Below are 51,843 nucleotides of genomic sequence, written 5' to 3'. Positions count from 1 at the left end.
TGTCAGTGAACTTAATGTGACCTTATTGCATCACAGGCCAGTAAACTCCATCAGAACGTCCCGCTGATCCGTTCTCCATCTCTTCAGATCATCATTATATTAATAAAACACACGCCTCGTATCTAATAATGTCAAGAGAATTACAAAGTGATTTCCAATGAAGACGAGTCAGCGATTCCAGGATTACATGCTCAGTTGGATTCAATAAGACGGAGTCTACTGTAATAGGAAACCAGAGAAAAATCCATATTTACCACATCATCTGATAAAAACTCTGCACGGCTCTGTTAGATCTATTAAAAACACTTTGTTCTCCTGCTAATTTCAAAATAATATGCTGATTACAAAAGAGCAATAACAGACAACGGTGGTAAATCAACTCAGCCGATCAAATAGTTATTAAAAACACCATGAATACGGATCATTAACGATGTGAGTCTGTAGGGACCAAAATATGAGAAACAGAAGCTTTTGTTTCCATGATCTCTCCATTCAGACGGCTGGAAACGTGACAGGAGAACTTTGATTTATAATATTACACACATTTAAAAGAATATTCTAGTTTTCTATATGGAGAGCTGTTGAAGCTGGCTTTTAACTTAATCACACATTTACAGACTGATAATTAAACAAGAATTTAGTCCACAATTAGCTGGAAGTCTTACCTTTTTTTACTCTTTTGTTTTTAGTTTATTTATAATATCCCAATAGATGCATAAATTAGCTGTGAAACAATAAAAAAAACTACCAAAATAAAAACTGACAACATTTCATGCCATTTTTGCAAGAAAAAAAAATACAGACTATTAAATAAAACCATTACATGTGTCCAAGTTTTATTTCTAATATACCAATAAATAAAGACATAATGCATATTAATTAATACATAAATTAGCAGTGAAACAATAAAAAAATAAAAAATGAACCAACAAATTAAAACTGACAACATTTCATGCTATTTTTGCAAGAAAAAAAAACCCCAGACTATTAAAAAACACAACAAAAAACAAAAAAACATAACATTGGTCGACAATTAGCTGAATGTTTTACTTTTTCTATTCTTTTGTTTTTAGTTTATTTATAATATCCCAATAGATGCATAAATTAGCTGTGAGACAATAAAATAAATAACGACCAAAATAAAAACTGACAACATTTCATGCCATTTTTGCAAGAAAAAAAATTACAGACTATTAAAAAAACATTACATTAGTCCACAAATTGCTGGATGTTTCATTTATAATATACCAATAAATAAATAAATAAATACATAAATACATAATACATATTAATTAATACATAAATTAGCAGTGAATCAAACAACAACAAAATGAAAACTGACATTTCATGCCATTTTTGCAAGAAAATAAAAGTACAGACTATTAAAAAAAAAAACCCACAAAAAAACATCACATTGGTCGACAATTAGCTGAATGTTTTACTTTTTCTATTCTTTTGTTTTTAGTTTATTTATAATATACCAATAGATGCATAAATTAGCTGTGAGACAATAAAAAAAAACTACCAAAATAAAAACTGACAACATTTCAAGCCATTTTTGCAGGAAAAAAAAATACAGACTATTAAAAAAAACATTACATTTGTCCAAGTTTTATTTCTAATATACCAATAAATAAATACATAATACATATTAATTAATACATAAATTAAAATGAATTGATGAAATGAACCAACAAATAACAACTGTCAACATTTCATGCCATTTTTGCAAGAAAAAAACAAAACAACAACCCGACTATTAAAAAAACCACACAAAAAAAACATTACATTAGTCCACAATTAGTTGGAAGTTTTACCTTTTTTTTTTGTTTGTTTTTAGTTTATTTATAATATACCAATAGATGCATAAATTATCTGTGAGACAATAAAAAAAAGAAAAGAATTAACTACCAAAATAAAAACAACTGTCAACATTTCATGTCATTTTTGCAAGACAAAAAAAAAGAAAAGAAAAAAATCATCATTGGGAAAAATGGACAATTAAGATCAACCACTCATTGACTTGGATTCTGAGGTTAAATAAAATAAGATAAAACAAAACAAAACAAAACAAAATAAAATAAAATAAAATAAAATAAAATAAAATAAAAAATAAAATAAAATAAAATAAAATAAAATAAAATAAAATAAAATAAAATAAAATAAAATAGAATGAATGAAAAGAAGTTGAAGTTGTATTAGACATAAAATAAAAATAATTAGACAAGAATAAAAGTCACAAAGTGATAAGTGTCTTCATAAAGCCATTAATAACATACCTACAGATGCCAAAATTTGCTGTGAGACAATAAAACAAAATAAAACAAAATAAACTACCAAAATAAAAATCCATAGATGAATAAATTAGCTGCATGGTATTTTTTCTGGTGTTTTTTTTCTCCATTATTTATTTTTTTATACAATAAATCTATTTATGCATTAATAAGCTGCAATAATATTTCTCCTCTGGTGTCTTTTTCTGCTTATTTATTTATTTTTAAATAACAAACCCCATTTACGTCACAATCTGGTATATTTTTTATTATTTGTTTATTTATTTATATATTGAAAAAATATTATTCATCTATTTATGCCACAATTAAGAGGATAATATGTTTTCTTCTGGTGTGTTTCCCTTTTTGTGTGTGTGTGTTACAGATTATTATTAATTTTTTTACGTTAGCCTGACAGATATAATCTTTATCAGGTTTTATTTCAGGTAAAATGAGATGCTGATGGCTGCAGCGATCGTCTGCTGAACTCTCCAGAAGCAGGAAGTTATTTCTGGAAACACTCTGTTTTTTTGCTGTTTGTGCAGTTTGTGAGTTGTTTACATGAAGTCAGCATGTTTCATATTCAGTCTGTCGTCAGTTTATTCAGTGATTGCCAGCCGGGCGGACGGGGCACCCAAAGGTGTCACCACAAATATCTGAGGGGTCAAAACATGACGCACTAGAGCAGCTATGCTCAACCTTGGGGTCGGGACCCCAATTGGGGTCGCTAGATGATTTCTGGGGGTCGCCAAATCATTTTGGAAGTCAGCTCTGTCTCCACTGTGTTAAAGTGTTCATGTGTTAATGTGTTTTAGTCTTTTTGGTCACTTAATGTCTTTTTTTTGGTCATTTTGTGTCTTTTTTGTGTCTTTTTTTATCATTTTGTGGTCAATTGGTGTCTTTTTTAGTCATTTTGTGTCTTTTTTTGATCATTTTGTGGTCACTGTGTGTCATTTTTGGTCATTTTCTGTCTTTTTTTTTGTCATTTTTGGTCTTTTTGGTAATTTTGTTTCTTTTTTGGGTCATTTTCTGTCTTTTTTTGGGTCATTTTGTGTCTTTTCTGGTCATTTTGTGTCATTTTTGGTCATTTTGTGGTCCATTTGAGTATTTTTTGGTCATCTTGTTTCCTTTTTTTGGTCATTTTGTTTCTTTTTTGGGTCTTTTTTTTTTTTTTATCATTTTGTGGTCAATTGGTGTCTTTTTTAGTCATTTTGTGTCTTTTTTTGATCATTTTGTGGTCACTGTGTGTCATTTTTGGTCATTTTCTGTCTTTTTTTTGTCATTTTTGGTCTTTTTGGTAATTTTGTTTCTTTTTTGGGTCATTTTCTGTCTTTTTTTGGGTCATTTTGTGTCTTTTTTGGGTCATTTTCTGTCTTTTTTTGATCATTTTGTGGTCACTGTGTGTCATTTTTGGTCATTTTTTGTCATTTTTGGTCTTTTTGGTAATTTTGTTTCTTTTTTGGGTCATTTTGTGTCTTTTTTGGGTCATTTTGTGTCTTTTCTGGTCATTTTGTGTCTTTTTTTTGGTCATTTTGTGTCTTTTTTTAGTCATTTTGTGTCTTTTTTTTGGTCATTTTGTGTCTTTTTTGGTCATTTTGTTTCTTTTTTGGGTGATCTGAACTGTGCGTGTGAGATTGTGTTCAGTGAGCGGGGGTCACGGACAACATGCATGTTAAATTGGGGGTCACGACTCAAAAAGGTTGAGAACTACTGCTGTAGAGGAAACACAAATCACACTTAGTTTAGAAGACATTCCTCAATGTTTTCCCCCTATTATCTTTATTTTATTTATTTGTTTTAACTATTTTCTTGTGGATCAGGTATGAATAAATATTCAGATAAATAATGGGTGGAAACATCTGCAATTTTTTTATTTATGTTTTTTTTTTTTCCAAATGTTTCAAGACAATCAGGGTTGGAAATACACTGTAAAAAATGTAAATGAGTTAATTCAGTTTCAGTAACAATGAAACACTGTAAATGTATATATCAGACAAAACAGGATTTATTTATTTTTTTACAGTTTTTGAAAAATGCATTACTCCACTGTAAAATACACTGTAATATGTATTTAATGTAATATATATATACACAAGCCACCACTGTAATTTTTGCATTTAACTTTTGTAAAAAATACTTTTTCTCACTGTTAAATGTAATGTTGCTGTAATATTTAATGGTAAAATATTTTAAATGGTAAATCTTATTTATGCAGCATTTATAGTATTTTTTTTAATTATTTTTAAAAGTATTTTCTTGTCAATTATATGGCAGAACAGCGTTTCCTTTGATGGAAAAACTTTTTCTTTTACGGTAAAATATGGAATAAAATAGCAATCTTAAATGTGAAATCAACAGTGCTAATATCATTTTACTGTAATATTAGAAAAAGTTGCACCGTATTTATTACGGTAAAGTTCTAGCAACCACAGCTGCTGGTTTTTACCATAAAAAAAGTTTTTTTTTTTACAGTGTATTTTCTACAGCATGTTTACAGCTAATATATATATTCTATATTTTTGTTATTTAGGGGTTGTTTAGTTTAGAAATAACCCCAAATTATATGGCAGATCAGTGTTTCTTTTGATGGAAAAATGTATTTATAAAGTAAAAAATGGAATAAAATGGCAATCTTAAACGTGAAATCAACAGTGCCAATATCATTTTACTGAATTATTTTACCGTATTTATTACGGTAAAGTTCTGCCAGTTTTTTACCGTAAAAACAAAAGTTTTTTTTTTTTTTTACAGTGTATTTTCTCCAGCATGTTTACAGCTAATATATATATTCTTTATTCTTGTTATTTAGGGGTTGTTTAATTTTTAAAGAGCCCTGAATTATATGGCAGAACAGTGTTTCTTTTGATGGAAAAACATATTTATAAAGTAAAAAAATGGAATAAAATGTCAATCTTAAACATGAAATCAACAGTGCCAATATCATTTTACTGAATTATTTGACAGTATTTATTACAGTAAAGTTTTTTACCGTAAATTAAACAGTTTTTTTTACCGTGTTTGGCCGTCTCTGTGTGTAACAACAGTTCCTGCAGCAGAAGGAAAGGAACCAACGTTTCCATATATCTTCTCAGTGCGGTCACAAATGATTAGGCATTAACATTGTTTTCATGTAGAAACAGTGCAAACTGAACATTGTGTTTAATTGCTCTCTCCGTGCTGACAATAGGAACGCTTAGCGGCCCCCGCCTCCATTGTTCACACTAATTCATGTGGTGGTCCGGGTGGAGGAGCAGGAGGAGCAGGAGGAGTGAAGCTGATGGAAGGAGAAAGGAGCCCTGCAGTCTCCATCACCACTAACGGGGGCTCTGGGGGGTCCGGGGGCGGGGGGGCGGGGCCTGTTGCTAGGATACAGGCCGGATCCAGTCTGGAGGTCCCGCTGCTTTATTGGACAACACGTTTGACCCTCTGGGGACCCCAAACTGGCCCCTGACCCGAGGAGTCACACCTCATCAGGACACGCTGGCTGAGGAAGGACCGGCCTGAAATACCTGCTGGTTCTCCATCAATATCACACTAAGTGACATGTGAGAGCCTTTAAAATCACATCTACAGCAGTAGTTCTCAACCTTTTTGAGTCGCGACCCCCAATTTAACATGCATGTTGTCCGCGACCCCCGCTCACTGAACACAATCTCACACGCACAGTTCAGATCACCCAAAAAAGAAACAAAATGACCAAAAAAAGACACAAAATGACCAAAAAAAGACACAAATTGACCACAAAATAATCAAAAAAGACACAAATTGACCACAAAATGACCAAAAAAGCCACAAAATGACTAAAAGAGACACAAAATGACCAAAAAAGACACAAATTGACCACAAAATAATCAAAAAAGACACAAATTGACCACAAAATGATCAAAAAAGCCACAAAATGACCAAAAGAGACACAAAATGACCAAAAAAAGACACAAATTGACCACAAAATGATCAAAAAAGACACAAAATGACCAAAAGAGAGACAGAATGACCAGGAAAGACACAAAATGACTAAAAACAGACAAAAACTTACCAAAAAAGGAAACAAAATTACCAAAAAAGACACAAATTGACCACAAAATAATCAAAAAAGACACAAATTGACCACAAAATAATCAAAAAAGACACAAATTGACCACAAAATGATTAAAAAAAGACACAAATTGACCACAAAATGATTTAAAAAAAAAAAGACACAAAATGACAAAAAAACACACAAAATGACAAAAAAAGAAAAGAAATTAAGTGAACACTTTAACACAGTGGAGACAGAGCTGACTTCCAAAATGATTTGGTGACCCCCAGAAATCATCTCGCGACCCCAATTGGGGTCCCAACCCCAAGGTTGAGAATAGCTGATCTAGAGGAATTATTCTCTCATATGTTGGCATCAACGTGACACAAGGAATCTTAGAAATGTGTTTTAAGTGGTTCTCTACTCCGCTACGGCTTTTAGAACAGCAGAAATGGTAAAAATGTATTAAATGTGCTCAGTTTATATACATATTCCACTACACACTGTATGTGCACACATGCACACTAGAGCTGCAGCTAACGATTATTTTCATTATCCATTAATCTGTCGAAAGAAACAAAACAAAAAGGCAAATGGTTATTTGTTTTTATTTATTGTTGATTTATTTATTCTAATATTGTGTCTTTTTTTGGTAATTCTGTGCCTTTTTTTAAATAATTTTGTGTTTTTTTTATTTTTGTGTATTTTTTTGGTCATTTTGTGTCTTTTTTCAGTAATTTTTCCTTTTTTTTAAATAATTGTGTGACTTTTTTGGTAATTCTGTGTATTTTTGTCATTTTGTGTCTTTTTTGAGTCATTTTGTGTCTTTTTAAAAAAATAGTGTATTTTTTGGTCATTTTGTGTCTTTTTTGGTCATTTTGTGTCTTTTTAAAAACAATTTAGTGTCTTTTTTGGTCATTTTGTGTCTTTTTTTGGTCATTTTGTGTCTTTTTTTAGTCATTTTGTGTCTTTTTTTAATCATTTTGTGTCTTTTTTTAAATAAATTTGTGCCTTTTTTTAATCATTTTGTGTCTTTTTTTAAATAAATTTGTGCCTTTTTTGGTCATTTTGTGTCTTTTTAAAAATAATTCTGTGTATTTTTTGAGTCATTTTATGTCTTCTTTAAAATAATTTTGTGCCTTTTTTTTAGTCATTTTGTGTATTTTTAAAAATAATTTTGTGTCTTTTTTTAGTCATTTTGTGTCTTTGAGTCATTTTGTGTCTTTTTTTAAATAAATTTGTGCCTTTTTTGGTCATTTTGTGTCTTTTTTAAAATAATTCTGTGTATTTTTTGGTCATTTTGTCTTTTTTAAGGAATTTAGTTTTATTTTCTGTCATTTTGTGTCTTTTTTTAGTTATTCTGTGTCGTTTTTTGCCATTTTGATACTGCCTCCAGCGGCCCCCAGGTAATTAGAGTTTAAGACCTCGGCTTTAAGGATTACTGGGTCTGGATTCTTATGGGTTAATCGTACAATTTGACTCAATATTTTAAATTAAAATGACTTTTCTGCACAAATCTTTGTTGTACTGAAAAGGAAAACATAGTTATAATAAGAGCCAAGCAGCATTGTGTTTTACAGTGCAGATAAAGCAGTAAAACAGGCCTGGAGGCCGAAACACACACACACACACTCATGCTTCTTCTCCCTTCAGAGGCGTCCTGCTGTCTCCGTGGTTAACATGCTGCCATGTCCCCATAAAGTCTCTGTTTGAGTGCAGCAGGGGACTTTTGTTACATGTCACCACCAAACTATCTAACGGAGGCCCACATGTAAAAAAGACAACATATAAAAAATCAAACTGTGCAAGTAAAAACGTCAAAAAAAAGAAAGAAAGAAAAGAATCCAACAGAAATGATTCAGTGTGACTGTATTAAGTTATTCTCCAGCTCAGTCAATGCTGTCATAGAAAAACTCATAACAACTGAGAATTATGGGATTTTGAATCATTTTGGGCAAGAAAAACCCAGTAAGTTTAAAAGTATAAAAGTATATTCCTCGAATAAGCAGTTATTGATACTTTAAAACAGTAGTTCTCAACCTTTTTGAGTCGCGACCCCCAATTTAACATGTATGTTGTCCGTGACCCCAAAAAAAGAAACAAAATGACCAAAAAAAGTCAACAAAATGACCAAAAAAGACACAAATTGACCACAAAATGATCAAAAAAGACACAAAATGATCAAAAAAGACACAAAATGACCAAAAAAGACACAAAATGATCAAAGAAAGACAAAATGACCAAAAAAAGACACAAATTAACCAAAAAAGACACAAAATGACCAAAAAAGACACAAAATGACAAAAAAAGGAAACAAAATTACCAAAAAAGACACAAATTGACCACAAAATGATCGAAAAAAGACACAAAATTACCTAAAAAGACACAAAATGACCAAAAAAAGGAAACAAAATGACCAAAAAAAGACACAAATTGAGCACAAAATGATCGAAAAAAGACACAAAATGAACAAAAACAGACATTAAATGATCAAAAAGACTAAAACACATTAACACATGAACACTTTAACACAGTGGAGACAGAGCTGACTTCCAAAATGATTTGGCGACCCCCAGAAATCATCTTGCGACCCCAATTGGGGTCCCGACCCCAAGGTTGAGAATAGCTGCTTTAAAAGACCAAATTTACACTGTAAAAAACCAGCAGCTGTGGTTGCTGTGATAAATACGGTGCAACTTTTTCTAATATTACGATATAATAAAATAAGTTATTCTCCAGCTCAGTCAATGCTGTCATAGAAAAACTCATCACAACTGAGAATTATTATCCATTAATCTGTCGAAAGAAACAAAACAAAAAGGCAAATGGTTATTTGTTTTTATTTATTGTTGATTTATTTATTACATTTTGTGTCTTTTTTTAGTGTTTTTGTGTATTTTTTTTGGGTCATTTTGTGTCTTTTTTCAGTCATTTTGTCTTTTTTTTAAATAATTTTGTGACTTTTTTAGTAATTCTGTGTATTTTTTGTAATTTTGAGTCATTTTGTGTCTTTTTTAAAACAATTTTGTGTATTTTTTGGTCATTTTGTGTCTTTTTTTAAATAATTTTATGTATTTTCTGGTCATTTTGTGTCTTTTTTGGTCATTTTGTGTCTTTTTTTGTCTTTATGGGATTTTGAATCATTTTGGGCAACAAAAACCCAGTAAGTTTAAAAGTATAAAAGTATATTCCTCGAATAAGCAGTTATTGATACTTTAAAAGACCAAATATACACTGTAAAAAAGCAGCTGTGGTTGCCAGAACTTTACCGTAATAAATACGGTGCAACTTTTTCTAATATTACGATATAATAAAAGATATTAGCACTGTCAGTATTGTCATTTTATTCCCTATTTTACCGTAAAAAACAAACAAATAAAATCCGTCAAAAGAAACGCTGTTCTGCCATATAATTGACAAGAAAATACTTTATAAATGCTGCATAAATTAAAGATTTTACCATTAAATATTACAGTATATTTCTGTTAGAGATATGGTGTTTAGTACATTTAACAATGAGTGTAATAAGTGTTTTTACAAAAAACAGATGCAAAAATTACAGTGATGCTTGTATATATATTAAAGTATATTTTTGTAACAAACACAGTGCCAGAGTGTTTTACAATGAAGTTATGTATTTTTTTTTTAAAACAATAAAAAATCCTGTTTTGTCTGATATAAACTTTTACAGTGTTTCATTGTTACTGAAACTGAATTAACTCATTTATCATTTTACGTCTTTTACTGTCATGGTTTAGCAGTTTTTCACCATAAAATCTACAGACATTTTTTACAGTGTGTCCCCAAAAAAACAGCTCTGTAAAAAAAAGAAAGAAAGAAAAGAATCCAACAGAAATGATTCAGTGTGACTGTATTAAGTTATTCTCCAGCTCAGTCAATGCTGTCATAGAAAAACTCATAACAACTGAGAATTATGGGATTTTACATCATTTTGGGCAACAAAAACCCCTCGAATAAGCAGTTATTAATACTTTATAGGACCAAACATACACTGTAAAAAATGTCTGTCTATTTTAGGGTGAAAAACTGTTAAACCATGACAGTAAAAGCTGTAAAATGATAAATGAGTTAATTCAGTTTCAGTGACAATGAAACACTGTAAATGTTTATATCAGACAAAACAGGATTTTTTTTACAGTTTATTTTAAAAGGAAACACATTACTCCACTGTAAACTACACTGTAATATGTATTTAATGTAATATATATACAAGCCACCACTGTAATTTTTGCATTTATTTTTGGTAAAAATACTTTTTCTCACTGTTAAATGTACTAAACACCATATCTCTAACAGAAATATATTCTTGTCAATTATATGGCAGAACAGCGTTTCTTTTGATGGAAAAACATGTTTTTTTTCACGGTAAAATACGGAATAACATGGCAATCTTAACTCTGTCTGGGGCTATTTAGTCCATGTCTGACTCCTTGGAACAATTTTGGTCATTTTGTGTCTTTTTTTAGTCATGTTGTGTGTTTTTTGGAAATTTTGTGTCTTTTTTGGGTCATTTTGTGTCTTTTTTAGTTATTTTGTGTCTTATTTTAGTCATTTTGTGTCTTTTTTTTAGTCATTTTGTGTCTTATTTTTATTCATTTTGTGTCTTTTTTTGGTCATTTTGTGTCTTTTTTTTAATCATTTTGTGTCTTTTTTTGGTCCTATTGTGTCTTTTATTATTTACTATCTTGTCCATGTTTGAATCCTTTTCATCCGGCCTGTATACACCACTTAAAAAAATGTTTAAATGCCATGTTGGTATATTTTTTTCACCTACATGAACTAATTACTACTACTAATTTTTTTTTATTCTGACTTACTGGATCAACATTTAGAACCAAAAAGAAACAAAGAAAAACCAACAGATCAACGGATCAATTTACCGTAATATTAGAAAAAGTTGCACCGTATTTATTACGGTAAAGTTCTGGCAGCCACAGCTGCTGGTTTTTACTGTAAAACCTTTTTATTTTTTATTTTTTACAGTGTAGAGCACATGTCTGCAGGGCGTGGTGCTGTCACCAGTCTGTCAGCACATACAAACCAGCACTAATCCAGAGGATTTCTTCATTCTGCGGCCTGACATGAGGAGAAACAGGACGACACGCCCAGTGATCTCTCAGATTGCTTCAGAGTGGCCAGCTGTCCCACACACACACACACACACACACACACACACACACATAGAAAAACAGCGAAACACACTTTCGGAGAGGAATTACTCCCAGTTGGTGTTCATCAAACACCAAGACAACCTGAAATCAATTATACTAAGAGGGAAAATAAAAGTGAAAAAAATAAAAATCATGCCAATAAAATGGCTTTAAACGGTTTATCCTGCTCTATTACATCCCTGATTAGGAGATAATCTTTTGTTAAACCTCGTTTTCGGGATAATTAAATTTTTACAAGACTGTAAAAAGAGCTTCCAAAGGCCCCTTTGGAGTAATTTAATGCCAAACTCTTGGATAACACTCAGTTCATTCTCATTCTTGTTGTGTAGATCATTCTTCAAGGCTAAACGCAGATTAGAGAAACATACCGATCCATTATGAAAATGATCAAATTATAACAGCCAGTCGGTGTGGTCATCTTCTAACTATGTGGTGTTATTGTAGAGCTGGGCGATATGGACCAGAAGTAATTATTATCCTGATATATTTAGGCTGAAAATCAATATATGATTTATAACCTGATATTTTTTTTAAGTGAGAGCAAATGTTCAGTCAAAGTCAAATATGACATGCCACAAGTAGTTTTATTGAAACTGTTTATTTAAGTCCGGGGTCGCCAACATTTAACAACAAAGGAGCGATTGTTGGCAAAAAAAAGAAGAGAAAAAATGTCAGAATGGAGCCACAAACCTTATTTTCTGCCTTACAATGAAGATAAATTAGCCTACCAGCATCACTAATAGGTCATAATGAGCACTTCTTAACATGATTTTGTCCAAATGCAGCAACTCAAAACTAGACAAGGTTGGCAAAGTTTGGAATTTAAGGAGCCGGGTCGTAGATTTTCGTAAACTATGCTGCACATTTTAGTTGACTAAAATCTTTAAAATGTCATATATAAGCCACACATTTAATACTAACTGCCTTGGGCCTACTCCAATGATAGATGAACATTAAAATGTAAAGAAATAACCTTTTCATTTGGTATAATGTTGTTGTCACAGCCACAGGGAGCCAGACGACCTGAAGAGGTGTGTGTGTGTGTGTGTGTGTGTGTGTGTGTGTGTGTGTGTCTTGCTCATGGTACGAAGGTGTGCATCCTCGATTTTGAAGATTTTTGAATTCATTTTTCTAAATATCATTATTTACGTAGGAGGTGTTGCGGCATTGCACTGTTTCTGATTGGACGCCTTTTAGGGAAGCCCCGCCCCTTTTAGAGGAGCCCCGCCCCTTTTATAGGGAGCTCCGCCCCATTGTGTGATAGGCCTCCACCTGGTCAGTAACACAGTAATTCTCTCTGCATTTCCACCCTGACTCATCTCATCTGAAGTCTATTTATCCTACCTATCTTTAGGAGGTTTAAAGTGTTCAGTGTGTATGTGCTGGATGGTGTGGTACCTTATGAACAGTAAGTGTTTTATGGAGTTGCAGACGTTGCATGATTTTTTTTCCAAAAGAAATTTAAACCAATCACAATGGATTTTTCTATCTTGCATGGTTCCATGGTGTATTGATGTAATAGTTTGGTGACCATTTCTATCCAGTCTCAATATGTAAAAAAAAGTTGCTTAATTTAGCACCAAATGTGTTGAACAAATGGTATTAATGCAAAATTGCTACAACAACTTATGGGAGTATGGAAATGGACTAAAGAAAACCATACAGTAATGTTCTGAACCCTTATACTCATTAATATGTTTACTTAATTGGTTAATCAATTTCTTTTATTAGACCAGAACATCTTGGCACAGTGTTGAGTTGCATTTCAAATGAATCAGCTTCAGAATGATGAATGCCACACATTGCAACGCCAATTAATAATTCATTTAATATTTACAATCAAATTACCATATTTATATTTAGTAGTGGTTAAAGGAATTTGGAATTGTTTTCATATAAGAGGCTAACATATCGTTCGTAGTGCACAACATTAAATGGACAGCATGTATATTCCAAATAGGTATTTATTCAAAAAACAAAGTAAAGCAAACAAAATGCACAATCTACAATCTAATAGACTATTTAAAGTGAAAATATTGAGACATATGTGTGTCTTTAACAACATGGCCAACCTTTAGGGTCGACGAAAAAGCAAATCAAAATGTGTCCACGTATGCAATAAAATGACAAATCAGCAGATCGAGGAGAGATCAACCTACATGTTTTATTAAACCTCTGTTAGGATATAAAAAAGGGTTCAAGGGAAAGTAGACTTGGTCCAACCTCCATGATCTGACCAGTCTATGTGTTGTCAGGGACATATTGATTGAACCCAGAGACTCTGTAACTGCACATTTCTTGACATATTGTAATAAGCAGACAAAATGAAATTGCTGGAAATAAGTATTGTAATAAAATAAAGTAAAACTGAGAACTGGGACGTCTCCTGCTCATCATTCCCCATCAAACGGTCGGCGCAGAGAAATTGGTGAGGATTTAATTTGATTTTAAAGGTTTCCTCAATGCATTTCTCAACAGTTACTGGTTACCAGAAGTTCCTGCGAGATAAATAAACTCTCTATCTCTCTATCTACCACATCTGCAAAACATTTTTTATCGACTGAATAAAAAGGAAGTGTGATTGAGCAATAGATGATTCAAGGAAGCTAAAAGCCTCGGCTGTAACCAGAGACAGACAGTGGCAGAAGGAGAAAGTTGCTTTGGTACAATAATAAAATAGTAATTTCACAAACATGATTTTTATTTTTACTGTGTGCAGTATGTTGCAAAAAATGTATTCAGTAGATATGCAATACGTCCTTCTGCAAAAACACGTTTTACTGTTTTGAAAAGGTTCTCCATAGACTTTAATCTGACAAATAACTGAAGTTAAACTGAAGTTTAAATATTTTATGGTGAGTAACTAATAATATTTAAAAATTAGAAAAAGGTAAATAAAAGAATAGAGGAAATAATGATAAGGTTAGGGGATAAAAGAAAGAATAGATTAGTATAATGATGCTCTTGCATAGTCAGGGCTATCTGTATATGTATATACATATATATATATATATATACACACACACACACACACATCTGCACCTTCCTACAAATAATGAAAAAAAAGATACTTTTAATGAAAATTTGAAACTGAGAAGGTTGTAATAAATGGCTCCAAAAGTGAGCTTTCAGTCCATATTTAGGCAAAATTCATAAACACATTTTTTTAACTCTTGATTTATCAGTGAAAGCAGTTTACCTGCATTATGTTTTTTGTAAAATAGTCAAATTAATCTGTTGTCATACGGCAGCTGGGTGCAGATATGTAAATTAACTGACTGGTAGGGGAGCCAGAGAAAGTAACTTTTCATATTATTCTTTATATTTTTTTTTATAATTTCAGGCATTTTGTAACTCTATTGTATTATCTGGATTACAGAATCCCACCACAGGAAGTCAAAGGGAATATCCATGTTGATCCAAAATTACATGTTGGTCCACTTTTGTTACCATTTCCTGTCTTCATAAAAGACGTAAAAATGCTGAATTAATATCGATTTTTGTGAAGTTTTGTGGAGTAATGTCGTAGCATTTATAGTGACATTTGAGGAGGGGTTCTGTGCATTAATGACTATTTTTTAAAGGCTTTAACATTATCACATTGGAGAAGTATTTACAAATGTATTATATTTTATGTTAAGGCATTTTTTCACAGACCCACTGCCGATCACTATCGCAGCGCACATCATTCCAGTCAAGTGTCACTTCACGGCCATTTAGGATTTCTACACAGTCTTCTTCTCCCCACTCTGGATTTCCACCACCGTTATCAGGCATTACACTCCAGTACCTAAGAGACAGAGGTGGAAGAAGTATTCAGATCCTTACTGAAGTAAAAGTACTGATGCCACACTGTGAAATCACTCCAATACAAGCAAAAGACCTGCATTCAAACCTTACTTAAGTAAAAATGATCAGCATCAAAGTCTACTTAAAGTATCAACAGTAAAAGAAAGTTTTATTCTGTCTCTATATTAAAATAAGGAGTAGTAATATTAACTGTATTTCCTTACGCTTTGGTCAGTGGAGATCCATCAACCCATTTCCAGACGCCTTCGTTGTCTCGGTCATTCAAACCAATCCAAGTGCGTCTCTTGATGAACCTAGTGATGAATTCCTGAACAATAAAAAAAAAGAATAATTGCAATAGCTTAAAGACTATTACTGCACTAAAGTTGCTGTATTACTGTACAGTATTACTACTAAATGGTGTGCTATGTATTTATTTTATTTTATTTTTGATTCACCTCACCATTTTCATAAAAACCATTTGAACTGTGATTAAATTTCCCATTAAAAATAATGGACCTGATGAGCTGTTAAAGAACTGTTCGAAAGTAAAAAATTACGAAAATGATGCCTGTTTGATTTGGTTTTTTTTAAATGGTCCTTTGTGATGGCCTGCGTTTCAACAAGTTGTGTTTGATGGATAAAACCAGAATACTTTACAATCTACACAGGATACAGCATCCTCTACTTTTAGACCCTGATTCAGAAAAAAAAACCTCCAGAAAAAGAAGAGATAGAGCATCAAACCTGTTCTTCATAACTGTGTATGATCACCAGATCTGCTCCTCTGTCTCTGCAGTCTAGTCTGGCTGCTTCCCAAGAACCAGTCGCACAGGAGAGGAGATAACAGCTGCAGCTGAACATCTTCCATCCTGTAGGACACGTCTTCTCTGAGAAATACACCAAACAAGAGACATTAAAGGTCAGACAAGACACGTGTCCTTCTGTTAGAGAAGTTGTGGGTTGTTGGACTTTAAGCTCAGACTGCTGAACTTTTTAACTAACCACTGTGACGCTTTACATTATTTATACATTGTAACTGACTGTTTTCCTACCTGTTTACATTCAAATTACTGTGAATGTTTTATTTCATATATTTTATGCTAATTTTAAATTATCACGATCTGCCAGCACTGATACACTTACAGCAGTTGCTTTGGTACAATAATAAAATAGTAAAAGTGAGTGTGTGAGAAACATGTGTATCTGGAGGAGTGTGCTCGCTTATGCGCGCATGTGTGTGTGTGTAACTAAAATCACATAATGTTACCTGTGTGTGTGTGTGCATTTGTGTGCTTATCTGTATGTGCATGCATGCACACACACATGGGCGCGTAAGCGAGCACACTCCTCCAGATACACATGCTTCACACACACACACACACACACACACACACACACACACACACACACACACAGGTAACTTTATGTGATTTTAGTTACACACACACACACACAGGTCATAGGTTGCTGTATAATAAATACTTGTAAAGGAATGCTTGTTGTAGGTGTGCTCCTTGTATATTATATAGTATCATAACATTACTAGTATTAATTGTTATAAATATCTGAAGAATCTCATCATAGTGTACACACATTTATATTATACATATTTTATTGTTTTCTGATCTTTGCTCATTTTGATCTTGATTTTTTTCTCCTTTCTGATGGTGTTAACTTCTGTGTTATTTCATGTGTTTATTTAAATTTTATGTTTAATGTTTTATCTTTTCACTATTCACACTGTTTGTTGTGTAACCTGAGACAGACAATGAAACACACACACACACACACACACACACACATACTCACTCTGTTTGGACAAAAGTTGCAGCCTGTCCAGCTCTTTAGTCATTTCAGTGAGTGTGGCATTCAGCCGGTCTCTCTCTGAGGACACGGAGGACAACTCGTCCTCTCTGGCCTGGAGACGCTCAGTCAGGTTGAGATCTGCGGCTGATCCACTTAAAGAGACGTGGCCTGAAATAATCAAGAAACATTCCTCAGAAACTTACAGTGGTGGAAGAAGTATTCAGATGCTTTATTACTACAAGTGAAAGTCCTGCATTCAAACCCTTAATGAAGTAAAAGAACAAATGTATCAGCATCAATATTAATAGTACACTGCAAAAAATATTACAGTATATTTTTGTTAGAGATATGGTGTTTAGTACATTTAACAGTGAGAAAAAGTATTTTTACAAAAGATAAATGTAAAAAATAAAGTGATGATTTGTACATATATTACATTAAATACATATTACAGTGTGTTTTACAGTGTAGTAATGTATTTTTCAAAAAACAAAACTGTAAAAAATCCTGTTTTGTCTGATATAAACATTTAGTGTTTCATTGTTACTGAAACTGAATTAACTCATTTATCATTTTACGTCTTTTACTGTCATGGTTTAGCAGTTTTTCACCGTAAAAAATCTACAGACATTTTTTACAGTGTAAATATAAAAGTACTTGTTATACCCCCAAAAGTAAAAAAAAAAAAAACCAGAAAAAAAACGAAAGGGCGGACACACAGATTTTGATGTACATGTTTGAGAGTAGAAGTAAAAGTATGACTTCAGTCTCTGGAGTCTATTTATTTATTGAAAATACACGTTTTATTTACAGTAATAACTTTATTTATATCTGATATGTAGACAAGCTGAGAAAGCCAGTTAAAGTTCAATCATAGGAGCTTTCACAGTCACATTTATGTTTCTAGACCATTTTTAAAATGTGAATTTTCTTTCTACAATGAAAACTATTACTATTTTTAATTTATGTGCAAATAGACTGTTTTGTAGTGTTATTATTCATTATTTTTTTCTGCTGGTTTTGTGTCTATAAATGGTTAAAAAAAAAAAAGGTCCATTTCCATTTCCATAGAAATCTGTGTCTTTTCTTTGTATTTTGGGTTCTTGGCAGCTTTATACTTTGTTAATTAAAATTAAATGAAAAATCTGACTGATAGCCAAGTTTGTGTGGAGAAAAAGGAGCCATGCATGTGATGTAAGGACAGACTGAAAGATGCTAAACAGAGACAGACATTAATGCAGAGGAAGTTGACAAATTTGAACCAAAATCTCCTGACTTCAGAGGGTTAACTTGTGTTTGTGATTTAGACTGACAGTTGACAGAGAGGCCGATGAGTCCAGCCAGCAGGAAAACACTCAGCAGCCCCAGACAGAAATCTACAGCACGACATATGCTCTCAGAGATCCTGGGACCTGAGAAAACCAGTGAGTACAGTCAGTGATGCAACACTAATCAATAATAATAAAAATATTAATATACTGACAGACTGAACATTCTCACCTGTTTGATTTTTCAAAGGTGCTGCATTAACAGGATCGGGATAATCCTCATTTTCATAGATTTCGTCCTCCATCACTCATAAACTGTTAACTATTTCCTAAAGGTTCAGCTCTGCAACACAGACTGCACTACACGCAGGTGAAAGATGTTTTTTTATAATCTTGATGGTTATCATTTCGCAACATTTCACATTGTGAGGAAGTCACATGTTTCTGAGGTGAGAAAAGTGGTTGACATGGCAGACTTTTTCACTTGTTTGATATAAAGATTCCACAGCTTTTGCCTTATTTAAAGAATTTGAAGAAACATTTTCTACATCCAGATGAAAGTTTTTGTAGTTGTATGAAGAAAAGTTCACTATTTTTTAGTGTGACTTTGCTGGTTTCTAGAAATATAATGCCTATCATATCATTATGTCAAGATGATGGCTCCATCATTTACTGATTATTAATTCAAGAATATTTTTCAATATATTGAGAAAATAGGTCACGTGTATTTCATTAGAATCAAGAAAAAGTCACTAGTTATTAGTTAGAATACAGTAATTCTAAGGTATTTGTGGGTTCATTGAGATTATATATTTTTACTGGTTTTGGAAAGTCTTGATGTTACAACCCAGTTTGAGTCTAGGGGAAAGGGAATGTAACACGACGCAGGTGTATTTATTGGTTAACAGCAAAAGTTAACAAAAAGTAACAAAAGGAGAACCTTCTTCAGGCTAATAAAGTGATACAAAAGTGAGGCAATGAACAAAGGGAGGTGGGTGGCGCCAACTCATAAATTCTACCGCATGTGGTGCGATCTCATTGAATCGCGCTTCACTGTAAATGCCTCGGGCTCTGCTCTCGAGTTTTAGTTAAAATATCTTCATTAAAGAAACATTGTTGTCTTTTTTTAGCATAGATAAAATACATGCAGTATAATGATTTATTAGACAGTGTGTGATATTCAATATATTGGGTAGAAATAGGTTTTCACAACCCTAATACAGAAGAACTACAACAAGTGTGCTGATGTCGACATAAGTACTGAAGAGAGGTCTAGGGAGTTGTAGTTTTTTTTAATAAAACAGGGTTTCCCCTAAGAATGGAAGTTGGAAATACTCAATTAGTGGCTTTCCAGGGGTTTGAGGAGATGTCAATCACATTTTTGGCATCAGACTTTAACTATTGTCTTGTTCAATGGGGGATTTTTTATTTTTTCAGCATATCCTAAAGCCCCACCACTTAGTGACTATGCTCACATTATAGTCCATGTCAACACCTTTCTATAACAGTAGGTCTAATGTCTGTAACCCTTTTTGTCTCTTAGTTATAATCATTTAAATATGCCCCAGGGGTAAGGTTCAAAGGTCAATATCTCAAATTAAGAATATCATTGAACCTTCGAGTTGATGTATGTTACTCCCCAGGCCAAGACCTTTCCGGTGATGTATTTAGGTTTAGCTCTATGACAAAGTTTTATTTTTTCACATCTCGCACTCAGAGCACTCAAAGTGCTGTGGGAATCTTAGTCTGTTAGGACAGATGTCCAAGGTTTGATGCTGTTAATTCACCATCACTATGTTTATGATCAGCGGAGACTCTGTGCATAATTAGGGCCTCGGGGCAATCGCACCGAGCACTGGTCCCATCCAGCAATAGCTGTATGGGACCAGTGCTGCAGTACTGTTATACTGTGGATTTCTTCTTCTTCCTCTTCCGGACACAATTTCGTCCCGCTACTAGTCCTACAACTTGAAGAGTTGCAGGACAAATTATACATCAAAACGTGCGGTTTGATCGGGATCGGTGTGCTATTACTTTTCTCTACAGAATATGAATGTTTTGCGACGTAAGTCGCGAAAAACTGCCCAAAATTTTGCATTGAAATGAATGGGACGACCGAAAGGAAATGAGCGAAAAAGAACAATAATTGGAGATTTTTAAATGTCTACTTCTCCGACATAATTTCACCTAGAGACTCCATTTAAACTTTAAACAGTAGACACAAGTCTTGTGTATCGGTGTATTAATCCACGTTTCGATAGGTCATATAGTTTTTTATCAATCCCTGTTCAATGACCATGATCATTTTTGTAGAAATTCTGAGATTATAATGGGTGCGTATTGCACGGAATGTTTGTGTCACAGTGTGTGATGTCATCGCTCAGTGTAGAGGGTGTCGTGGCAATTCTGGTCAATTGCACTAAGTTAGTGGGTGAGCTGGCCAAGAACAAAGCACTCAATACCCTGTTGAGCACAATTTATTAGTACATTCGTATTCCATACACCGCAAAACCCCGAATGACTCTTTCACAATACAACAAAGTCCCGTACACCGCTCGACTTATGTCTGTTGCAGTTCCCAGCATTGATTCTTTAGTAAGCCTCAATGTGGCCCTATCTTCCTGCCCTATGCATCACATCAGGACAGAGCCCACTGGTCAACACGTTCCCCTCAGTCATGGTGTTATCATTGTTAAGTTCACAGAGTCAGTTCCCACAATGCCTTGTGTCTTGAATATCAAGGAGGTCGACGCCTACTTCAGGTCCCACCATGCAGGAAACAACAAATTTCCTTCACACTTCCCACCTTTTGACTAACATATGTGTAGTCAACTACAAACTAGAACTTTGGTTGCAGGCCAAGGGGGAACTGTATCACTGAACTTAACCTAGTTACACCATGATTGAGTGGGAAGAGGACAACAATGCAACAGTAATTTTAATAGGTGCATGTGAGATAAACAAAATTCAGAAACAGTGAGCAAAAGCATGGTGATGTTTCAAAATAAACAATGTAAACAATGAAAGTCAAAAATGGTGTACAGGTAAACATTCTAAAAAGTAAATAAAACATTCTAAAAAGTCAATAAAAAAAAGGTCAATAAAACATTCTTAAAAAGGTCAATGAAACATTCTAAAAATGACAATGTAAGCTTAAAACTCAAAACGGCGATATATACAGCATGGCCACCCAGTACAATGTTTTGCTTTGCTTGTTTTACTGAGTGGTATAAAGGTGTCTAGGGGTGTTACCATATCATCGTTTTTGGCATCTTGTTGTGACCCCTGGACTCCTGGTGTAATTTTCCCTGAACAACAGTCCTGAAGTCTCTGGTGTTAGGCCTGTAGTGTCCAACCAGCTGCAGCAAGGCCTTTGAGAACTCCTTGGATAGATCTGGAAGGTCAGGCATTGCTTGTCTCTCCTCTGGGCTCCATGGTGTGAAAGCAGACGCTGGCTGGCCTCCATGGTCCTGTCCCTGAATCAAATAATCCTTTTGATGTGTCGATTGGCCACACTGCCGTGTGGATGGAGTCTCAACCCTCGGCGTCGATGGCTGGTGGCAGGGGGAGTGGCCACATATGGGGGAAGTCACAGGCAGATCCCTCTTTGCACCACTGCAAGTCACAGGCAGATCCCTCTTTGCACCACTGCAAGTATCCACTGCTGGTGCAGAAGGTGGAGATGTGTTGAGTCCATCTCCTTGTTTGAGGAGGGTAGCTGGTTCTGGCACACCCATCACCCTTGGGTTGTGGACAAGCTGGCTGTGACGTGGTGGTGGGGGTTCTCGGCCAGGAGTCATTACTGCTTTGCTGCTGGGGAGACAGTCCAGGGCTGGCTCCAGGCTTGTCTCTGTCTCTGGAACTGCTGCACGGCTTGGACAACATTAGAAGCTCTTTGTCTGGCCCTCGCCTCTGCCTCTATCACCCACAGCTCAAGTGCTTCCCAGTCAACTTCAACCTTCCTTAATTTCTTGGATTTCTCATACTGCTCTAATCGAAATTTTAAGATTGCAAGTTGGTTAGTGCTGAAGCTACCCCCAGTTGGAAATCCCCATTTATCCCACAGATCAAGCTGTTCACATGTCCATTCACCATATTTTTCAGACATAACTCTTGCTGGCCCAGCTAATGGAATTAGTTTTTTCTTTTTCCCCAGTGAACAACCCATTTTTTTTTTACTTAATTTAATCAATGCTAGGGGTTTCACTTAAAATGCAAGACAAAAGGGAAGCCTTCAAGGCTTCACCCAAGGTGAGAAAAAGCAATGGACAGTCAACACCTCCCTCCCCCTCTTTGTTAATGTAGTTAACATAACCAACACCTAATTTAAATTAAAAGAGGCATTGATTTAAAAACTAATAATAATCACACGGTGACTAGGAATGTATTTTGTAAATGTAACTAGTAGCTAAAATAATTACATTTAATTTAGTAGAACTGAGTATTGGCTCACCTGTGTCCGGTAAAATCACGCATTGAGTAGTTCCAGATCATTCAGCAGGCGCTCAAACCTCTCACACCCTCCGGCTACCAACAGCCTGTTCCCAGGGGAAGGTACTGAGTTCCAGGATCCGATCCTCACCTGCAGAATAATCCTGGTCCAACTCAAGTGGTGATCCCGGACGAGCCCGCAAACTGTCGTGGCAATTCTGGTCAATTGCACTAAGTTAGTGGGTGAGCTGGCCAAGAACAAAGCACTCAATACTCTGTTCAGCACAATTTATTAGTACATTCGTGTTCCATACACCGCAAAATCCCGAATGACTCTTTCACAATACAACAAAGTCCCGTACACCGCTCGACTTATGTCTGTTGCAGTTCCCAGCATTGATTCTTTAGTAAGCCTCAATGTGGCCCTATCTTCCTGCCCTATGCATCACATCAGGACAAAGCCCACTGGTCAACACGTTCCCCTCAGTCATGGTGTTATCATTGTTAAGTTCACAGAGTCAGTTCCCACAATGCCTTGTGTCTTGAATATCAAGTAGGTCGCCGCCTAATTCAGGTCCCACCATGCAGGAAACAACAAATTTCCTTCGCAAGGGAGAGAAACATTGTCAAAAAATAAATTTGAAAACTGCGCTCCAGGCCGCAAATTCCACTCTACAGAAATAATTTATACATAGAAACGTAGGAAAATTTGTCTTCTCACTCACAATCCTCTGGTAAAGCTGTCAGAGTTATAGTTTTAGCGTACGATGCATAGATGCGCCACCAACACCACCAACAGCCTCATTGGGTCCCATATTAAAACGCAGGGAGATTTCGGAAAAGGGGAGATGGAACAGTTTTTTTAGATCACTCTAACAAAGCTATTTTTTTCATTTTTCTTAAAAAAAAACATATGTAGAGGTTCAGGAAGAACTCAGGACGCTCAAAGTGAAGTCGGATCAATGATAGGTATTATGGTTTTGCCAAAAATGCTTTCTGTTCGAGGCCAGAAATTTCACTCTGCCCACCTCTGGCTGCTTTCACTGTGCCAGAAGATTCCACAGCTGTTGATTCCGTTGATTGCTCTGCTCTGATTGGTCGACCCCACGCTTTGATGCTTTGATGCTTTGATGTGATTACAGTTACAGATACACGCACGCACACACACACTGGTCATTTAATGTAATAACAGTTAAAGATACACGCACGCACACACACACACACACACCCTTGTCATTTAATGTAATAACAGTTAAAGATACACGCACGCACACACACACACTGGTCATTTATTGTAATAACAGTTAAACATACACGCACGCACACACACACACACACACACACACACATATGCGCGCGTAAGCACGCACACTCCTCCAGATACAAATGTTTCACACACAAACACACACACATTTTGAGGTTAAAGGTCATAGGTTGCTGTTTAAATAAATACTTGAAGAGGAATGCTTGTTGTAGGTGTGCTCCTTGTATATAATATAGTATCATAACATTACTAGTATTAATTGTTTAAAATATCTGAAGAATCTCATCATAGTGGACACACACCGGCAGTAGCCCTTTCAGAATTTCCCCAGAGGGAATTTTCTAGTTAGCCATGCTGCTTTGTTTATGATCAGCTGTTGATGTTGTGCACAAACGGTGAAAACCATACGTCACCTCCAGAGTCTCTAAATCCCTCTGGGGGCTAACTTGTAATCGGGACACGAAGAATAAGCGGACTTTAGAGAGGGCGTGGCCTGAGACTTTAGAGAGGGCGTGGCCTGAGACTTTCCCGGTGAACACTTTCCCCCCTAGTTGAAACACGGCTTATGTGAAGCTGGGGGTTGTGCTTGCTGGGAGAACAGGTTTTTGCACTTCCATAGCCAATGATGTGTTCACACCTCATGTTTATGTAAATCCACCTGGAGCCGTGGTGGTGCTGGGGATGGGGGTTTCTTTGTTTGGGGTAACGGAAAGGAACCTCCATTTTGAGGGGGCTGACATAAAATGCTGGCACATTTTCGTTCAATTCAGTTCATATATCCAAATGAACACTTGTGGCATACCTGTGTCCTGTACATGGTGAAAATATTGAGTACTCGTGTTAGAAAAATTGCATGAGTAAACCTTGAAAATTGAATAATCTGACACCAACAGGAAAAAACCTCACCAATTATTTCTGCGCAGTCTTTGATGGGGAATGATGAGCTGGAGACGTCCAAGTTCTCAGTTTAACATAGTTTTATTACAATACGTCAAAAAATTTGCATTTTACAGAGATTCTCCGGGTTCACTCTCCATGTCCCTGATACACACAGACAGCTGTCAGTTCGTGAAGTCTGAACCGGCAGACGCACCAGCGCCCACTGCGCTGGCATCCACCTCAAGCTTAAAGGGAGTGGAAAAATCAGGGGCCGCAAGAACGGGAGCGTGACTCAACAAAGTCTTTATTTTTTCAAATGCCACCTGGCAGTCTGTGGTCCACACAAAAACAACCTTAGTACTGAGCAAGCTTGTAAGTGGGAAGGCAATACTGGAAAAGTTGCGGCAGTAGTTTCTATAATAACCAGCAACTGGAAGCTCAGGAGCGGGAAACTCAATCCAAGCAGCAGCTCCAGTTGGAAATAAGAAAAGCTGAACTTCAGGAAGAGACTGAGAGGGCAGTGAGACTGAGGCAACTTGAGCTTGAGGCTTCTGCCATGGGGCGAAGTGCTCCTAGAGGTTCAGGTATGTCACCACCTTCTGCCACTTCCACTAGTTCACCTCAGATGGCATTTGACATTAGTAAGCATGTGGCTTTAGTTCCTGTATTTCGGGATAATGAAGTTGACTCCTATTTTAATGTATTTGAGAGGATAGCGGCTGCTTTACAATGGCCACCTGAAGTATGGACGCTTCTGCTTCAGTGTAAAATGCATGGCAAAGCTCAGGATGCTATGGCTGCACTCCCTGTTGAAGATAGCTTAGACTATGAAACTGTTAAAACGGCTATCCTAAGAGCATATGAACTTGTGCCTGAAGCGTACAGACAAAAGTTTCGAGGTCACAAGAAAACTTCTGCTCAGACCTATGTTGAGTTTGCCCGTGAGAAGGGAACACTTTTTGATAAATGGTGTACAACATGTCAAGCATGTGATTTCAATGCTTTGAGAGAGCTGATCCTGCTAGAGGACTTTAAGAAGTGTTTGTCTGAAAGAATTGTTGTGTACCTGAATGAGCAGAAAGTGAGTACACTTTCTTCTGCTGCTGTTCTGGCAGATGAGTATGTGTTAACCCATAAATCTGCTTTTTCTCCAGTCTCTGCTGTTTCACGACACTACACTCCTCCCAGACCCTCAAATCCCCGTGGGCCGAAAGAGGACAGGGAATGTTTTTACTGTCACCAGGTTGGCCATGTCATTGCAAATTGCTTGACACTAAAACGCAGAGAGCAGTCCTCATGCCATTCTCAAGCAAAAGGGGTAGGACTGATTAAAGCAGATCGTAAAGTAAACACAGACTCATCTGATCAGAAGATTGATGACTGTTTTAAGCCATTTGTGTTCGATGCTTTTGTGTCACTGACTGGGGAGTCAGCTGATAAACGTCCCATACGTGCTTTGAGGGATACTGCATGCTCTCAATCCGTTGTTTTGGCTTCAGCTCTGCCTTTCTCTGATAACTCTGCTTGTCACTACAGTTCAGTTCTGAGAGGAGTTGAAATGGGTTATGTGCCACGACCAGTGCACCGCGTCCATATCCAGTCCTCTCTTGTTACTGGGTTCTTTCCAGTAGCGGTTTGTACTGAACTGCCGATCCCTGGTATCGTGCTCCTGATGGGGAACGATATCGCTGGTGGTAAGGTAACGCCCACACTAGAAGTCCTAGATCACCCCCAGTGTGATGGGATCCACACCTCAGATCAGACACCCCCCAATGTATTTCCAGCCTGCGCTGTAACTCGCGCTCGCTTTCATGAAATTGGCCCAGATGATCCTGAAGTTTCCTTGTCTGACAGTTTATTCTTGTCAGTTTCTTCAGAAGACAAAGAGAAGGAGAAAGAGTCTGAGAGTTTCTTGCCTGTTCAGGATGAGTCTGCTGAGCAAACGCCCCCGACTGGCCCGGAACTGCCGTTAGCTGGAGGTGCGGCATTTCCAGCCAACCGAGTGCGCTTGAGCCAGATGCAGAAAGCAGACCCAACACTGCAAGAGTGTTTCGCCAAGGTGGTGAGTAATGACAAAGCAAGGGATGAAAAAGTAGCATATATTATGGATGGTGAGATACTGTTACGTAAATGGTCTTCCTTCGTAACTGGTGATTCTGATTGTGATTCTGTTTATCAGATAGTTGTTCCTGCAGGATGCCGTCAGCATGTGATGTCAGTGGCTCATGAGAGTAAGTGGGCTGGGCATTTGGGCATAACCAAAACATAACAAGCCATCCTCCGACATTTCTATTGGCCAGGTCTAAAGTCCGACGTTTCTAAACATTGCCGTGCCTGCCATGTTTGTCAGATTGTCGGGAAGCCAAACCAGACTGTCCCTCCTGCGCCATTACACCCTATTCCTGTGATAGCAGAGCCATTTGAACGAGTGATTATTGACTGTGTTGGCCCTCTACCTCGAACTAAAAGTGGAAATCAGTATTTGTTAACTATAATGTGTGCGGCCACTCGTTACCCAGAGGCTATTCCACTCCGTTCGATAACTGCTAGTGCCGTAGTGAAAGCTTTACTAAAGTTTTTCTCTACTTTTGGATTACCGCGGGTGATTCAGACAGACCAGGGCTCTAATTTTAAGTCTGGTCTCTTCAAACAAGTACTCAAGAGTTTGAGTGTGCATCACATTGTGTCTTCCGCATATCACCCCCAGTCGCAGGGAGCTTTAGAGCGTTGGCATCAGACGTTAAAGTCTATGCTTAGGAAGTACTGTGTTGAGACGGAGAAACAGTGGGACGAGGGGGTTCCCTTTGTATTGTTTGCTGCTCGTGATGCCGTGCAGGAATCGATTGGCTTTAGTTCTGCACAGCTTGTTTTCGGTCACACACCCCGTGGGACGCTTAAGTCACGCTCTCGTTCTCGCGGCCCCTGATTTTTCCACTCCCTTTAAGCTTGAGCTGGATGCCAGCGCAGTGGGCGCTGGTGCGGTCCTGTTACAGCAAGGGGAGGATGGTGTTGATCATCCAGTAGCTTACTTCTCTCGTAAGTTCAACCGACATCAGGTAAATTATTCCACCATTGAGAAAGAAACCCTTGCTCTGTTGTTAGCACTACAGCACTTTGAAGTTTATGTTGGGTCTACTTCTCTACCTGTTGTTGTGTTTACTGATCATAACCCTCTTGTTTTTCTGTCCCGCATGTTTAACCACAATCAGCGACTCATGCGGTGGGCACTGTTGGTCCAGGACTACCACCTTGACATCAGGCATAAAAAAGGGACTGAAAATGTCTTGGCTGATGTGTTGTCTCGGCTGTAGAACTTATGTATTGTGTATCCTTAAGGTCAAAGCCGTAAGGGCTTGTAATTTAAGGGGGGGAGTGTTACGGCCGTCTGCCGTTTCTTTAGTTATTGTATTTCTCTGCATTACTCTGTATTCATGTAAATTCAGCTGTGAGGTTGCCTGGAGGTGATTGGATCTTCTGGAGCTGAGAGACCGCCCACTTCCTGGTTGCCTCTACTCCTCTGTGATTGGTGCGGCAGAGATTCCTGAGAGGCAGCCAATCAGAGGACATCAATCAACAGGCTGCACCTTATAAAAAGCTCATGTGTCCATAGTTCATGGCGGCTGTGAGACAGTGAACAGTCTGCCTTTGCTGTTGGTCATAACCATTTGTGTAAATTAAGAGTATTGTGTTAGTTTGTGTGTGGTGCAGTATTGTTTAACTGTCTGAAGAGTTTCAGACAGTGTGTTTCTTTTGAACTTTGTAAATTCTCTAGTTTGTTACTTTGTTAGTTAAACACCAAGAGTTTGGACACCCTTTGTTAAATCCTAGTTTGTTTCGTTAGTTTTGTGTAAGCTTATGGTTGCTGACCTCCTTTTGTTCTAAAGTGTTTTGTGTAAACCAAGAGTTTGGTAATTTATGTTAGTTGTATATTGTATTGCATATTGTCAGCTCCATACAGCCTCTTTTTGTTAGCTGTTGTTGTAAAAAGCATCCTCTTACTGGTTAATAAAACCCTAATTTAACCAGAACCTCCCAGTGTTACGTTCCACCTTCATTTCTATACCCTTTTCACATGTTACTGCTCTCAAAATCGAGCCGGGTCGTAACATAAAAAAACGGCAGACGGCCGTAACACCTTAAAATACTAACATTTGTTTACAAAACATGCTGGTCGATTTCTTCCAGGAAGTTCCGCCTTCTTCATCCGCTGATTCGCCAGTTTTGTCCATACAAGGCCACGTCATGTCACCTGGACAACAATCTTGCTGCCGGAACCAGGCCTTGCCCTGACCTACTAACAAACTTGTTAGCACAAACATTTTACCTTGTTAAGACTTACAGAGATCACTTCACACGGGACTCCCATTCTGCTTCCCATGATCACCGCTCTCTCCAGACACACATACCCGCACACTCACAAATGCACACACACGCACAGTAAAAATTGTGCACCAATACATCTGGATGTCATTCTTTGTGATTATAGAATCTTAATCAGTTTAAGCCAATGAAATATATGTAATCAAAATAAATAAACTCAAACTCAAACCTCTCCAAGGTTTAGTGAATTATGCATACATAGTGACCTTTGGTAGTGACCTGCGTTACGCACAGAGACAGAGAACAGAGACAGACAAAGTATTCAAATTATTTTAACACTCACCAAGAACAGGAAGCTGTTTTAACTTCAGAACACTCGATTAAATCTGCCCCAAATTTCTCATGTTTGCCCTGCCACAGTGGTGTGATTGCGTGTCTTTTGAGCTGCTGGTGCCCGAAAGTTCCTGCGAGATAAATAAACTCTCTATCTCTCTATTTACCACATCTGCAAAACAATTTTTATCGACTGAATAAAAAGGAAGTGTGATTGAGCAATAGATGATTCAAGGAAGCTAAAAGCCTCGGCTGTAACCAGAGACAGACAGTGGCAGAAGGAGAAAGTTGCTTTGGTACAATAATAAAATAGTAAAAATAAAAATCATGTTTGTGAAATTACTGTGTGCAGTATGTTGCAAAAAATGCATTCAGTAGATATGCAATACGTCCTTCTGCAAAAAAACACATGTTTTCCTGTTTTGAAAAGGTTCTCCATAGACTTTAATCTGACAAATAACTGATCACATGATCTTTATACGTAGAGAGAAGAAAGAGGTTTTTGCATGTACATTTGTTTACATATCATGTTCTTGTAGCATTCCTGCAAGTTTAAATATTTTATGGTGAGTAACTAATAATAGTTAAAAATTAGAAAAAGGTAAATAAAAGAATAGAGGAAATAATGATAAGGTTAGGGGATAAAAGAAAGAATAGATTAGTATAATGATGCTCTTGCATAGTCAGAGCTATCTGTATATGTATATATATATATATATATATATATATATACACACACATCTGCACCTTCCTACAAATAATGAAAAAAAAGATACTTTTAATGAAAATTTGAAACTGAGAAGGTTGTAATAAATGGCTCCAAAAGGGAGCTTTCAGTCCATATTCAGGCAAAATTCATAAACACATTTTTTTAACTCTTGATTTATCAGTGAAAGCAGTTTACCTGCATTATGTTTTTTGTAAAATGGTCAAATGAATCTGTTGTCATACGGCAACTGGGTGCAGATATGTAAATTAACTGACTGGTAGGGGAGCCAGAGAAAGTAACTTTTCATATTATTCTTTATAGAAATATATTTTTTTTATAATTTCAGACATTTTTTAACTCTATTACATTATCTGGATTACAGAATCCCACCACAGGAAGTCAAAGGGAATATCCATGTTGATCCAAAATTACATGTTGGTCCACTTTTGTTACCATTTCCTGTCTTCATAAAAGACATACAAATACTGAATTAATATTGATTTTTGTGAAGTTTTGTGGAATAATGTCGTAGCATTTATAGTGACATTTGAAGAAGGGTTCTGTGCATTAATGATTATTTTTTTAAAGGCTTTAACATTATCACATTGGAGAAGTATTTATAAATGTATTATATTTTATGTTAAGGCATTTTTTCACAGACCCACTGCCGATTATGATCGCAGCGCACATCATTCCAGTTAGCTCTCACTCTATAGCCAGTTTGGATTTCTACACAGTCTTCTTCACCGTACTTTGGATCTCCACCACCGTTATCAGGCATTCCACTCATCCAGTACCTAGGAGACAGAGGTGGAAGAAGTATTCAGATCCTTACTGAAGTAAAAGTACTGATGCCACACTGTGAAATCACTTCAATACAAGTAAAAGACCTGAATTCAAATCTAACTTGAGTAAAAATTATCAGCATCAAAATCTACTTAAAGTATCAACAGTAAAAGTAATTTTCATGCAGAATGGCCCCACTCAGATTTTAATATATATTCCAAACATATCATTGTATTATTGTAAGCAGCATTTTACTATTGTCAAGGTATGACTAATTTTGAATACTTAATATACTGTTATGTGATTAAATGTACAAGAATTTCTAATATGTTTTATATTGATCAAATGTTTTTTTATGTTAAATTTTGGCCTGAAATGTAATTATAGCTGTCAGTTAAATGTAGAGGAGTTAAAACTACAGATTTAACGTCTAAAATGTGGTGGGGTAGAAGTAGAAAGTTACATAAACTGGAAATACTTAAGTAAAGTACCTCAAAATTGTACTTGAGTAAATGTACATTCCAACACAGAAAGGGTTACTTTAACAGGATTTTCACCAAGCGGTAAAAAAATAAAAGAAAACAGCTTTAAAGGCAAAAATGATAAACATACACCTTTAGTTTTACTCTGTGTCTATATTAAAATAAGGAGTAGTAATATTTACTGTATTTCCTTACGCTTCAGTCAGTGGAGATCCATCAACCCATTTCCAGACGCCTTCGTTGTCTCGGTCATTCAAACCAATCCAAGTGTATTCCTTGATGAACTTCGTGATGAATTCCTGAACAATCAAAAAAAGAATAATTGCAATAGCTTAAAGACTATTACTGTACTAAAGTTGCTGTATTACTGTACACTATTACTACTAAATGGTGTGCTATGTATTTATTTATTTATTTTTGATTCACCTCACCATTTTCATAAAAAACATTTGAACTGTGATTAAATTTCCCATTAAAAATAATGGACCTGATGAGCTGTTAAAGAACTGTTCGAAAGTAAAAAAATACGAAAATGATGCCTGTTTGATTTGTTTTTTGTTTGTTTTTACAGTTTTTTATTAAAGAAAACATACTTTGAGAGTAAATGGTCCTTTGCGATAGCCTGTGTTTCAACAAGTTGTGTTTGATGGATAAAACCAGAATACTTTACAATCTACACTTTTAGACCCTGATTCAGAAAAAAACAGATTCAAAAGTCTGTTGAGATGACTATCAAAGTTATTAATACTTTTCAGAAATAATTATCTAAATAATCAATAATTTAATTCATAATCATATCAATATTGCCATATAATTATGTAGAAAAGGTTGAAGGAATTTTGATATCATTATTTTCATAAAAAACATTCATTGGCATCACTCATTCCTGTACAACATTAAATGGACAGCATGTGTATTCCAAATTATAGGCCAAAGTTAGCTAAATGGTCCTTTGTGATGGCCTGCGTTTCAACAAGTTGTGTTTGATGGATAAAACCAGAGGGTTTTACAATCTACACAGGATACAGCATCCTCTACTTTTAGACCCTGATTCAGAAAAAAAACCCTCCAGAAAAAGAAGAGATAGAGCATCGAACCTGTTCTTCATAACTGTCTATGATCACCAGATCTGCTCCTCTGTCTCTGCAGTCTTGTCTGCCTGCTTCCCAAGAACCAGTTGCAGAGGAGAAGAGATAACAGCTGGAGCTGAACATTATCCATCCTGCAGGACACGTCTTCTCTGAGAAATACACCAAACAAGAGACATTAAAGGTCAGACAAGACACGTGTCCTTCTGCTAGAGAAGTTGTGGGTTGTTGGACTTTAAGCTCAGACTGCTGAACTTTTATAACTAACTACTGTGACGCTTTACATTATTTATATACTTTAACTGACTATTTTCCTACCTGTTTACATTCAAATTACTGCGAAAGTTTTATTTCATATATTTTATGCTAATTTTTTATTCTCACGATCTGCCAGGACTGATACACTTACAGCAGTTGCTTTGGTACAATAATAAAATAGTAAAAAAAAAAAATCATGTTTGTGAAATTACTGTGTGCAGTATGTTGGAAAAAATGTAATCAGTAGATATGCAATACGTCTTTCTGCATTCAGTATATATTTCATCTCAATTTTTCTAAAAGGCAGTTATAAAAAAAACACGTTTTACTGTTTTGAAAAGGTTCTCCATAGACTTCAATCTGACAAATAACTGATCACTTGATCTTTATATGTATAGAGAAGATAGAGTTTTTTGCAGGACTTATTAGAAATGCACATTTGTTTTTATGAGTGAGAAAGTGGATTCAAGATCAAGTTGAAGTTCCTTTTAGTTTTCTTTATTATCAGACATCAGAATACACTGCCGAGGTACAGCGGAGGAGAACTTTGTCAATTTCAAGGCTGCTGAAAAAAGGTGTCCCCGAGTCCAATGAAGCCCGTGTTCTCTTTTCTGTCTGTGTGTAAGAATATTTAAACAATTTTGTTTGTAACGTCCCACAACCAATGTAGGGGCATGTTTTACCGGGAACGAGCACGCTGCTAAGTCTACTTTTTAACCTTAAAATGAATTCAACCTATACTTGTTTATATTCAAATTCCAAATGCCTCTAATGTCTGACAAATCCCAGATCCTAAAGTTAATTATTCTGGTTTAAACCAGTCGTTACAGTTCTGTTCTGGAAAAAAAGGTCAGACTGTGAATATACCACTTGTAACAAAAAATATATTACACATATATTTTATAATAATTTTTAAACGTCTGTATAATTCATGTTTTTTCATTTATTCATGTCTTAGATTTAGTGATTTTCTTTTCATACATTTTTAATAAGCATTGTTTGAGGGAACCTGAGAACTCTTTATTGAAATTTAGAACTAACTAACTGGAAAGTATCACACAGGACGCTCATCTAAAAAGTTACTAAGGCAAGGAGCTTTTTATACCAGGAGGACGCTGAAAAACTCATCCATGCTTTTCTTTCCAGACTGCAATACTACTAACTAAGAAAAAAAAGTTATCAGGGCCACGGGGCAATCGCACCGAGCACTGGCCCCTACAGCAATAGCTGTATAGCAATATAACTACTGTTATACTGTGGATTTTTTCTTCTTCCTCTTCCGGACACAATTTCGTCCCGCTACTAGTCAAATTATATATCAAAACATGCGGTTTGATCGGGATCGGTGTGCTATTACTTTTCTCTACAGAATACGATTTTTTTTGCGACATAAGTCATGAAAAACTGTCCAAAATTTTACATTGAAATGAATGGGACTGCTGGAAAAAAATGAGCGAAAAAGAACAATAATTGGAGATTTTTAAACGTCTACTTCTCCGGCATAATTTCACCTAGAGACTCCATTTAAACTTTAAACAGTAGACACAAGTCTTGTGTTTTGGTGTATTAATCCACGTTTCGATAGGTCATATAGTTTTTTATCAATCCCTGTTCAATGACCATGATCATTTTTGGAGAAATTCTGAGATTATAATGGGTGTGTATTGCACGGAATGTTCGTGTCAGAGTGTGTGATGTCATCGCTCAGAGTGTAGAGGGAGAGAAAAAACTGTCAAAAAATAAATTTGAAAACTGCGCTCCAGGCCGCAAATTCCACTCTACAGAAATAATTTATACATAGAAACGTAGGAAAATTAGTCTTCTCCCTCACAATCCTCTGGTAAAGCTGTCAGAGTTATAGTTTGGGCGTAGGACGCACAGATGCGACACCAACAGCCTCATTGGCTCCCATATTAAAAATCGCAGGAAGATTTCTGTAGAAAAGCATATTTAACAGTTTTTCAGATCACTCTTACAAAGCTATTTCTTAATTTTTCTACAAAAAAAAAACATATGTAGACGTTCAGGAAGAACTCAGGACGCTCAAAGTGAAGTCGGATCAATGATAGGTATTATGGTTTTGCCAAAAATGCTTTCTGTTCGAGGCCAGAAATTTCAGTCTGCACACCTCTGGCTGCTGTCACTGTGCCAGAAGATTCGACAGCTGCAGTTAATTCTGTTGATTGTTCTGCTCTGATTGGTCGACCACAAAGTCGAGTTACAGTTACAGATACACGCACGCAAGCACGCACACACACACACACACACACACACACACACACGCACACACGCACGCACACACACACACACACACACACGCACACACGCACGCACACACACACACACACACACACACACACACATTTTGAGGTTAAAGGTCATAGGTGGCTGTATGAATAAATACTTGTAAAGGAATGCTTGTTGTAGGTGTGCTCCTTGTATATTATATAGTATCATAACATTACTTGTATTAATTGTTATAAATCTCTGAAGAATCTCATCATAGTGTACACACACCGGCAGTAGCCACCGTGGCCCTTTCACAATTTACCCAGAGGAAATTTTCTAGTTATAATTATTATAGCCTTTTTGCTCCAAGCTACGTAAGCCAACAATTTCTTTTAAAGCAAAGGAGAAAAACGTTACTTTTTTAGAAGCTCCTTTTCATTCTTGCTTCTTTAATTTGTTTCAATGTACATTTTATCAATTTCATTCGTCAAGTGTTGGACTTCTCTAATATTGGTCAAATGTCTGTCTTAATTATGATTTTATTTATTTTTTACGTATTTTATTGTTTTCTGATCTTTGCTTTTTTTGATCTTGATTTTTTTTCTCCTTTCTGATGGTGTTAACTCCTGTATTATTTCATGTGTTTATTTAAATGTTATCTTTAATGTTTTATCTTTTCACTATTCAACCTGTTTGTTGCGTCAACCTGAGTGGGAGAATGACAGACACACACACACACACACACACACACACACACATACATACTCACTCTGTTTGGACAAAAGTTGCAGCCTGTCCAGCTCTTTAGTCTTTTCAGTGAGTGTGGCATTCAGCCGGTCTCTCTCTGAGGACACGGCCTGGAGACGCTCAGTCAGGTTGGCGTTGATAGTAGAGAGATTTGCAGCTGATCCACATAAAGAGACGTGGCCTGAAATAAGCAAGAGACATTCCTCAGAAATGTACAGTGGTGGAACACTGCAAAAATTAAAATCTAAGTCAGCATCTTTTATGTTCCACTGTTTCACTTGTTTGAAGTGTTTTGGTCCTTAATGATCTAAATCAGATATTACAGCTTGTTACTGAGATTTTATCACCTATACTGAGTAAATACGTGTGACAGTATGTGTCATGTCACTTGAAAAGATATTTTGATATCATATTTAAAATGTTAGTTTGTTCTTGGCTGTTCAGCTTTATTTGTTTATCTCTGTAACCACAGCAACCTAGAGCTAGTGCATTCTGGAATCAGGAAATAGAGGCTGCCATTTGCAGTGATCAGCTATAGACCTGTGACCTCTCAGTCGTCAGCTTCGCCTTCCTTGCCTTTCTTTCTCTCCTTTCTTGGCTAAAGCAAGGTTTGTAAGTATTTTTTAGCACAGCTGTGGTTGCCAGAACTTTATCGTAATAAATACAGTAGAACTTTTTTTAAATATTACGGTAAAAACATAGTGGCACTGTTGATTTCACGTTTAAGATTGCCATTTTATTCCATTTTTTACTGTATAAATAAAAGGTTTTTCCATCAAACACCATTTTTTAAAGTGTATATAAAAGTACGTGTTATACAGAATGGCCCCAAAAGTAAAAAACAAAAAAAAGCTAGAAAATTTCCTCTGGGGAAATTTTGAAAGGGCCACGGGGGCTACTGGCGGTGTGTGTGTGTGTGTGTGTAATTAAAATCACAGAAAGTTACTGTGTGTGTGTGTGTGTGTGCGTGCGTGCACGTGTGTGTGTTTGAAGCATTTGTATGCATGTGTGAGGAGTATGAGCGCTTACGCGCATGTGTGTGTGTGTGTATCTGTAACTGTAATCACATCAAAGATCAAAGCAATCAACAGAATTAACTGACACCTGTTAATGAAAGAGTGACAGCAGCCAGAGGTGGACTGAAATTTCTGGCCTCCAACAGAAAGCATTTTTGGCAAAACCATAATACCTATCATTGATCCGACTTCACTTTGAGCGTCCCGAGTTCTTCCTGAACGTCTACATGTGATTTTTTTAAAGAATTATGAAAAAATAGCTTTGTTAGAGCGATCTAAAAAAACTGTTCCATCTTCCCTTTTTCCGAAATCTTCCTGCGTTTTTAATATGGGAGCCAATGAGGCTGTTGGTGGTTTTGGTGGCAAATCTCTGCGTCCTACACCCAAACTATAACTCTGACAGCTTTACCAGAGGATTGTGAGTGAGAAAACTAATTTTTCTACGTTTCTATGTATAAATTATTTCTGTAGAGTGGAATTTCCAGCCTGGAGCGCAGTTTTCAAATGTATTTTTTGACAGTTTTTTTCTCTCCCTCTACACTCTGGTGATGACATCACACACTGTGACACGAACATTCGGTGCAATACACACCCATTATAATCTCAGAATTTCTCCAAAAATGATCATGGTCATTGAACAGGGATTGATAAAAAACTATATGACCTATCGAAACGCAAATTAATACACCAATACACAAGACTTGTGTCTACTGTTTAAAGTTTAAATGAAGTCTCTAGCTGAAATTATGCCGGAGAAGTAGACGTTTAAAAATCTCCAATTATTGTTCTTTTTCGCTCATTTTTTGTCGCCTGTCCCATTCATTTCAATGCTAAATTTTGGGCAGTGGGATCGGTGTGCTATTACTTTTCTCTAAAGAATACAAATTTTTTGCGACATAAGTCATGAAAAACTGCCCAAAATTTTACATTGAAGTGAATGGGACGGCCGGAAAAAAATAGCGAAAAAGAACAATAATTTGAGATTTTTAAACGTCTACTTCTTCGGCATAATTTCACCTAGAGACTCCATTTAAACTTTAAACAGTAGACACAAGTCTTGTGTATCGGTGTATTAATCCACGTTTCGATAGGTCATATAGTTTTTTATCAATCCCTGTTCAATGACCATGATCATTTTTGTAGAAATTCTGAGATTATAATGGGTGTGTATTGCACGGAATGTTCGTGTCACAGTGTGTGACATCATCGCCAGAGTGTAGAGGGAGAGAAAAAACTGTCGAAAATAAATTTGAAAACTGCGCTCCAGGCCGCAAATTCCACTCTACAGAAATAATTTATATATAGAAACGTAGGAAAATTAGTCTTCTCCCTCACAATCCTCTGGTAAAGCTGTCAGAGTTATAGTTTGGGCGTAGGATACACAGACTCGCCACCAACACCACCAACAGCCTCATTGGCTCCCATATTAAAAACGCAGGAAGATTTCTGTAGAAAAGCATATTTAACAGTTTTTCAGATGGTTCTTACAAAGCTATTTCTTAATTTTTCTACACAAAAAAACATATGCAGACGTTCAGGAAGAACTCAGGACGCTCAAAGTGAAGTTGGATCAATGATAGGTATTATGTTTTTGCCAAAAATGCTTTCTGTTCGAGGCCAGAAATTCCAGTCTGTCCACCTCTGGCTGCTGTCACTGTGCCAGAAGATTCGACAGCTGCAGTTAATTCTGTTGATTGTTCTGCTCTGATTGGTCGACCACAAAGTCAAGTTACAGTTACAGATACACGCACGCAAGCACGCACACACACACACACGCACGCACGCACGCACGCACACACACACACACACACACACACACACACACACATTTTGAGATTAAAGGTCATAGGTGGCTGTATAAATAAATACTTGTAAAGGAATGCTTGTTGTAGGTGTGCTCCTTGTATATTATATAGTATCATAACATTACTAGTATTAATTGTTATAAATCTCTGAAGAATCTCATCATAGTGTACACACACCGGCAGTAGCCACCGTGGCCCTTTCACAATTTACCCACAGGAAATTTTCTAGTTATAATTATTATAGCCTTTTTGCTCTTAGCTACGTAAGCCAACAATTTCTTTTAAAGCAAAGGAGAAAAATGTTACTTTTTTAGAAGCTCCTTTTCATTCTTGCTTCTTTAATTTGTTTTAATGTACATTTTATCAATTTCATTCGTCAAGGGTTGGACTTCTCTAATATTGGTCAAATGTCTGTCTTAATTATGATTTTATTTATTTTTTACGTATTTTATTGTTTTCTGATCTTTGCTTTTTTTGATCTTGATTTTTTTTCTCCTTTCTGATGGTTTTAAAGGAACACTCCACCGTTTTTTCATATTAAAACATGTTATTCGGTCAAGTAAGACGAGTTGATACAGACCTCTTGCATCTCAATGCGTGCACTCAATCGCCCTGGCGCGCGGCGCCACTTGGCTAGCACTTAGCTTAGCCCAGTTCATTCATTAGTATCCAAACAGATGGACAGTTAGAAGCGACCAAACTCCTCCACGGTTTCCCTATTTAAATACAGCTACACGAGTAGTTAAACGACCAAGTATGGCGACACAAAATAAAACGTGGCGCTTTTCTAAGCGGATAAAAAGGATAACTATAATGTATGGCGGAATAGCACTTGGGAGCACTTCGACTCGGCGCAGTAATATCATCACTCCTGAAAAATCTTCTCCCCCTCCCTCTCCCTCTCACTTCCGCTCCCTCTCACTTCACTTCTGCTTGTTATCGCAACCCTTTACGATGCACGTTATAACCATGATTGTTCACAAATATCTTCCTACAACCTGATACTTCGTCAGCTCTGCTCGAACTACTACTCCTGGTGCAGCTCACGTTGGTTCTGTTGGGGGAGGGGGAGAGGGAGAGGGAGAAGATTTTTCAGGAGTGATGATATTACTGCGCCGAGTCGAAGTGCTCCCAAGTGCTATTCCGCCATACATTATAGTTATCCTTTTTATCCGCTTAGAAAAGCGCCATGTTTTATTTTGTGTCGCCATACTTGGTCGTTTAACTACTCGTGTAGCTGTATTTAAATAGGGAAAACGTGGAGGAGTTTGGTCGCTTCTGTAAATTTCAAGTTCTGTAAATGTTATGTTTAATGTTTTATCTTTTCACTATTCAACCTGTTTGTTGCGTCAACCTGAGTGGGAGAATGACAGACACACACACACACACACACACACACACACACACATACTCACTCTGTTTGGACAAAAGTTGTAGCCTGTCCAGCTCTTTAGTCATTTCAGTGAGTGTGGCATTCAGCCGGTCTCTCTCTGAGGACACGGCCTGGAGACGCTCAGTCAGGTTGGCGCTGATAGTGGAGAGATTTGCAGCTGATCCACATAAAGAGACGTGGCCTGAAATAAGCAAGAGACATTCCTCAGAAATGTACAGTGATGGAACACTGCAAAAATGAAAATCTAAGTCAGCATCTTTTATGTTCCACTGTTTCACTTGTTTGAAGTGTTTTGGTCCTTAATGATCTAAATCAGATATTACAGCTTGTTACTGAGATTTTATCACCTATACTGAGTAAATACGTGTGACAGTATGTGTCATGTCACTTGAAAAGATATTTTGATATCATATTTAAAATGTTAGTTTGTTCTTGGCTGTTCAGCTTTATTTGTTTATCTCTGTAACCATAGCAACCTAGAGCAAGTGCATTCTGGAATCAGGAAATAGAGGCTGCCATATGCAGTGATCAGCTATACACCTGTGACCTCTCAGTCGTCAGCTTCGCCTTCCTTGCCTTTCTTTCTCTCCTTTCTTGGCTAAAGCAAGGTTTGTAAGTATTTTTTAGCACAGCTGTGGTTGCCAGAACTTTATCGTAATAAATACAGTAGAACTTTTTTTAAATATTACGGTAAAAACATAGTGGCACTGTTGATTTCACGTTTAAGATTGCCATTTTATTCCACTTTTTACTGTATAAATAGAAGGTTTTTCCATCAAACACCATTTTTTAGAGTGTATATAAAAGTACTTGTTATACAGAATGGCCCCAAAAGTTAAAAAAAAAATATATATATATATGTTAGATTTGCAACCTTTGTTCACATTTGCAAGATTTCAAATTCTTTATTGAGCATGATAGTGTTTTGAAAGTAAAAAAAAAATCTAAATAACATTTTATGTTGGTCTAAAGGACTAAAAAAGACACAAAAGACAAAAAAAGTCACAAAATGGCTAAAAAAAGACACAAAAGACAAAAAAAGACACAAAATGACTAAAAAAAAGTCACAAAATGGCTAAAAAAGACAAAAAAGACACAAAATGACAAAAAAAGATACAAAATTACCAAAAAAGACAGAAAAGACACAAAATGACAAAAAAAAAGACACAAAATGACAAAAAAAGACACACACAAAAAAAAAAAACCAAACCTGTGTCTTTTGTTTGTATTTTGGGTTCCTGGCAGCTTTATACTTTGTTATTTAAAATTAAATGAAAAATCTGACTGATAGCCAAGTTTGTGTGTAGAAAAAGGAGCCATGATGTGATGTAAGACTGAAAGATGCTGAACACAGACAGACATTAATGCATAGGAAGTTTACAAATTTGAACCAAAATCTCTTTGACTTCAGAGGTTTAACTTGTGTTTGTGATTTAGACTCACAGTGGACGGAGACACCGATGAGTCCAGCCAGCAGGAAAACACTCAGCAGCCCCAGACAGAAATCTACAGCACGACATATGCTCTCAGAGCTCCTGGGACCTGAGGAAACCAGTGAGTACAGTCAGTGATGCAACAGTAATCAATAATAATAAAAATATTAATATACTGACAGACTGAACATTCTCACCTGTTTGATTTTTCAAAGGTGCTGGATTAACAGGATCGGGATAATCCTCATTTTCATAGATTTCGTCCTCCATCACTCATAAGCTGTTAACTATTTCCTAAAGGTTCAGCTCTGCAACACAGACTGCACTACACATGGCTGAAAGATGTATTTTTATCATCTTGTTGGTTCCCATTTCGCAACATTTCACATTGTGAGGAAGTCACATGTTTCAGAGGTGAGAGAAGTTGTTGACATGGCAGACTTTTTCACTTGTTTGATACAAAGATTTCACGGCTTTTGCCTTATTTCAAGAATTTGAAGAAAAATTTTCTACATCCAGATGAAAGTCTTTGTAGCTGTATGAAGAAAAGTTCACTATTTTTTAGTGTGACTTTGCTGGTTTCTAGAAATATAATGCCTATGCATGTCATTATGTCAAGACGATGGCTCTAGCATTTACTGATTATTAATTCAAGAATATTTTTCAACATATTGAGAAAATATATCACGTGTATTTCATTAGAATCAAGAAAAAGTCACTAGTTGTTAGTTATAATACAGTAATTCTAAGGTATTTGTGGGTTCATTGAGATTAGATATTTTTACTGGTTTTGGAAAGTCTTGATGTTACAACCCAGTTTGAGTCTAGGGGAAAGGGAATGTAACACGACGCAGGTGTATTTATTGGTTAACAGCAAAAGTTAACAAAAAGTAACAAAAGGAGAACCTTCTTCAGGCTAATAAAGTGATACAAAAGTGAGGCAATGAACAAAGGGCGGTGGGTGGCGCCAACTCATCAATCCTACCGGATGTGGTGCGATCTCATTGAATCGCGCTTCACTGTAAATGCTCCGGACTCTGCTCTCCTGTTTTAGTTAAATATCTTCATTAAACAAACATTGTTGTCTTTTTTTAGCATAGATAAAATACATGCAGTATAATGATTTATTAGACAGTGTGTGATATTCGATATATTGGATAGAAATAGGTTTTCACAACCCTAATACGGAAGAACTACAACAAGTGTGCTGATATAGTCCGTTAGTTATAATCATTTAAATGTGCCCCAATGTTAAGGTTCAAAGGTCAATATCTCAAAGCAAGAATATTATAGAACCTTGAAATTGATATGTTATGCTATGTTACTCTCCAGGTGGAGACCTTTCTGGTGATGTATTTGGTTTAGCTCTATGACAGAGTTTTATTTTTTCACATCTCGCACTCAAATCTAAGTTTGTTAGGACAGATGTCCAAGGTTTGATGCCGTTTATTCACCATCACTATGTTTATGATCAGCGGAGACTCTGTGCATAATTAGCCATGCTGCTTTGTTTATGATCAGCTTTGTGCACAAACGGTGAAAACCCTACATCACCTCCAGAGTCTCTAAATCCCTCTGGGGGCTAACTGAAGAATGAGCGGACTTTTGAGAGGACGTGGCCTGAGACTTTAGAGAGGGCGTGGCCTGAGACTTTCCTGGTGGACACTTTCCCCCCTAGTTGAAACAACTTATGTGAAGCTGGGGGTTGTGCTTGCTGGGAGAACAGGTTTTTGCACCTCCATAGCCAATGATGTGTTCACACCTCATGTTTATGTAAATCCACCTGGAGCCGTGGTGGTGCTGGGAATGGGTTTTTTTTTGTTTGGGGTAACGGAAAGGAACCTCCATTTTGAGGGGGCTGACATAAAATGCTGGCACATTTTCGTTCAATTCAGTTCATATATCCAAATGAACACTTGTGGCATACCTGTGTCCTGTACATGGTGAAAATATTGAGTACTCGCCAAGAACAGGAAGCTGTTTTAACTTCAGAACACACGATTAAATCTGCCCTAAATTTCTCATGTTTGCCCTGCCACTCTTGTGGTGTGATTGTGTGTTTTTTGAGCTGCTGGTTACCAGAAGTTCCTGCGAGATAAATAAAGCCTCTATCTCTCTATCTACCACATCTGCAAAACATTAATTCTCACGGTCTGCCAGCACTGACACACTCACAGCAGTTGCTTTGGTACAATAATAAAATAGTAAAAATAAAAATCATGTTTGTGAAATTACTGTGTGCAGTATGTTGCAAAAAATGTATTCAGTAGGTATGCAATATGTTGTTAGAAATAATCTGTGATTCTGTCTCTGTGTGACGAACGTCACTATCTATGTTGCGTAATTCACTATGTGTGTGTGTGTGTGTGTGTGTGTGTGTCCTCTCTGTGCATGCAAGATGCTTTGATACAATGATCATGAGCTAATATTGTTTTTAAACTATGATTAAACTAAATAAATTTACTGCATCTGCTTAAACTTCTTCTGTCCTATTTAGAGTAAGAGTCTACAATCACAAAAATGTATATTTTATGTTTTAGATTTTATGTGGACATTGCAAAGTCTGTGTCTCCAATAGTATCTGTTAAAATAATTGATTATTTTCTATATTTGTAAATGATTTTATGCTTTATTTCTGCTTCTCTGTGGTCTGTCTCTGTTCTCTGTGAGTGACGCAGGTCACTATCAAAGGTCAAACCTTGACTGTAATAAATATCTCTATGCATTTATATTAAGTCAGACAATATGATTTTGATACAATGATTATGTTTGTGTGTTAATTTTGGTTTAGAAACTTTGACTACATATATTTCATTGTCTGTTTTATATTTTTTAGACTTTTAGAATCTATGTGACACAGTGAAATTCCTTTGACTCTGTAGACATAATATCTTTGTGAGACAATAACAAGACAGAATGTTTTTTGTTGAATGTTCTGGAGAAGAGGCCAGGATGGCCTTGTCCGGGGCAGCAAGATCGTATGCCCAGCTGGCATTGACGTGCCGTTGTATTAAATAAAACTGGCGAATCAGCGATCAAGAGGGCGGGACTTCCTGGAGGAAATCGACCAGCATGTTTTGTAAACAATTGTAAGGTTATTTTAATGGGTTCCAGGGAGAGAGTCGTGGTTCAGACTTCACCAACTGAAACACGTCTGTTTGTATTCAGGGACATGAGTTAATTTTGAACCCGGAGATCTCTGTAAAGTGCACATTTTTTGACGTATTGTAATAAAACTTTTGTTAAACTGACAACTTGGACGGCCTCCTGCTTTTTCATTCCCCATCAACGAACTGCGCAGAAAAATGGTGAGGTTTTTTCTGTTGGTGACAGATTATCAATTTTCAAGGTTTCCTCATGCAATTTTTCTAACACAAGGCAGCAGTTTGTGTTCTGAATGTTTTGTAACAGGTCGGGACACGGACATGATGTACTGAGCAGAAAGATAACTGTCTTCTCTGCTTGGTGACACGACGTGTCAAGAGAGGCGGCACCTTCTGGAAGAGTCCAACCTCCATCAACTGACCAGCCTAATGTGTTGTCAGGGACGTGTGGATTTCATTTCATTTCATTTCGTTTTATTAAGGATCCCCATTAGCTGATGCCATAGCAATCAGCTAGTCTTCCTGGGGTCCGTAACACATACAACATACAATACAATCACAATTAAGAACTATACAAAAACTAAAATATCAAATAAAAACAAAACAAGTACATACAATATAAAATAGACAAACCCACACAATAGCTGACAATATAATAAAACTACTAAACCTACCCAAAAACTAAATACAGCTGAGTTATTGAAAACAGATCATTCCCACAACACATCCAACAGATGAATTACTGTCTTGGATAGACTTTAAGTTTCCTTTTAAAAACTGATTTACTGTAGATACAGCAGAGATACTGAGGCAGATAATTCCAGGTTGAACTCTGTAACTGCAAATTTCTTGACGTATTGTAATAAAATAAAGTTAAACTGAGAACTGGGACGTGTCCTGCTCATCATTCCTCATCAAACGATCGGCGCAGAGAAATACAGGTAAGGATTTTGTGTTGGAGTCAGATTTGGGAGCTAAGCAACCAGGTGGCCAGGTGGAGTCGACCAATCAGAGCAGAGCAATCAACTGAAATTAACTGACAGTGGAGACAGTTCCGCGACAGTGAGCAGCAAGAGGTGGAAGGACTGGAATTTCTGGCCTCGAACAGAAAGCATTTTTGGCAAAACCATAATAGCGATCATTGAACCGACTTCACTTTGAGCATCCTGAGTTCTTCCTGAACGTATACATATTTTGTTTTTTTTAAGAAACAAGAAAAAATGGCTTTGTTTGAGGGATCTAAAAAATCTTTTTCCGAAATCTTCCTACGTTTTTAATATGGGAGCCAATGAGGCTGTTGGTGGTGTTGGTGGATCATCTGTGCGTCCTACGCCCAAACTATAACTCTGACAGCTTTACCAGAGGATTGTGAGGGAGAAGACTAATTTTCCTACGTTTCTATGTATAAATTATTTCTGTAGAGTGGAATTTGCAGCCTGGAGCGCAGTTTTCAAATTTATTTTTTGACATTTCTTTCTCTCCCTCTACACTCTGCGTGATGACCTCATCACTTTAGATCAGGGGTGGGCAATTAATTTTCCCAAGGGGCCACATGACCAACACCACGAAGGTTGCAGGGGCCGGACCAAAACTCTGAACTAAATTCTGCTCAGTGTTAATTTAATCGCTTTATAAAATATAGTAAATTATCTGGTTTTGAGCTGCTACTGATAGGAACACATGTTATGATAAGACTGTTAATGTGGAGTAAATCAAATATAGCAGTAAAAAGTAGTAAATACTCCAATCACTATATCACTTTAACATTTATTTTAAACACAACTGTAAATGACCTTTAGCAAGGTTCCTATTGTTGTTTTTGTATTATATAACTTGTTTTTCATGTGTGTACATTTTCTAGGTGTTTTACAATGTTATGATGCTTTTATTTTGAAAAGGTGCCGTCCAGTGTGACACGGGTGCTTTAATTTTGAAAGGTAGTGACAGGAAATAACAGGTGGAACGGTTAAATGAAAAAACGAACGGTAAATAATAACGAGTCCGTAGTAATTCATATCAAGTTGATATAAAGTTTCTAAAAGGCTTCTATAGTGGCTGACAGTGCACAAGGTTTGTTAAAGTTTATTTTCTTCTGTCTTAGATATTAGTGGCTATATTTGTGGTCTTAACTGTAGTAAAAGTGCTTGTTAGCTCTAGTGCTAATGCTAATGTTTGCTATTTTTTTCAAAATAAAAGCACTGCGGTTATATTGATTTCTGATTTTTGGTTAACCTCACGCGGGCCGGACAAGGACAGCCAACGGGCCGGATGTGGCCCACGGGCCGCCCAATGCCCAGTTCTGCTCTAGACGCTCCATAGGGTAACATTGGGGGCATTTTTTGTAAAATGGTCAAATTAATCTGTTGTCATACGGCAGCTGGGTGCAGATATGTAAATTAACTGACTAGTAGGGGAGCCAGTTAAAGTAACTTTTCATATTATTCTATATATTTTTTATAATTTCAGACATTTTGTAACTCTATTGTATTATCTGGATTACAAAATTCAACCACAGGAAGTCAAAGGGAATATCCAAATTGATCCAAAATTACATGTTGGTCCACTTTTGTTACCATTTCCTATATAAAGGCTTTAACATCATCACTTATATCGTAGAAGTATTTACAAATGTATTATATTTTATGTTAAGGCATTTTTTCACAGACCCACTGCCGATAACTATCGCAGCGCACATCATTCCAGTTAACTCTCACTTCCTGGTCATTTAGGATTTCTCCACAGTCTTCTTCACCCCACTGTGGATTTCCACCACCGTTATTAGGCATTCCACCCCAGTACCTAGGAGACAGAGGTGAAAGAAGTATTCAGATCCTTACTGAAGTAAAAGTACTGATGCCACACTGTGAAATCACTCCAATACAAGTAAAAGACCTGAATTCAAATCTTACTTCACTAAAAATTATCAGCATCAAAATCTACTTAAAGTATCAACAGTAAAAGAAAGTTTTATTCTGTGTCTATATTGAAATAAGGAGTAGTAAGATCTACTGTATGCCTTACGCTTCAGTCAGTGGAGATCCATCAACCCATTTCCAGACGCCTTCGTTGTCTCGGTCACTCAAACCAATCCAAGTGCGTTTCTTGATGAACTTAGCGATGAATTCCTGAACAATCAAAAAAAGAATAATTGCAATAGCTTAAAGACTATTACTGTACTAAAGTTGCTGTATTACTGTACAGTATTACTACTAAATGGTGTGCTATGTATTTATTTTATTTTATTTTTGATTCACCTCACCATTTTCATAAAAAACATTTGAACTGTGATTCAATTTCCCATTAAAAATAATGGACCTGATGAGCTGTTAAAGAACTGTTCGAAAGTAAAAAATTACGAAAATGATGCCTGTTTGACTTGTTTTTTGTTTGTTTTTACAGTTTTTTATTAAAGAAAACATACTTTGAGAGTAAATGGTCTTTTGTGATGGGCCTGTTGTGTTTGATGGATAAAACCAGAATACTTTAAAAAAGTCTGTTTAGATGACTATCAAAGGTATTAATAATTTTCAGAAATAATTATCTAAATAATCAATCATTTAAATCATAATCATATTAACATTGCCATATAATTATGTAGAAAAGGTTGAAGGAATTTTGATATTATTATTTTCATATAATAGGTTGGCATCACTCATTCCTGTACAACATTAAATGGACAGCATGTGTATTCCAAATTATAGGCTAAAGTTAGCTAAATGGTCCTTTGTGATGGCCTGCGTTTCAACAAGTTGTGTTTGATGGATAAAACCAGAGGGCTTTACAATCTACACAGGATACAGCATCCTCTACTTTTAGACCCTGATTCAGAAAAAAACCCTCCAGAAAAAGAAGAGATAGAGCATCGAACCTGTTCTTCATAACTGTCTATGATCACCAGATCTGCTCCTCTGTCCCTGCAGTCTTGTCTGGCTGCTTCCCAAAAACCAGTCGCAGAGGAGAAGAGATAACAGCTGCAGCTGAACATCTTCCATCCTGCAGGACACGTTTTCTCTGAGAAATACACCAAACAAGAGACATTAAAGGTCAGACAAGACACGTGTCCTTCTGTTAGAGAAGTTGTGGGTTGTTGGACTTTATGCTCAGACTGCTGAACTTTTTAACTAACCACTGTGACGCTTTACATTATTTATACATTGTAACTTACTGTTTCCCCTACCTGTTTAAATTAAAATTACTGTGACAGTTTTACTTCATATATTTTATGCTAATTTTAAATTATCACGATCTGCCAGCACTGATACACTTACAGCAGTTGCTTTGGTACAATAATAAAATAGTAAAAGTGAGTGTGTGAGAAACATGTGTATCTGGAGGAGTGTGCTCGCTTATGCGCGCATGTGTGTGTGTGTAACTAAAATCACATAATGTTACCTGTGTGTGTGTGTGCATTTGTGTGCTTATCTGTATGTGCATGCATGCACACACACATGGGCGCGTAAGCGAGCACACTCCTCCAGATACACATGCTTCACACACACACACACACACACACACACACACACACACACACACACACACACACAGGTAACTTCATGTGATTTTAGTTACACACACACACACACACACACACACACACACACACATTTTGAGGTTAAAGGTCATAGGTTGCTGTATAATAAATACTTGTAAAGGAATGCTTGTTGTAGGTGTGCTCCTTGTATATTATATAGTATCATAACATTACTAGTATTAATAGTTATAAATCTCTGAAGAATCTCATCATAGTGTACACACATTTATATTATACATATTTTATTGTTTTCTGATCTATGCTCATTTTGATCTTGATTTTTTTCTCCTTTCTGATGGTGTTAACTTTTGTGTTATTTTATGTGTTTATTTAAATTTTATGTTTAATGTTTTATCTTTTCACTATTCACACTGTTTGTTGTGTAACCTGAGACAGAGAATGAAACACACACACACACACACACACACACACACACACACACACACACACACACACACACATACTCACTCTGTTTGCAGAAAAGTTGCAGCCTGTCCAGCTCTTTAGTCTTTTCAGTGAGTGTGGCATTCAGCCGGTCTCTCTCTGAGGACACGGCCTGGAGACGTTCAGTCAGGTTGGCGTTGATAGTGGAGAGATCAGCAGCTGGTCCACTTAAAGAAACGTGGCCTGAAATAAGCAAGAGACAATCCTCAGAAACTTACAGTGGTGGAAGAAGTATTCAGATGCTTTATTACTACAAGTGAAAGTCCTGCATTCAAACCCTTAATGAAGTAAAAGAACAAATGTATCAGCATCAATATTAATAGTACACTGCAAAAAATATTACAGTATATTTTTGTTAGAGATATGGTGTTTAGTACATTTAACAGTGAGAAAAAGTATTTTTACAAAAGATAAATGTAAAAATTAAAGTGATGATTTGTACATATATTACATTAAATACATATTACAGTGTGTTTTACAGTGTAGTAATGTATTTTTCAAAAAACAAAACTGTAAAAAATCCTGTTTTTTGTCTGATATAAACATTTAGTGTTTCATTGTTACTGAAACTGAATTAACTCATTTATCATTTTACGTCTTTTACTGTCATGGTTTAGCAGTTTTTCACCGTAAAAAATCTACAGACATTTTTTTACAGTGTAAATATAAAAGTACTTGTTATCCCCCCAAAAGTAAAAAAAAAAAAAAAACAGAAAAAAAACGAAAGGGCGGACACACAGATTTTGATGTACATGTTTGAGAGTAGAAGTAAGAGTATGACTTCAGTCTCTGGAGTCTATTTATTTATTGAAAATACACGTTTTATTTACAGTAATAACTTTATTTATATCTGATATGTAGACAAGCTGAGAAAGCCAGTTAAAGTTCAATCATAGGAGCTTTCACAGTCACATTTATGTTTCTAGACCATTTTTAAAATGTGAATTTTCTTTCTACAATGAAAACTATTACTATTTTTAATTTATGTGCAAATAGACTGTTTTATAGTGTTATTAGTTTTAATTTCTTTCTGCTGGTTTTGTGTCTATGAATGATTTTTTTAAAAAAAGGTCCATTTCCATTTCCTTAGAAACCTGTGTCTTTTGTTTGTATTTTGGGTTCCTGGCAGCTTTATACTTTGTTATTTAAAATAAAATGAAAAATCTGACTGATAGCCAAGTTTGTGTGGAGAAAAAGGAGCCATGCATGTGATGTAAGGACAGACTGAAAGATGCTGAACAGAGACAGACATTAACGCAGAGGAAGTTTACAAATTTGAACCAAAATCTCCTGACTTCAGAGGGTTAACTTGTGTTTGTGATTTAGACTCACAGTGGACAGAGAGGCCGATGAGTCCAGCCAGCAGGAAAACACTCAGCAGCCCCAGACAGAAATCTACAGCACGACATATGCTCTCAGAGCTCCTGGGACCTGAGGAAACCAGTGAGTACAGTCAGTGATGCAACACTAATCAATAATAATAAAAATATTAATATACTGACAGACTGAACATTCTCACCTGTTTGATTTTTCAAAGGTGCTGCGTTAACGGGATGATCCTCATTTTCATAGATTTCGTCCTCCATCACTCATAAACTGTTAACTATCTCCTAAAGGTTCAGCTCTGCAGCACAGACTGCACTACACGCAGCTGAAAGAAGTTTCTTTATAATCTTGTTGGTTCCCGTTTCTCAACATGTCACATTCGGAGGAAGTCACATGTTTCAGAGGTGAGAAAAGTTGTTGACATGGCAGACTTTTTCACTTGTTTGATACAAAGATTTCACGGGTTTTGCCTTATTTCAAGAATTTGAAGAAACATTTTCTACATCCAGATGAAAGTCTTTGTAGCTGTATCAAGAAAAGTTGACTAGTGTTTAGTGTGGCTTTGCTGGTTTCTAGAAATATAATGCCTATCATATCATTATGTCAAGATGATGGCTCTAGCATTTACTGATTATTAATTCAAGAATATTTTTCAACATATTGAGAAAATAGGTCACGTGTATTTCATTAGAATCAAGAAAAAGTTAGAATACACTAATTCTAAGGTATTTGTGGGTTCATTGAGATTAGATATTTTTACTTGTTTTGGAAAGTCTTGATGTTACAACCCAGTTTGAGTCTCGGGGAAAGGGAATGTAACACGACGCAGGTGTATTTATTGGTTAACAGCAAAAGTTAACAAAAAGTAACAAAAGGAGAACCTTCTTCAGGCTAATAAAGTGATACAAAAGTGAGG

General features: G+C 36.2%; 2 protein-coding genes across 2 annotated transcripts; both read right to left on the bottom strand.

The window, feature by feature from the left end:
- Window positions 1-27,817: 27,817 nt before the first annotated feature.
- Window positions 27,818-41,792, bottom strand: LOC131979257 (CD209 antigen-like protein E). The gene is made up of 8 exons (XM_059343201.1): window positions 41,720-41,792; window positions 41,533-41,631; window positions 40,112-40,270; window positions 32,651-32,793; window positions 31,749-31,852; window positions 30,995-31,082; window positions 29,263-29,313; window positions 27,818-27,907 (listed from the first exon to the last, which is right to left on the bottom strand). The coding sequence occupies exons 1-8, from the start codon at window positions 41,790-41,792 to the stop codon at window positions 27,818-27,820; spliced, it is 807 nt and encodes a 268-aa protein (XP_059199184.1).
- A 5,479-nt stretch (window positions 41,793-47,271) lies between these two features.
- LOC131979256 (CD209 antigen-like protein E) lies at window positions 47,272-51,187 on the bottom strand. Its single transcript, XM_059343200.1, has 6 exons — window positions 51,121-51,187; window positions 50,934-51,032; window positions 49,626-49,784; window positions 48,495-48,637; window positions 47,648-47,751; window positions 47,272-47,425 (listed from the first exon to the last, which is right to left on the bottom strand). Exons 1-6 carry the CDS (start codon window positions 51,185-51,187, stop codon window positions 47,272-47,274), a joined length of 726 nt encoding a protein of 241 aa, XP_059199183.1.
- Between the last annotated feature and the right edge of the window lie 656 nt (window positions 51,188-51,843).

The sequence above is a fragment of the Centropristis striata genome, chromosome 10 (genome assembly GCF_030273125.1).
Source record: "Centropristis striata isolate RG_2023a ecotype Rhode Island chromosome 10, C.striata_1.0, whole genome shotgun sequence".
Classification (NCBI taxonomy): domain Eukaryota; kingdom Metazoa; phylum Chordata; class Actinopteri; order Perciformes; family Serranidae; genus Centropristis; species Centropristis striata.
This window is presented reverse-complemented; position numbering and strand designations above follow the sequence as displayed.

Excerpts from the sequence above, each read along its gene's own strand:
- LOC131979257 (XM_059343201.1), bottom strand. The coding sequence starts at position 41,792 with ATGGAGGACGAAATCTATGAAAATGAGGATTATCCCGATCCTGTTAAT. Across the intron at positions 32,794-40,111 it reads ACAACTTTTGTCCAAACAGA|AGAAGACGTGTCCTGCAGGA; the intron begins GTGAGTATGTGT and ends TGTATTTCTCAG. Across the intron at positions 29,314-30,994 it reads AAATCCAAACTGGCTATAGA|AGAGCGGTGATCATGGGAAG; the intron begins GTGAGAGCTAAC and ends GTGTGTCTGGAG.
- LOC131979256 (XM_059343200.1), bottom strand. The coding sequence starts at position 51,187 with ATGGAGGACGAAATCTATGAAAATGAGGATCATCCCGTTAACGCAGCA. Across the intron at positions 51,033-51,120 it reads ACCTTTGAAAAATCAAACAG|GTCCCAGGAGCTCTGAGAGC; the intron begins GTGAGAATGTTC and ends TGGTTTCCTCAG. Across the intron at positions 48,638-49,625 it reads GCAACTTTTCTGCAAACAGA|AGAAAACGTGTCCTGCAGGA; the intron begins GTGAGTATGTGT and ends TGTATTTCTCAG.